This window comes from Aristolochia californica, unplaced genomic scaffold, assembly GCF_029961685.1.
Source record: "Aristolochia californica isolate CCGP_79_NKW_82.1479 unplaced genomic scaffold, dmAriCali1.0.hap1 SCAF_2, whole genome shotgun sequence".
Classification (NCBI taxonomy): Eukaryota; Viridiplantae; Streptophyta; class Magnoliopsida; order Piperales; family Aristolochiaceae; genus Aristolochia; species Aristolochia californica.
The window spans coordinates 38,973,542-39,045,630 of NW_027181881.1; the positions used below are offsets into that span (position 1 = coordinate 38,973,542).

The window sequence follows — 72,089 nt, forward strand, 5'->3', positions numbered from 1 at the left end:
CCAAATAATGGTGTCACCAGTCCATTCTAAACCACTTATCTTTTTACACTCTGGCACGAAATAATACCTTTACTATCACTCAAAGTTTCTGCTTCCAAAATATCACTCTCACTTCCAACTGGATCTCCATCTTTCTTTATGCTGAAATACGTCTGAGAATTACACCCAGCACCATCTGTCCCTGCATAAAAAGAAAGAGTAAAACGGATGTCTCCTTTCAAGCTTCATTAAGAAAGACAACAACTAAAAGCATTTTATTCAATTAAAGATTCTACTAAATGGATCTAGTTTAAGTGGTGTTATGTAAATTGATCATTGCATTTTTTTTTTTTTTGAGAAAAGTGAGATTTTATTTTAAAAGAATAAAAGATACAAACCAAGCTAGAGGGGCCCTCCCATTACGACAAGGGATTGAAGAGAGTCCTCTCGATCATTGCAATTTAAAGTAAATAAAGAGTCAGATAATGACATCACCATGCCACAGGTTCAAGCTTCATATGATTATGAAAACATACAGAAAAATAGATCTGCACTAAAACGGCTTGAACTCACCCTGCCAGTACTATGCCAATCTCTAAATAATATTGATTTAATCGCTAATTTTAAACAGCTGAAAGGTATTCCAAGTAATACAGATTAGATTTTTTCAAAAGATAACAACAGAGAACGTAGTTATATCATCAATACGTCTGAGTTCCAAATAATGCTTAACAGACAAAGAGCTCATAAATGGTATTCCACATTTCCTGTAACTCAATCGGGGAGTGTTTTAGATCACGAGTTTAAGACATACAAGACTGATGGTTTCTGTATCTAAAAAAGAATATGTTACCAGATAATAAAAAAAAAGTATAATTCAAACCAAATGTGAATTTTGCAGAAGAGAAGCAAGCACATAATTGATTACCCTGTTTCACCTCTGCGGTGGATACATCCTTTTCTTCTGCTTTCTCTGCTTTTTCTTCTTCTTTTTCTGAAGAATTGGATTTGTGCAATCGATGTTCAGAAATGGAATTATGATTATCTCCAACATTTTCCACCTTATGCACCTGTCTATACCCCTGACCTATTTTCTTTGAGTCTTTTTCCACAAATTTAGGCTGATCATAACGCTTTTGCTCTTTGTGGATCTTTATTTGCTGTAAAGCAAAGATTACCTCAGCAACTGGGAAATATTGCTGCATATGGAGGATAGCATTCCAATTGTAACGCCGCTGTTGTATGGTACCGATCACAAAATCGTACTCCCCCGGATTGCTAATACTTCGTAAATGATGACATAAAGAATCTATTATGGCATTTGCTGCTGCAAATTCTCCACGGAGCCATGAGATGAAACCATCGCGCTCGTCAGGAAACCATTGACGAGGATGGATCTCGCCACCAGGCCCACCATTGCTTGGAAACTGCATTTTGTCAGAAATCACAGCATTTCCGGATGGCATTGCCATGGAAATTTGCTAATATGATCCCATGCCACGGGTTTGATGTTTTAGATCTATAACAGGAGAGAAACAATCGGTAATACCTTTCTCTGGATTACCTTGGCAACTAATCGATGATACCAAACACCTCGACAAAACAAAGTCGATTAATCGGAAAGTAGAAGCGCTGCTCAATGTGAAGTATAAACAAATACTGATTACGGTAGAATGAGCAAAAAGAAACAGATAAACTTAACTTTTCCGAATAGAGAAGAAGGAGCGAACAAAATTTTTGCAAATACTAGGATAATATATGCTGATCAGAGAAATGAAGATGGAAAATAATAAAACGCAAAAACAAAATAAATGAATTTCTCCAATATAATATTGTTCATACGACCAATTCAAGGACCACTTCAAATATAATATTGAAAAGGATAATATAAGGACTTGTACATCGGAGAAGTATGAGCAGCACCGAAAAGTAGTTAATTCCTTCTGAAATTCGACACCTCTAGAAGCTAAAAGCACTCAAAAACCTTAAAATGGAGCCGAGAATTCCCGAATAGAATTCAATCGCGGCACTTCAACTGATCACAGCAGTAGAATACAAAAAACAACTGAGAAGCAAACGACGCCGCTACGTAGACGATGTATAAGGCCTTCGACAGAGGTCTATCGTTAAATAAAAGGAAATGCAGAGACTCAAGGCATTCCGGAGAAGAATTTTCCAGATCTACACGACTCTGAGCAGATTGTCGCTTCGAAAATCGACCAAGGTCACAAAATAATAGAATAATGAATCGAAACCTCAAGCTGCAATGAAGATCACAGAACAAGATCTAGGTTTTTCTCGTGGCTTGTGAAGCACGCATCTGATCTCTGAAATGGCGGTCTTGGTCGTTTTCCAGGTCGGAGAGAAGAGAGAAGAGAAATCACGTTCAGAGGGGTAAATTAGTAGTTTAGTTTCTGCGTGCGACTTGCAGAGTAATGTTGAGTATCTTACTTTCTCACTTCTAAGCTAATTTATTAATTACATTCCGGCTTCAGCTCTATGATCCATCTTCCGTTGATCGTCGTCGGCCTGGCTCTTTTACCAACGATGTACGGAACCGGAGTATTTTACTGACAATTATGTTACTATCCGAAGCGTATTAGAAACCCTAAGAGGCTGCCACGTACCATGTGCCACTAATGTAAGCAGCTTCTTATTTACTTCTCAAAAAAGATCTCATTCAAATTTCTCTCGAAAAGATTACTTTAAGCAGAAGCACTGGCCCACAAAAGCAACCAATGGGAACGCGTGAACAAAACCAAAATATCTGTCCTCAGGAGCCAATAATTGTAGTTCTATTTGGAATTTATAATTTTACATAATAAATTGCCCGAGCTAAAAATGATTTCTTCTCCACAGTTCTCGCCTCTAGCGTCTAAGCAGCTTCTCATACGTACATCTGCCCGACTGTAAGATGGTCTCTCACGGCAAGTTGAATTTGGCCGTTTGTCGCAATTCGTAAATGAAACGAGTTTAAAAGTCACAATAGGTCTCTCAAGTGGGAGTTAGGTCTTTTTACGGTGCAAATACGGCCGTCAGATCCAATTGTCCCGCAGGGGAAGGTTAGAGGTCGATAAAGAAGCCACGTCTCTCGTGTTCGTAAGTGGGACCCACAGATTTGTTGATTGAGAGCCACGAGACACGTGCTGTATTCTAAATATGTACGGCATTAAGTAATAAAAAAAAATAGAAAAAATAGAAGAGAAGAAATCAGCAAAAACGATTTGGAGTATCGGCCAGGGAATATTCATGTGCCATCTTCGATTCGATTTTCGATACGCGTTCATGAGATCTATTGAGCTATTTTCTAGAGCCTGTCTTCTTCGAAGAAAGTGATTCCTTGGGTGGGTCCAAAAGGATCCGGTTCTAATGGGCCCCACTTCCAAATTTGGGGTTTTTTTAAGAACCGATGGTACAGTTAAGGACCACTCGGAAGTCGCGCCGCGTGGGACGATAAATTAGGCCCTTCAGACATGAGTCTCGTACATTCCCCGGACGCGTTCTGCTTGGCGTACTTCGGAGTCTCGGTTTTTTCCACTTCCTGTGGTTTTCTTCGCATTTAGAAAAGCGTTACCCGTTACTATTTCTGTAATCGTGTCGTGATAATTTCAGAAACAGTTAATGGCTCTTTTTGCGTTCGAAGCATTTAACTTTAATACACCTGTTCCGTGCGGCTGCCCAAATCTTATAATCTGAATGACTTCCGAACTCTACCTAGTTCGGACGTCAAAAGGATTAATAAAAATATGACATCTTAACGATTTATTTTGTGAAATTACTGCACGGAAAATATTTTCTAGATAAATTTATTTTAATCAGAATTATTTTTTTATTGTCTAAACAAAAATTATATTTCTCCGAGAATACTTCTTCATGTGAAATTATTTCCTTGAGAATTTTTTTTATTTTTAAAACAAAAAAATAATTCTCAATAAATTTTTTATAGAGAGTTACTTTAAATATTAGAAACACTAATCCAGATTTTATTTTAAATTTATTTTATTTTATTTAAAAAAAATATTTCTTGATGATTTTTCTTCGAGAATTAGTATGTCTATTAAAAATATTTTAATTTTTAAAAATGTGCCACGTGGACCGTGGGCATGCACCATGTGCAAGTGTGGCACACGGGGCTTGCTCCTTGCGGACACGTGGGTAGGAGTGACACTAAGTCAAACCAACTTACAAGTCACTCGAACTCAACTCAAAAAAATTCGACTTAATTCAATTTTTACATGAGCTTCGCTCGAACTCAAACTTGGAATAAAACTCGTTAAGTGTAACAAGCCAAACTCTTGATTTTCCTAGCTCGGCTTGTTAGCTCATGAGCTTATTCGTAGCATAGATACTCTTATGAAATACTATTTACCCTAATTGCTCTCGTTAGTTTCCTCTTTAGTTAGGTTGATAATTGTTCTTACAGACCTCAAACCTTAAAGAACATTGGTCATTCAGCTCTTCCAGATCCCTCAACATCCAGAGTTACTGCTTGCCAATGGAATAAAGGTTATTGATGAAAAAGTTCACTCCTTCTATTAGGTTTATTAAACGAACTATTGCATATTAGAATGATCCATTGTAAAGTCTTAGACCCCTCAACAGTAGTGTGTTGTTCAATGGTACTAAGCTTATCACCAAATTCTTTTATTTATTATTATTTTTTACATATGTTTTTTTAAATGTATGATGAGTTAGAACTCGGCTCTAGCTAAAGTTCAATTTAAGGCTTAATGCTGAGCTCGAGTTTAAAGTTAAGGTCAAACCAAGCTGAAACCTACATAGGTTCAAAGTTCGACTTGATGCAACCTAAGGATGGCATCGAACCAAACCGGTTCACGAGTAGCTCAAGTTCGGCTCGGTTCAGTTCAAGCTATCTCGATCTTGAATCGAATTCGAGATCAAAATCGGGCTCGTTTAAGTAAACAAGTTGATCTCGAGCAAACCTTGGTTTGGTTCAGAAACTCGCGAGTTGGCTCGTTACTTAACCAGGCTTACCAGTTTGGCAAACTTTGAGGAATCAGAGAATTGAGGACTCGGAGCTCGGGAAAATCGGGCGTTCAGGTGTTTGCCTCACCTGTTCACGATGCGAAGTTCATTCAGTTGTGATTCTCCGATCTTTCCTAAGTTTAAATAGAGAAAGAATCAGATTGCAATTTGCCCCTTTAGGGAAGTTTTTGTTTTTTATCCAATTTCATCCTCTATTTCTATGATGTTCTTCCTCAATATCTTCAATCTTGGTCACTCAATCAATTTTTGTAACCGATATTGGACGTCGCCGACGGAAGTGACAAAACAAACTAGAGGTAAGCTAATCTCCCCCCTTCTCTCAGCTTTCTCTCTCTCGTGTCGACTAGATGTAAGCTAATTTGCCCCTCTCTCGGAATAGACTTCAAAAAGTTTGATGTTGGCTGGAGCCTTTTCTCCACATTGTAACCCATGTAAATGGATGCTTGACCAAAATCTTACCAATCATTCCTTCTCGGTTTAGAACAAGACTTGAGAGGAACTCTATGATTTGGGTCAATTTTGATTCAATGTTGTAGCTGATGAGCCTCAGATTGAGCAGTTATACATTTCCCAGTTGTTTCTCATGGATCCTCAGTGCTTGAAAGAAAGCTAAAAGTGGGCATAACTTCTCGTCTATGTTATGGGAAAGTATGTGAGGAAATCTTGTTATTACTATGCTCAAGTCACTTGGTTTTGTTTCTAATGTTGCTAGGCACTGAACCACGAGCACAAGCTTCTCATTCAATCCTAGAGCAAGGATCTTGGAGCATTTTGAAACAATGGAGAGGATCTTTCTCTCATGAATTCCAATTGTATTAAGGTATATCCAATTTTCATTGGCTCTCTCTCTCTTCCAACACCTTCCAGCCGCTTGCATCCTTTGAGCATATCATTGATTGCTTCTTCATCATCAAAAGCTTCTCCTTTAAGAAAGTAATAATACTACCAAGTTGAGTTCTGCCCATCATGTTTCCTACAAGATTATTAAATGATACGAGACCATTTTTAACATCATTTCAGTGCAAAAGCAATCAACATGTGATTCAACCTGCATATTAACTGTTGACAGCATATTCTCTCTCTCTCTCACTCTCTATCTATAATTTACATAATAGAAATTGTTTATATCTCCTCTCTCATCTATGTGTCTACACTTATTTGTTAATCTCTCTTGTTTTGGATTTATCTTTGTTGTTTGGATTGCTTTTTAATTTATAATTTTTTTTGTAGAAGTAAGAATGTCAACATCTCCTCCTCAATTGACATCAATAGTTAACAGTAGCTCTATTGTGGCCATAGATAATGACTCAACTCCACCAGAGTCATATCCCCCTAGAACTACTAATGTAACAAAAGTGAGCCTAGATGAAGGTACCCTAAATTAGGAAGAAGGTAACTCTATCCAAAGTTCAAAAACACAAAAAGGTCTCATGAATAGTTGGAATTCAAAGAAGTCTCACTTATAGATGGTACAAAAAAGGCTCAATGTGTTCATTGTAAAACCAATTTGAGTATTATTAGAAGTGGAGTGACTACACATACGAGTCAACATTTGAAATGTTGTCCTAGTAGAAAAGTGACAATGAGAAAAAAAAAACCATAAACTTTCAACCATCTAGCCTTCCTTTTATGAATTTTGGAGATAGATATGATCAAGCCAGAATGAGAGTATTCTTTGCTCATTAGATTATGATGCATGAGCACCCATTCATGATAGTAGAAAAGGATGGATTTACTTTTGTAATGAAGATGACAAATATGAATTATGAACAAATATCTCGTAAGACCATTAAAGAGTGTATGGAGGTGTATGAGGCAGAGAAAAAAAATTGAAAACTTTATTAAAATATATTAACAAGATTATCTTACTATGGATCTTTGGAAACCCCAAAATCAAAAGATTGAATACATGGTTGTTATTGTGCATTTTACTGTTAGTAGTTGGAAGCTACAAAAATGAGTTTTTTGCATGTTCCTCCTTCTCATCGTGGTGTTGACATAGTGGATGTTTTTTACAAGTGTTTGAAATATTGAGATATAAAAAATAAAGTATTTAGTATCTTAGTTGATAATGTTGCATATAATGATGTCTGTTTAAGAGTTCTGAAAGATGATTTTTCAAGAAGTAGGAAATTGGTTTGTGGTGGGAAATTATTTCATATGCATTGGTGTGTTTATATTATGAACTTATTAGTCCAAGATAGTCTTGTTCAAATTAACGATATCATTGAGAATATGTATGAGAGTGTCAAATTCATCAATCTGTCTGAGGCTAGACTTCGTACTTTTTCTGAAATTCTTCAACATTTACAACTAGATGCAAACATGTTGGTTATTGATTATCCAACTCGTTGGAACTCCACTTGTGACATGTTGTCTTCTGCATTAAAATTCAAAGATACATTTCCTAGATTTCAAGATAGAGAACCAATATATGATTGTTTGTCAAGTCTTGGTGAATGGGAAAAGGTTTAAATGGTGTGGGGGATTCTATAAGTTTTTAATGTAGTCACTAATATCATTTTTGGGAGTGACTACCCTACTTCTAATTTGTGCCTTAGGTATATAGGGTAAAAGAAGTTTTGAATTTTCATTCTATGAATGAAAATATTTTCATTAGGACAATGGTGAATAGAATGAAAGAGAAATTTGAGAAGTACTAGGGTGAATGCAATTTGTTGATGGTTGTTGCTTCAGTTTTGGATCCAAATGTCAAATTAAGATTGATTGAAATGTGTTTTCCACATATATATACTAAGGAGGAAGCTACAATGAATATAAACTTAGTTCGACGGACCTTATGTGAGATTTATGTTGAATATGTATCCATATGTAATGTGGAGATTAGTAATGAAGGGATAGCTTCAAGTATTAGCTTTGCGGGTGTTTCGACAAGTCGTAGGTCACATTCTTCATCAAGTTCACGTTGGTCAAAGTTAATGACTTATGTGAAACAAGTGGAAGTAGTAAATTCACCAAAGTCAGAATTGGAAAATTATCTTGAAGAGGGAGTTCATATTTGTAAGTAAACTTCACAATATGATTTTGATGTTTTAGAATGGTGGAAAGTTAATAATTTGAAATTTTTGGTATTATTTAAAATGGCAGCAGACATCCATGTAATTCCCATATCTACAGTAGCTTCAGAGTCTACCTTTAGTGTTGGTGGTAGAGTAATAGACCCATATTATTCCTCCTTGGCATCAAACTTCAAGCTTTGATTTGTGGTGATGATTGGGTTCAGGCTCTTCACGGTGTCAAGAAAAAACAAAAAGTAAATTACTTTTGAATAATTATTTATTATGATTTTTTATTAAAAAATAGTTTTATTTATTAAATTTTTGTTTGATGGTTACATCCTAAGAAGAAAATTTTGGAGATAATGCAACCAATTACTTGATTTTTCATATTTTTCTCATCGTGGTAATTTTAATATTTTTCACTACATTAAGTAATTAGTAGTGGAAGAATATTTTTTTTCACTCAATAATAAGTTTTATTCTTTTGTTTTTGTCATAGGTGAAAAATTTGCTCATGTAAACGGGGACTTAGTATATTGCTTTTTAGCACGAAGAGAAAGAGCTAGCGTTTAAAAATTTATACTGTATTTATAGTTTTTATTTGGGTGATTGTAAATTAATATTGATATTTCATTTAAATTTTTGTGTTTGATTATTGAATAAAGTTTACGCATAATATTATGCAGTGTTTATGAAAATTTTTATGCTGAGTGTATGGACAATTTTATGCAGGGTTTATTTACAGAGGTCATGCCCAATTTTATGTACAGGTTATTGTTAAGTTGCGGGCCCTAATCAATGCCCTACGTTGAGTCAGTACACGAATCGACATTCGTCGTAAGGTCATTGTGGGGGTCAGAAGAGGGGTGGAAAGCCCCCCTCCCAGGGATGTGGGGGACGGAGCCCCCGCTCGGTCTATGATATATTAATTATTTTTTCATTAAGGGCAGTTTGAGAATTTTACTCTTGTGCAATGGTTGCTCTAATTTTTTCTTTATAATCGAGGGGCGCCGCTATTAGGGTTTTATCATCATGGGAAAGGACTTTGAGTTGTAGCCCCCGAGAGGTTAGAGAAAGATACATGTAAGAGTGTGATTTCTCTTTGAAACTATATCATCTTCATAGTAGGTTATTGCAGCGGTGCGAAAGACAGGACGTAGTCTCATATTGAGGCGAACCTGTATAAATCTTGTTGTTTGTATTCTTGTGCTTGTTTTTTTTCCTTCTTCCGTGATTATTATTAATGATCTCATTAGTTTGGAATTAGGACGTTTAATTCCCAACAAGTGGTATCAAAGCTTTGGTTCGAGATTGAGAGCTATGGCTGGCGGAGAAGGATTGGCACTCGGAATCAACAAGTTCGATCGTATGGATTTTGAGTTCCAGAGGCTGCATATCGAAGATTATCTGTATAGTAAAAAGTTGCACGCACCACTTTTGGATATGAAACCAGAAGGTATGAAAGATGATGAGTGGAATCTCCTCAATAGACAGGTGTTGGGGGTAGCCTGGTTAACACTGTCGAAGAACGTTGCTCACAATGTGGCATCAGAGAAAACCATGACGGGGATGATGAAGATTTTGTCTGACATGTATGAGATGCCTTCTACAAATAATAAGGTTCATCTCTTGAAAAAACTCTTCAATTTAAAGATGATAGAAAATACATCAGTGGCATTGCATTTGAATGAGTTTAGCATGATTGTCAACTAATTGACCTTCGTTCAAATTAAATTTGATGATGAGGTTCCTACTTTAAGTCTTTTGGCGTCTTTGCCAAATTGTTGGGAGCCTATGACGGTTGAAGTTGATTTTTAATGATGTTCGGGATACCATTCTTGCGGAGGAAGTTCTTAGAAAGGACTTCGGAGAATTGTTGACATCTAATTCTACCTTAAATACCGAGACTAGGGGCAAAATCTTTGAGAGGAATTCCAACAAGTGCAATGGTAGAGAGCAGTCAAGGAATAATAGAAGCAAGCAAGTCCAAATTCGGAAGGACTGTGGAGTGTTGGAATCATGGCAAGTCTGGTCACATAAAGAAAAACTGCAGAGCACTAAAGAAAGATGAAAAGAAAAGTGATGTTGCAAATGCGAAGATTGAAGAGGTACAAAATGTTTTACTCTTGTTGATTGAAAGCCCTATTGACTTTTGGGTGTTAGATTCAAGAGCTTCTTTTAACACCACCGCATATCGTGAGATCATGGAAAATTATGTTGTTGGAGATCAAGAGAAGGTGTATCTTGCTAATGGAGAACATTTAGATATTGTCAGTTTGAGGATGTCAAATGGGTCAATGTGGAAAGTTTACAAGGTGAGACATGTACCAAAACTGATGCATAATCTGATCTTAGTAGGCAGCTTGATGATGAAGATCATAATGTGACTTTTTAATGGTCGTACCTGGAAAGTCACAAAGGGAGCCATGGTTTTTGCAAGAGGAATTAAAATTGGAACTTTGTACATCACTTCCAGTTGCAGAGACACGATTGTAGTTGTTGATGCTGTTACTGATTCTGATTTGTGGCACAATAGGCTTGCTCACATGAGTGAGAAGGGAATAAAAGTGTTTCAGTCTAAAGGGAAACTACTAGGGTTGAAAACTGTAAACAACAGTTGTGTGAAGGCTGTATTTTTGGCAAACAGAAAAGGGTTAGCTTTTCTAAGGCTGGAAAGGATCAAAAGACAATAAAATTGGAGTTGGTTCACACAAATGTGTGGGGGCCTTCAACTATTACCTCCCTTGGTTGTTCTAATACTATGTGACATTTATTGATGATGCAAGCAAAAAGGTATGGGTTTACTTCCTGAAAAATAAATATGATGTCTTTGATACATTCAAGAGATGGAGAACAATGGTTAAGAATGAGACAGATTTGAAGGTGAAGTACTTGCAGTCAGATAATGGGGAAAAATACATAGATGATGATTTCAAGCGGTACTGTGCTGATAATGAAATCAAGATGAAGGAGACCACTCCTAGAAAACCTCAACAAAATGGTGTATCTGAAAGGATGAATAAGACCTTGAACAAGCGTGCTAGAAGCATGAGATTACATGCAGGATTGCCAAAGATGTTCTGGCCTGAGGCTATTAGCACTATTGCCTGTTTGATCAACAGAGGTCCCTCAACACTATTAGATTGCAAAATACCAAAAGAGGTCAGGAGCAGCAAAAAGGTAAACCATCTTCCTTAAAAGTTTTTTTATTGTATTTCTTATATTCACATTGATTCTACTGTTAGAATTAAACTTGATGCTAAATCTAAAATATGTTTCTTTATTAGCTATGGAGGTACCGAGTTTGGTTATTGATTCTAGAATAACCAAAGTTGTAAGGTTATTAGGAGCAAGGATGTGATCTTCAATGAAGGTGTCTTGTCTAAAGACAGGTGAGAATAGAGTCTGTGAGCACAAGCGATGAAGCCAAGAAGTCTGAACTGATTCAGGTTAAAGATCTTCCAGTTATTGAGATGGATAATATTGCTTTGGAACACCAAGAAAACATACCCCCAGAAGTAAATCAAAACATTCATGTGATTGAACTCAAGGGATCTGCCAGAACTAGCAGACCACCACAGAGGTACTCCCCTACGTTGAATTATATTTTGTTGACTGATAAAGGTGAACCAGAGAGTTATGAGGAAGTCTGTAAACTGATGAATCAACCAAGTGGGAGTTGGCCATGCGGGATGAGATGATTCACTGTTATCCAATTAAACATGGCAATTGACCGAGTTACCATAAGGGAAGAAGGCCTTACAGAATAAATGTGTGTACCGACTAAAAAATGAATATGATGGCAACAAGCGGTACAAGGCAAAATTGGTGATAAAGGGCTTTAAAAAAAAATAAGGCATTGACTACACTGAGATTTTCTCTCCAGTAGTGAAATTGACTACTATTAAAATAGTGCTTGGACTAGGGGCAAATGAAGACTTGCACTTGGAGCAGGTGGATGTAAAGACATCCTTTCTCCATGGTGATTTGGAGGAAGAAATTTACATGATGCACCCACAGGGTTTCAAAGCACAAGGAAAAGGAGAAAATGGTGTGCAAACTTCAAAAGAGCTTGTATGGTCTTAAACAAGCTCCAAGACAATGGTATAAGTAGTTTGACACCTTTATGAGTAGTAATGGTTTCTTGAGGTGTCAGGCAGATCTTTGCTGTTATGTGAAGAAGTTTGATGACTCATACATTATTCTACTGTTATATGTTGATGACATGTTGATAGTAGGTGCTTGCAAATAGGAAATAGATATGTTGAAAAGGGAGTTGTTCAAGAAGTTTGTAATGAAGGATTTGGGTGGTGCAAAACAAATCCTTGGGATGAGGATTGCTAGAGATATTGATGTCTTGAAACTATCACAAGAATAATATGTGAAGAAGGTGTTGAGCAAATTCAACATGCATGTTGCAAAACCAGTGAGTACTCCTTTGGCTAGTAACTTTGGGCTGTCTAAGGAGTTGTCACCTTCTATAGAGTAGAAGTGAGCCCACACGACCAATGTGCCTTATTCTTTTGCTATTGGCAGTCTCATGTATACCATGGTGTGCACTAGACCAGACATAGCTCATGCAATGGGAGTTGTGAGCAGATATATGAGTAATCCAGGGAAACAATATTGGGAAGCAGTGAAGTGGATTCTCAGGTATTTGAGAGGCATTGTAGACTCAACCTTATGTTTCAAAAAGTCAAACTTGAGATTACAGGGTTATGTACATGCTGACAAGGTTGTAGACATTGATGCCAAGAAGAGTACGACTTGATATGTATACACATTGGGTGGTACAACAGTTAGTTGGGTCTCTAAGTTGCAGAAGATAGTTGCTCTTTCCACTACTGTGGCAGAATATGTTGTCGTGACTAAAGCCAAAGATGGTATGGTTGCAGTATTTTTGGGAAGAATTAGGTCTCGAACATGGGAAGAATGAATTGTCTTATGATAGTCAGAGTGCTATTCATTTAGCAACAAATCCTGTTCATCATGCCAGAACAAAAACACATACAAGTGCGTTATCACTTCATCAGATCGACTCTAGAGGATGGTTCTTAGCACTTGAAAAGATTCAAGGAAGTACGAATCCGGTTGATATGTTGATAAAGATTGTTACGATTGAGAAATTTTGACCACTGCAGAGGAGTTATTGATGATGGATTAGTCTCAAAGTGGGAAATTGTTAAGTTGTGGAGCCTAATCAACGCCCTACGTTCAGTCTGTACGCGAATCGTCGTAAGGTTTGGAAGGGGGCAAGAAGCCCCCTCCCAGGGGTGTGGGGGCGTATCCCCCGCCCAGTCCATGATATATTAATTATTTTTTATTAAGGGTAATTGAGGAATTTTACTTTTGTCTCGCAATTGCCCTAATTTTTCTTTTATAATTGAGGGGTGCCACTATTAGGGTTTTATCATCATGGAAAAGGACTTTGAGTTGTAGCCCTCGAGAGGTTAGAGAAAGACACTTTTAAGTGTACGATTTCTCTTGTAAACTATTTCATCTTTGTAGTGGATTACTGCAGCGGTGCAGAAGACATGACGTAGTCTCACCTAGAGGTGAACTTGTATAAATCTTGTTGTTTATATTTTTGTGCTTGTTTTTTTTCCTTCTCCTGCAATTATTATTATTATTGCTCTCGTTATTTTGAAATTAAGGCATTTAATTCCTAACTCTAATGCCCAAATTTAAGTAAAATTTATGCATAATTTTATATACAGTTTATTTGACATGTATTTTATGCAAAAATTTAAACGTAGGTTGGAGCTCGAACTCGGTTAAAATTATTGGGCTCGAGCTCGATTCCAATTTTAGGCCCGAGGCTGGGCTTGGCTCGAGCTTGAGTTCAAAGCATTTAAATCAAACCCTGTTTGAAAATATGTAGGTTTGAGCTCGACTCGACTTAATACCACCCCTACATGTGGTACTATGTGCTCTACACATAGCCTTTGCCTGACTAGCACATGGCCTACACCAGTATATGTGCAGCCTGGCCTAAGATGCCTCCTTCCCTCTCCCCCTACCCCCACCTAAGATGGGTATAACTTAGGGAATAACACTTCCACTTCTGAACCCACTGAAGCTACTTTGTATCTGACTAATATAAATAAAAAACAAAAAACTCTACAAGACTAAAGCTAAAATAAAGATGGAGGAATAGAAAACTAATTTGGCGCTGAATGGGGGACTAGCCACCTAATGACCTTTATATCATTGATCAAGAGGCCTAGGAAAGCTAACAAGTAGTCAAATCTAAAAAGATATTGTATCCATTGATGATTAGAAGGCTTATAGAACTCCCTATTTAAAGGTTCAAGAGAGGCGCTAATTGTACAACTTCTCCTATGTGGGACTATGGCTAGGCATGGGTTTTCTTGTGCTCTAAGCCATAATCAAAATTGATGCTTCTAGACTCTTTTGTTGAGTTGGTTCCCCTCCAGGAGACTTCTTTGGATAATTTTGTCCCTACTTGGCTAGCACCACCTTCTAAAGGACTCTTTTTGGTCTGTTTCGCCCCTCGATCAATTAGTTCCTCCACCTCTAGAATCTTCTTTGACTCATTTGCCCCTCCATTGTTGGCATCACCTTTGTGTGACTTGTTGTAACCATTTTCCCTTCCTTCTTATTGGCCTTCTCTTTGACCTCACACTTTCATCTTGGACTTATTTGGCCTCCTAAAGACTCATAAACTATGACTCGATCCTACTAGGCTCATGCAAGAGCTTGATGCTTTTATTCTCTCATCTATCTTTCTTAGATAACATGGCCTCTCTCCAAGTACATTCATTGAGATTCATAAAAAAAATTGTTGTTACTATTCCTTTTTTCTCATTTTATATTGTTGAATTTCTGAAAAAGTGAAATACTTCACTAAATTGTTATGATTTTAGTACAATGACCTGCTATTTATAATGGTGTAAATAAGTAGAATAAAATTACAAATAAACTACTTTTGTCCCAATTACTCCCAAAGTTAAACACTAAAAGATAACGCCTAGAATGCTTGAACAATAAAACATAACTAGAAGACAAACATAACTAAAACACCTTTAACTGAGATTATTTTGTGAGACTCCTGTAAGACTCCACCATATTAATTCTGGCTATGTGAAACTTCTTATTGTGAGAGTCATGTAAGACTCTTCCATACATGTTCTTCAACACTCCCCTCAAACTGAAGTTTATAACTTCAACTTGTAATGAAATGGATTCTAAAGCTTCAACCTTGGTCTTCAATCTTCATTGGCTAAAAAAAAAAATTCATAGATGTTAAAAGCTTCATCTTTTGTTTCCCTCTTTTTTGAATATTTTGGTCATATAAAACTACAACATGTGGAACAAAATTTCTCTTTCTTCTACTTCTCCCCCTCAAGCTGAGGATAAAAAGGACATAGACACCCAACTTGGAAAAAATACAATATGGGAGAAGAAAATCACTCCTAGCTGTACGACGAAGCTCCATACACCAATCAAATGGTCATAGTCTGAAATACACTCCGCTCAATTTTAAAAGTGGAAAAAGGGTCCAACTTTAGGGCACAATAATGAGATTGCTTACTTTGTAAGGGTAGCTCAAACACAAATAACCTCTTGGGTGAAAAATAAAAGACTTGACTCAAGTTGGATGTTGGACATGCTCCTATACCTTTTAGGTAGTGGGTCTAGGCATTACTTTAAAGTGATAAAAACACAAAGTGATAAAGTGAAGAATACTTGAGGAAAACAATTTTAATCGGAAGGAGACGAGAATGCAACACTCATACTTCCAAACAAATTTAGAAAGTGATCTTTTTTTAAAAACAAACTTGGGGAGACTATAATGGTGGAACTGAAATAACTTACTAAATTTTCCCAAATAAGAATTTTAGGGGTGAACACATTTTTTGGAGTTGATGATGCGGAATATACACAACCAAGTAACAAAAACACAAAACTTGAAAACAACATCATGGAATGATTAAGTTTGACCAAAAAATTTTTATTAGAAGAGAAATTTGGCTAAAAAACTAGGATCCTATGAGAGAAGGAAACTCAATTCAGTCAATGCATGGAGAGATAGTAGGAGAGAAAATAGGAAAAAGAGAGATTTTTGACAAAACTGACCTTTGGTACTTTTGATATTGATATCTCCAAAAATGTAGCTCAAAATCACAAAATATTTGTCGCTCAAGACTATACTCAAAGAGCGAGCTTAGATTGATACCTAATTTGACATAAAAATCATCATTCTTGAATCTGTTATGACCTCTTGATTGTTTATTTCTATAGCTAGACCCTTGTCGACTCCAATGAGAATGTCTCTTTATAAAACTAGACTTTAATAATTTTTATTAAAGTATAATATTTCTTCATAAACTACACTTATTTTGAGATAAAGATTCTGATACATTTCAGATTCTAAAATTTGGCCAAACTGAGTATTCTTTCTTCTTTGGACAGCATGACCATTAACTCTTCAAATATTGATATCTCCCTATTGAAAAGTTAGGTTAGAATTGGTTTGATAGGTAACAAAATTGACTTACAAATATTTTTTATGACATATAATTCTCCATATAAAGTCTTATTATTGATGGCATAAAACACCTCGAAAGTTGAAGATTTATGTTGTTGCTCGAATCTCTCTTTTAGTCTGCTCTTTCCTACTTCAAATATCGATTTCTCTTTGTAAAACACTCTAATTTCAAAAAATAATTGTGCATTGGAAAGTAGATTCAAATATATTTTCATCAATCTATAATTTTTAATATTAAAAGTTCAATATGGAGGTGCGAAAACTAAGGAAACAATTAGTACTTGAACTGAAAAGAAAGAAAAAAGGTAGAATACGAACCTAAACTACTAGATATGATAAACTAGAAAATGATCACATTATCTCTATGGGTTGATCGAGTCAACTGACAAAACCTACTCTGATACCATGTTGAGTTTTTGGAAAAAATAAATACTTCACTGACTTGTTATAATTTGAGTATAATGACCCTTTATTTATAATTGAGGAAAGAAGTAGAATCCAATTACTATTAAACTACCACTGTCCCAGTTACACCCAATGTTAAACACTAAAAGATATGTATTAGAACAATTGAAGAACTGAAGATAAATAGAAGACTAATATAACTAAAACACTTTTAATTGAAATTCTTCTATGAAATAAACTCAATTAAAGAAATGGGTGATTGGTGGCGCCCATGAAAAATGGGGTTTGTACTACTTCAACCTTCCTCCATTAGTTGCCTTATCATCCACTACATCCGAGGCACAACTTTGGCACAATTGGCTTGGCCATCCTTCTACACCTTCCCTTTGTCATTTACTTCCTTCGTTAAAATCTCTCTCTACTTTCAATTGTGAGGTTTGTCAATTAAGTAAACATCATAGAAGTACATATTGTCCTTGCCATACAACTACAAGTAATGTACCTTTTTTATTTAGTACACTCTAATGTATGGGGACCTTTGTGTGTCTCTAATATTTCTCATGTTAAATACTTTGTTTCGTTTGTTGATGATTTTACCCGGATCACATGGTTATAGTTTTTTAAAGAATGACCTGAAATACTTACTATTTTTAAAACCTTTCATGCTATGGTGTTAACTCAATTTGGCGAAAAAATTCAAATTCTTACGTTTGATAACACTAAGGAATACTTGTCTAGTGACTTCCAATCATTTTTTTATGGTAATGGGCTTATCCATCAATCATTGTGTGCCCATACCCCTCAACAGAATGGTGTTGCTGAAAGAAAGAATCGTCATCTTCTTGAAGTCGCTCGAGGCCTCCTCTATTCAAAAAAGGCACCTTACTTTTATTGGCCTCATGCTATACTTACGGCCTGTTTTCTTATCAATCGGTTACCTTCATCTGTTCTTATTCATAAAAATCCTTATCAATAGGTTATAATTTCCTGGTGAAGACCCCTTTTTTCTTTCCCTCAAGGTTATAATTGGTTGTACATGCTTTGTCCCTGTCACATCTCCACAAAAGAGTAAAATTGTTTCTCGTTCTATGAAGTGTATTTTTTGGGGGTACTCTTTCACCCAAAAAAGATATAACTGTTACAAACCTACCCTTTGCAGGATGTTTGTATCTCGGGATGTGACCTTCTTTGAGGACACCTCATTCTACTCCTCGAATGATGCTCCTCCAAGTTTGTCATTTCTTCCTATCACTCCTTGTCTTCTTGTGCCCTTCAATGTCGATATTACTCAACCCCCTGAAGCACCGGCCGACACCTCACCTATAGAGTTTTCGGATCCACCCAAGGTAAGTCCATTCCCTTCTATGTTTGGTCCAGAATTTGATACTCGGCCTATTGCTTTAAGAAATGAATGACGTTCAGATACTACTTCTCACCCATATCCAACTTTATGTCTCACCATCGTTTGTCTTTCGCTTGCTCTTAGTTCCTTGCATCTCTTTCTTCTACTTCAATTCCGCAGTCCAATCATGAGGCTCTGTCGCATCCAGGATGGAAGGTGGCTATGGATGAGAAAATGCATGTCTTATATGACAATCAAACCCGGCACTTAGCACTGCTCTCAAAAGGAAAAAAAAACTAGTCGGTTGTAAATGGGTGTTTTTGGTTAAACATAACCCAGATGGGTTCGTTGCTCATCTTAAAGCCCGACTCATTGCTAAAGGATACACTCAGTGTTATGGAGTGAATTATGAGGAGACCTTTTCTCCCATTGCCAAGTTAAATTCGGTATGTATCCTATTATCTCTTGTTGCTAACTCATCATGACCCGTATATCAACTCGATGTAAAGAATGCCTTCCTAAATGGGGATATCCACGAGGAAATTTATATGGTTCAACCATCTGGTTATGTGGTTGAGGGGGAGTCTGTTTGTCGGTTACAAAAGTCCTTATATGGGCTTAAACAATCCCCTTGGGCCTAGTTTGAAAATTTTAGCCAAGTATTACTACGGTTTGGCTTTCGTCGGTGTACGGTAGATCATTTGGTATACTTTAAAGATACCTCAAAAGGAAAAATATTATTGGCTGTATATGTTGATGACATTATCTTAACTGGCTATGATGCACATAGAATACAAGAGGTAAAAAATATGATATGTCAAGAATTCAAAACTAAAGATCTGGGACTGCTTAATTAGTTTTTGGGCATAGAAGTTATTCAATCCAAACATGCGATAATATTGTCTCAATGGAAGTATGTTTTGAACCTCCTCGAAGAAACATGAATGAAGGGGTGTCGACCAGTTCACACACCTATGGATACAAATGTAAAATTATGCGCAACGACTGAAAGGGATATTGATATTGGTAAATATCAAAGACTTGTGGGTAAACTGATCTACCTCACGGTAACTAGACCAGACATATCATATGTTGTAAGTGTGGTGAGTCAATACATTCATAAACCACAACTTACCCACTGGCAGGCCTTGGAGAGAATATTATGATACTTAAAACGATCTCCGAGAAGATGATTACTTTATAAAAAACATGATCACTTCAACATAGAAGGTTTCTCATACGCATATTGGGTTGGATCACCTCATGATAGGAAGTCTACGTCTGGATATTGCATTCTTGTTGGAGGGAACCTGGTTACATGCAGAAGTAAGAAGCAAAATGTGGTTGCAAGACCTAGCGCCAAAATAGAATACAGAGCTATGGTCCACATAGTTAGTGAACTCCTATGGTTCAGAACCATTCTTACAGAATTAGGGAGGTCCCATGAATCTACATTGTGATAACCAAGCAGCCATTCATATTACTTCAAACCTAATATTCCATGAAAGGACCAAACACATTGATATGGGTATAATCTCCCTCATACATGTTTCATCAAAAGAGCAAGTAGCAGATATCCTCACGAAACCAGTTACATCTAAAATCCTATCTTTTATATGTAGCAAGCTGGTTATCTATAAAGTTTTTTCTCCTCCAGCTTGAGGGGGAATGTTAGAAGATGGGCTCAAGCCTACAAGTCCAAGGCAAGAAGCCCACACATCTAAGTGATGGAATATGGGTAATATAGGATGTTTCTCATAAAGATGGCATGAAGGTGTAACTACTTGTCCTTTTTATATCTCTTCTTTTATAAAGTTGTATCCCTAAGGGCATTTTAAAAGCTACAAATAAATGTATTGGCTAAGAGATAGAGCATTGAAGCTCTCTCTTCCTTTCTCCCAAATTCGTCCAGCCTCCCTCCTTCCCTTGGTCGGCGCACCTCTCCTTCTTCCTAGTCCAAGCTCTCTCCCTTTTGTAGTTGATCCCTTCTTCCTCTCTTCTCCTTCCTCTTCTTCTTCGTGGTTGATCTAAGTCCTCTACATGCTATCCCAAATTCTACAATTTTGAAAATAACCCTGAAATATTCAATAGGATGCAATAGCCCCTTTTTAAAAATCCGCAACATGTCTACTATAAAGATATTATTTTAAAGTTGTTGATTTCAAGATTTTATAATATTTGTTGATTTTCAGGACTCCATGGATTTAACTCATGGAGAAAAAAAAAAGAGGAACACATTGGGAGAAACTAAGAGCAAAAAGAGGTTATGGACGTATGTCCTAACCCTCCCCCTAAGGTTCAATTTATAGATGAATAAGATTATAATATTACAATAATACCCTTGAAGCTTAAACTAATTGCATCAATGACATCTTTATTAGATGACTCTTTATTTACCATAATGTCCTCACTTGTGGGCCTGTGGACCTTCTCCTTGGTAAGTGGGTTTGAGCCCATCTTCCACCTCTCTTAGATGTGTGGGCCTTCCTTGGTCTTGTGGGTTAAAACCCATCTTTCACACACTTGGACTTGTGGGCCTTCTTTGCTCTATGGGCCTGGGTCCATCTTCCCATACTCCTCCTCAAGTTGGGGTGAGTGAACATCATGAACGCCTAACTTGCTACAAATGGTCTATAGAATCTTCCCATATAAAATGGCAGTCCATCATATCTTTCAACACTCCCCCTCAAGTTGGTGGTCTCTTTGTTCTTTTCCAAGAGACCCAGTTGGCATAATATAAGAGAGAGTAAAATCACTCCTAGCCATAAGACATCGCTCCATACTCCAGTCAAATGGTCATAGTCAAAAATATTTTCTGCTCAATTTAACAAGTGGAAAAGTAGCCCTACTGTGGGGCACTAAGTCTACCCACTTTCTCAGGGTAGCTAAAAAGACACCTCTTGGGTGAATAATAGATTTGACTCATGCAGGATATTGGGCACACTCCTATCCTCTGTAGGTAGTGAGTTTATAGGCATTACTCAGAAGTATAGTAATAAACTCTTTCATCACGGTGTCCCAACACAGGGCACCGACTCTCAAATGGTAGGAGTCAAGATACCAAATAAGAGGGGTAGAGGGTAATCATTGGAAGATAATATTTTGGGGCCACCATGTATTTTCTTCTTCATCAGAATAGCTAATGTTGATAACAATCACAACAGAGAAGTTCTTTAATAATAATGTCTCAGCCAAAGAGACACAATTGATGCAGCTAAAATGGGCATGGGCCCAATTAACACTTACCAAATAGTGAAAATCTTTAAAAGTGATCCATATAATAATCCATTGCAAGTCCATCAAAAGGTTGTGCACCAAATAATATGCTGACCAAGGAATAAGTTGTCAATTACTTCAAAAATAATAATCCAACTAGAGACAAGGACCGAGTTGAGCCAAGTCATGTATTAGACCAATATATCTGAGTCGCAGAAGGAATCAATAGATAACTTAGGACCCAGACCCATATAAAAGAGGCAATAAGCAAGTGGGTCGAATCAGATTGACCGAACCAAGTTGACCCGAGTTAACTCGGCAGAATAGAAGCAACGGTTGGGTCGGCAAATTAGCTTCTTCTTCCTCCCCCTCGTCGAAATTTGTAATGGACTCGTCGATGTAGACAAATAAGCGGAAACAAAGTTCTCCGCGGAGAAAATAATCCAGCGAGCAGAAATAGAAAATGGATTCAACAGAGTTGTCATCTCTGGCAATGGCAACGGGAAACAATAAGCAAACAGAAGAGAAGGCCAGTGCGAAGTTTGTTGTCTCTGGAATGACAGGGGAGTTTCCGAAAAAAAAATCATTGGCAACACTCATTGGCTTATGAACATATTCATGATCTTTTTGAACATAGGAAGATAAAATATTTTCAGAAGTAGAAGATCAATTTGATGATGCCAACTAGTTATTTCCAGAAGGTAAGAAAAATAAATCGTCCCAGTTGGATTCTAATATCTTCTGGAAGAAAAAAAAGCTAGCACAAAGAGATCTTGAAAATGGAAACGGAAACTTTCCAAATAGGAAAGAAATCACCTATTTAAAAAAATGTTAGTGCAACGAGACTTTCAATGGAAACTAATCAACAACGCAATCTTGGAATAGTCGGCAATGATATGGTGGCACTTCATCGGAACAGAGGTAATGATACAATTTCGGAGAGATAAACTCAGAATGAATCTGATACCAATGAGCAGATAATAAAGATATAATTTAAAGTTGTTGATTTCAGGATTCCATAATATTAAGGACTTCAACATAGAGTGTAAGAGAAAAGAGGAAAGGAGGAGAGGAGAAGAAGTGAAGTGAGGTGAAGGAAGAGATAGAGAAAAACAAATGTGAGGGGAAGAGAGAGAGATGGACACGTTGAGGAGAGATTAAAAGGGAGAATAGGAGTTGTGAAAGATATTCAAACCCTCCCCCTTAACCTTATTTATAGATATCAAGAGTAACTAAATTAAAAATATACCCTTCACCCTAGAGAGTGAAGAAAAGACAAAGAACATAAGATATTTACAATAATACCACCTAAGCTTGTCTATGACTTTCAACACTCTCCCTCTAGTTGGTGGTGAAAAATCATCGTATAACCCTAGCTTGGTACATATAGTGGAGAGAATTTTGGAGTTGACTGACTTTGTGAACATATCAGCAAGTTGTCCATGAGTTGAGACATGTTTAAGGCTTATGATTCCTGCTTGCAACTTTTCTCATACAAAGTGACAGTCTACCTCAATATACTTAGTGTTACACTGTAGTACCCACCATGGTTTTATGAGCTGGTGGGACCCACCATGAGGACATGAGAAGCCAAGATGAGTCAACACACGAGCTCACATGAGTTGGATGACGAGCTGGGTTAAGTAGGCAGAATTGAAGATTTAGTGGGGCCCACAAAGATACCACGAGCTGGCATCCTCAGCCTAGCCGGCTCATGAAGAAAGATTTGGGAAAGTCAAGTTTTGGGTAAGTTAGAATTTGAGTAAGTTCTAAATGGAGTTGAATTATAGTTGGAAAGTGTACATAAATTATATCACTCCTCCACTATAAAAAGAGAAGCTTGTAATCAAAATAAATCAATTAAAGTAAGGAGTTCTTTCCTCTTTTCTCATTCACGTGAAAGAAGTTTTTCTATTCTCGTTGTGTTTGTTTTTCTTCTTCTCCTTTCTCTACCCGAGAGCTCTCTTTCCCTCTTCTACTTTTCTCTTCTCTCTTTTCTTGCTCGAGTTATTATTCATGGGGTCTTAAATTCAACATAGTATCATAGCAACCAATTTAGGATCCCCATGTCAAAGGAATGCTCTAAGAATATATGATCATAGATGGCTCTTCATGAAGCAAGATTAAAACTCATGAGATAATTTTTTTTTATGATATTATTGATTTACGTTATTGGTTGTCGGATATTAAAAGGACGGTTTAGAGAGTTTTTTTTTATGCATGTCTTCATCTCCTGAAGTTGTGAAAATATTTTTCATCTCGTATTAGAAGAAGCCATCAAGATAGTTTTTTGTCGGTTTAAAAATTTTGTTGACCGAGACCAGTTTATGTTGAATTTTTTTATAACTCCGTGGGAACAAGATTCCCAGATAAAGAAGAATGATATTGAGCCTTTTATGAGTGATTATTCGGAAAATTTTCAGAAATATGATTATTTAGCTTTTATTCTAAAACTCCTCTATTAGTTGTTTTGGTTAAAGACCTATTCTTGGTTTTTTAACTAGTAGTTGATTGGAGATTTTTTTTTTTTTGCCTATTATGGCTAAAGAATACATGGGTCACAAGAGTGATATACTCAAGATTACTATTGTACCCTTATGAGGGGTATCGAATTTTATGAGCTAGTCCACATCGGTTCACCGATTTCTTATAACAAAAGACCTCCATGGTCATCTCACCACCCGTGGACCACCTATTGATGATGATATTTTTTACAATTAGGGGTTGAAGAATGATACTTTGGTGATTAGTTGGCTTATAAAAAGCATGGAAGAACATGTCTCCAATAATGTTATTCATCTTGATACGGCTAAACAAATTTGGGAGACATGTACTAAGTTGTATTCTAGCTCAGATAACTTACATAGGGCATATGATATTCTCCAAATAATGCTTACCACTAAGCAAGGAGATAATATCCATGAATATTTGGCTTAGTTTAGAGGGCTTATTCAAGAATGGAAAATAGCCCAGCCTACTTCCACAAATATCTCTGTCCAAAACAAACAAAGAGAAGCCTTAGTCATGACCATATGTCTTGCCAACATCAAACCATATCTTGAAGTTGCTAAGCGTAAACTTCTTAGCTCTTTCTTGATCCCCATATTTGATGATGTATGTGCCACATTACTTCGTCTTCCAGACACTTCTTCATCTACTCCTACAATACCATCCGCTATGTACTCCAAGCTTAGGGGACCATCATCTGACTGTGGCCAAGGTTGTGGCAGCTATTTTGGAGGAGGACAAGGAAGAGGTGGAAGGAATGGGTATGACATAACATATCGGAAAGAATGCACTAAGTGTGGAAAATCTGGCCACACCATAGAAACGTGCTATTCAGACAAAGAATGCACCAAGTGTGGGAAACTTGGTCAACACTATTGATAGGTGTTTCTCAGACAAGAAATGCAACTTCTGCGGAAGATATGGCCACATTACAGAGATATATCATCAGAAGGCTAATCAAGTCTTATTAAGTGCTACAAAGGAGGAACAACCTACCACATCAACATAACAGAAAACCCTTAATAATGGTGAATATGAGTTATTCCAGAAAATGAAAACACTATTGGGTTCTATTCCAAGCTCATCCTCCATTGCAACTACCATCGCATCAGGTGTGCTATCTGCATCCTCTTCATCCAGGATAATTGACTCAGGGGCCTCCGAGCATCTCACAGGTAACAAAAAATTACTACACTCATTGTCTCCTTGTCTTTCACAAAAATTTGTTACCATAATTGATGATTCGCAAACTAAAGTTCTAGGGAAAGGTTACACTTCTGTTACACTATCACTTATGCTCACTGATATCCTTTTTGTCCCTACCTTCCCTTTAAATCTTTTATCAGTTTGTCAGCTCACTAAACATTTTAATTGCTCTATCACCTTCTCACCCACTTCAAGTGTTTTTTAAGATCTCATAACGAAACAAGTGATTGGTGGAGGTCGTGAACAAGGGGGGCTCTACTACCTAGATGGGCCAAAAATAAATAGCGTTTCCACAAGTGAATTTGACACCAGGTTATGGCACAACTGGTTGGGACATCCGTATGCACAATCTCTTCATCATATCTTTCTTATTCTTAAAGTGAAGTCAGAGTTTTAATGTGAAGTCTTTCAAATGAGTAAACATCAGAGGTCTACATACTCACCTCGTCCAGAGGTTAAAAGTGTCACTCTGTTTGCCTTAATTCATACTAATGTATGGAGACCCTTGAGCGTCTCAAACATTTCTCAAGTCAAATATTTTATAACATTTATTGATGATTTTACTTGTACCACTTGGTTATTTCTATTTAAAGAGCGTTCTGAAATACCATTGATTTTTAAATCGTTTCATGCTACGGTACTCACTTAGTTTGGTCAGAAAATTCAAATACTTAGGTCGGATAATGCCAAAGAATACATCTCCAAAGACCTTGACTCCTTTTGTCAAGAAAATGGCATTATTCATCAAACCTCATGTGCCTACACCCCTCAACAAAATGGTATAGATGAATGGAAGAATCGTCATATTATTTAGGTAGCTCGCTGTTTACTATATGCCATGAAAGTTCCATACTTTTATTGGCCGCATGCAATTCTTACCGCATGCTTTCTTATAAACTGGTTACCATCTTCTATTCTTGGTAACAAATCCCCTTACTCTCTATTATTACCTCATGATGATCATTTTTCACTGCCATTGAAAGTCTTTGTGTGTCAATTTTATGTTCATGTTTCTTCCCCAACACACAGTAAACTTGACCCAAAAGCTGTCAAGTGTATCTTTCTCAGATACTCTCGCACCCAAAAAGGTTATGTTTGCTACAATCCCACTCTTCAACATTTACTTGTGTCCCGGGATATCACATTTTTTGAAAACTCTCCATATTATTCTGGCAATACTCCTCTAGGTCTATCTTCAGTACCAGGTTCCTCTTGGCTGGTTGTGCCTCGTGCTACAGAAACGACTCAGCCCCCAGAAACATTGGCTGACACCTCACCTGCTGAGTTTATAGATCCCCCCGAGGTAAGTCCATCTTGTCCAGTTATTTTTGGTCCACAATATGATACTCGTCCTATTGCCCTCCGAAAAGAACCCCGATCATGCACCATGCCCTCTAATTCTCATCCCATTACAAATTTTGTGTCTCATCACCGTCTATTGTTGTCAATTTCTCTCGGCTATTTCCTCCATGTCTATACCACAGTCCTATCAAGAGGCTCTCAAACATCCAGGGTGAAAGGCGGCAATGGGTGAAGAAATGCGGGCACGTTATGAAAACCAGACATGGGCTCTAGTCCCACTTCCATTAGAGAAGAAACCCGTCGGTTGCAAATGGGTGTTTACTATGAAACACAATCCGAATGGGTTCGTGGCTCAGCTAAAGGCTCGCCTCATTGCTAAAGGCTATACACAATATTATGACATTGATTATGAGGAAACCTTCTCTCCAGTGGCAAAAATGAACCCGATAAGCGTGTTATTATCTCTGCCAGCTAACTCTTCTTGGTAGGTATATTAACTTGATGTCAAGAATGCCTTTCTGAATGGGGATATCCACAAAGAGGAAATTTATATGCAGCAACCACCTAGGTATGTGGTTGATGGGGAGTCCGTATGTTGACTCAAAAAATCTCTTTATGGTCTGAAACAGTCTCTTTGTGCATGGTTTGAAAAGTTTAGCCAAGCAGTCATACACGCTGGATTTCACAGATGCTCTACAGATTACTCCGTATTTATTAAAGACACACCAAAGGGCAAGGTGATTTTGGCAGTATATGTTGATGATATCATTATAACCGATAGTGATCCCGAGGGCATCCAGACAACAAAAGAAAGGATATTTGTTGAATTCAAGACAAAGGATCTCGGACTGCTCAAATATTTTTTGGGAATTGAAGTACTACAATCCAGAGATGGAATTATATTATCTCAAATGAAGTATGTCCTACCTACTAGAGGAGACCGGAATGATGGGATGCAGACCACCAGAATCTCCTATGGACTCAAATACAAAATTATGTGCTAGTACTGGAGAAGAGGTAGATGTCTGAAAAATATCAAATATTGGTGGGAAAACTTATTTACCTTTGCGTAAGAGGCCAAATATTTCATTTGCAGTCAATTTGGTAAGTAAATATTTGCACACCCCCACAACTCAGTCATTGGCAAACACTACAAAGGATATTGCGATATCTAAAAGGAGCACCAGGAAGAGGGCTCCTCTATAAAAATCATGGTCACTTCAACATCGAAGGATTCTTAGATGCAGACTGGGCCGGATCCCCGACTGACAGAAAATCTACTTCAGGATATTGTACGATGGTTGGAGGGAACTTGGTTACATGGAGAAGCAAGAAACAAAATGTAGTTGCACGCTCCAATGCAGAAGCAAAATACATAACCATGCTACATGGTCAATGAACTTCTATGGATCGGATCTCTTCTTACTGAATTGGGATTCTACAAAGAAGCTCCTATGGACCTATATTGCGATAATCAGGCAACCATACATATCACATCAAATCCAATCTTTCATGAGAGGACAAAACATATTGAAGTAGACTGCCACTTCATACGAGAAAAGTTCCAATCTGGCATATTATCTCTCAAGTATATATCTACACAAAGCCAAGTTTCAAACATTCTCACCAAATCGGTCACTCAAAAAATTTTGTCCACCATCTACAGTAAGTTGGGCATTTACAATGTTTTCTTACCCCGAGTTTGAGGGAGAGTATTACAATGTGGGACCCACCATGGTTGCATGAGTTGGTGGGATCCACCATGAGGACGTGAGAAGCCGAGATGAGTTAACACACAAGGTGGCATGAGTTGGGTGACGAACTGGAATAAGTTGGCAGAATTGAAGATTTAGTGGAACCCACAAAGATACCACGAGTTGACACCTTTGTCTCATGAGATGGAAGATCTAGTGGGAACACAAGAATATAGCATGAGCTGGCATCCTCAGCCTAGATAGCTTGTGAAGAAGGATTTGGGAAAGTCAGGTTTAGGGTAAGTTAGAATATGAGTAAGTTCTAAATTGAGTTGAATTATAGTTAGAAATTGTACATAAATTATATCACTCCTCCACTATAAATAGAGGAGCTTGTATTCACAATAAATCAATCAAAGCAAGGAGTTCTCTCCTCTTTTCTCATTCACGTGCAAGAAGATCTTCTTTACTCTTTAGTTTGTTTTTATTCTTCTCCTCTCTCTACTCGAGAGCTTTCTTTCCTTTTCTTTTTTTTCTCCTCTCTCCCCTTGCTCGAGTTATTATTCATGGGGTCCTAAATTCAACACTTAGTTTTCTCATGAACACTGAGTTAGAGGCAATGTAGATTATTGCTTGATTATCACAATAGAATTCCATAAGACCTTCTTTATGGAATCCCAATTCAGCTAAAAGAGATTTAATTCATAGAAGCTCACTTGCCGCATGTGGATGACTCTGTATTATACTTCTGCACTGGACCTTGCAACCACATTTTATTTTTAACAAGGTTGCCTCCAACTAGAGTACAATATCCTGAAATAGATTTTTTATCATTTGGTGATCCAGGTCAATCCACATCATCAAAACTTTCAATATTGAGATGACCATGATACGTATATAAGTTCCCTTGTCTTGGTGCCTTTTTCAAGTACCTAAGAATCCTCTCCAATGCCTGCCAATGAGACATCTGATGTTTATGCATATATTGACTGACCATACTGACTGCAAAAGAAATATCTGGTTTGGTCATAGTGAGATAGATAAGTTTGCCAACTAGTCAGCACATAATTTTGTATTTGTCTCTATGGGGGTTTCAGTAGGGCGACATCTCATCATTCCTGTTTCTTCAAGCACGTAAAGAACATATTTCATTTGTGATAAGATAATACCATGAGAAAAAGAAATCAATTAATAAATAGATCCAACAAAATAGATCGATGAAATTAAAAATTTATCAACAAAACAAAAAAGAAAAAGAATTTTTTAGCTACAAACAAGAAATTTTCAGATATAACACTCATTTTGTTGCAAAAAAATTCCACAATAAAGCAAAATCTTCTTGGCAAAGAAGTTTCTCGATGAAATAATAATTTTGTTGGTAGTATTAACCTTTACTGAAAAAATTATAATAAAATAAAGCAAGACTTAAGACATTGTTATTACCGACAACCTTCCTTGTGGCTAGTAATAAAAATAATTATGTTGTTAAATAGCTATGGGCTCTATAAATTTGTTTATAGAAGCACATTTTATTGACAAAAAACATATTTTGTTGCTAAAAAAATGTATTTATTCACCTTCCACAATGGCCTAGAATTTTCCTATGGGTATACGACTTTTCCTAATTGTGAGTTAATTGAAGTCATGCTCTATGTCCATTGGGCTTTGATCATGATTTAAAGGCTCTGCGATAGAGGCTCGGCCTCCCGTGCTCTGCGATGGAGGTCGAGAGGGGGGAAGGCCGAGGGGGGGTTGGGGGAAGGGAGGAGGGAGAAGTGAAAAAAAAACTTTGCCGAAGGATCTGCGAGGGGGGAGGCGCAATGCGCTCTTCAATTGCTTGATTCGCAAAATAGGCATGAATCCAAATTGCTTGATTCACAAAATAGGTGTGAATCCAAATTCTTCGATTTTCGCCTGAGAGAATGAAGTGACTTGATTCACTTTCTAAGTAATTCATTTTACACTAAGGGGGGGTTAGTCCACAATGAAGCGGAATGAATTCCCCCCGCATTACTTAGTTCATCCCACTTATGGCGTTAGTCCAGAATGACTTGAATTGAAGTGAGATAACACCATTTCATTCGCTTAGGCAAAAACGGGGGAATGCTGTTTCCTACCTATTTTGCGAATCATCAGACTTTCCACGCGCGCGATGCGCGTTGCTTCTTCCCTCCGCCCCGCTATTCTGCTCTCCCTCTCGTCAGCCTCTCCGGACGATTTCTCCCCCCCCGATCGTTCAGCAAAGTATTTTTTCCTCCCTCCGTCAGTCGTCCTCCCTCTGCCCCCACCTCCTTCGCAGAGCACGGGAGGCTCTGTCGCAGAGCCCCTCGGCCTCCCTCTCTTTCCGCCCCCCCTCCTTCGCAGAGCACGAGAGGCTCTGTCGCAGAGCCCCTCGGCCTCCCTCTCTTTCCGCCCCCCCCCCCCCCCCCCCCCCCCCCCCCCCGCTCCCGTTGGCCTTCCTTCCTCCCTCTCTCGACCTCCGTCGCAGAGTACGGGAGGCCAGAGCCCCTCGGCCTCCCTATTTTCTCCCTCTCGGCGCACCGTCGGAGTGTCGCCTCCATCGCCGTTGCCCGCCGCCATCGTCGTTGCCCGCTGCCGTCGCCATTTCCAAGCCCGCCGCAGAGGAAGACAAAGACGATGTTTAATTTTTCCTAAGTTAGGAAAAATTAAACATCGTCATAATTGGTTTAATTATCCAATTAATTAAACCATTAGTTTTTCATTTTTGTTAATATATTATTAATTAATAATATTTAAAATGTATATTATGTTATTGATAAATTAATATATATATTTATTTATTATGTATGTATTTATTTTTTATTAAAATAGTGAGTTTTAATGTTAAACTATATCTTATGTTATTACAGAATAATTTATTTATTTATTATATTCACTTATGTTATTTTTAACTTTTTTATTTATTTTAAATAATTTATTCTAGTCACACGTAATTAGTATATTAATTTATAATAAACTATAATCATTAATTGGTTTAATTATCCAATTGTTATAATTAATTAAACCATAATTATTTTTTTAATTTATAATAAATTATAATCATTAAGTAATATAATATAATTTTTCATTAATTAGGATATTAATATATTCTAATACTACACGTTAAATCACTTATAAGTGTAGTAACCACGCTTATTTTTGTTAATTATATGTTTAAGTATATGTTCGATTTAAGTATATTATAAAATGTTACTTATTCTCTTTTTTATATCATATTTTTTATTTAAGGGCACTAGCACTGGAATCTGTTTTCTAGCCACTTGAACTCGTCTATACTAACACCCAAACATGAGTTGAAGTGAAAGCAATTCATCTCACTTCAATTCAATTTTTCACTTCATTTCCACTTCATTGTAGATTAACCCCCCCTAACTTATTTATTTAATAAACTAATTAATACGGAGAGAATTCATTCCAAATTCATTATACAATTCCCCGGGCCGAAACTTTTCCCGTTGGCGGGTGACCAAACATTGGAATTCGATACTTCCAAGGTCGAAATAGCCTATGCTCTCGAAAGATGAGAACAAGCCGCACATTTGTCAGGGCGGTGTGGCAGACTCCGGATTCGCAGCAAAACAGTCGCCAGCAGCTTTATGACCTAATCCGTTGCCACTCCCAAATCCAAATTCATCGTCACATCGCTGAGCTATTACTTCTCTCCTGCTGTCGTCATTTTCTCTGCGTGTGTTCTCATGGCTACCTCTCTTTCTTCTCACATCTCCTTGTATACAAATGCTTCCGTCGTCTCTGAGAAAGATCTAGCAGCCCCTCTCTTTCTCTCAGCGATCCGAAGTCCGAGTATGACGAATTGATAACTTCGGTTTTCTTTTCTGTTTGTGTAACGAACTTGACATTGTAGTGTGTTTGGTGCAGTAGTCCGCAATGGAGTATTGTATGTCCGGAAGACGGGGAATTTTTGTGCGAGAGCTTTACCTATCCCCATTGCTGGTGTTAAGGTTTTTGATGAAGAGAAGAAGAAGAAGGACAATTCGATTATTGTAATTGACAACTATGACAGCTTCACTTACAATCTTTGCCAGGTAAGGAACGCCCATCCACAATGGATGTGCTTTCCCTTAGTTGAACTTCTTCTCGGGGTACGAGAATTAGTCAATGGCTATCTGCTGCTTTTATGGAACAGAAAAGGTGTGAACATGATCAGTATACTCAGTTATAGAGTTAAATAGCTATAAGGTCTAGGATTCTCTTTGTCCCGCAGAAAGGAAATGAGTAAACAGACATTATCCATGTCATTAAAGTTGTCATAGAAATGCAATCGTGTTACCTAGGATTACGGCCCTCCATTTATTTCTCCTTTCCGTTGATTAAAACCAGTCGTCCTCAATTTTTAATTTTAAAGGAACAAGAATGAGGTTATAATATGAGTTATCTGTTGAAAGTTTGGCTTCGGGAAAGGTAAATCTGGAGGTGATTTATCCGAACCTCTTACCCTCCTGGTTTCAGGCAAATAGCTAATACATGTAGTCCAAATTATTCATGGCAGTCCCACTGTACAACCTCTAACCATAGTTTTCTTAACACCAAACTTAAATGTTTTGATAGCTATAATCTATATCCTAGTTGTCCATTTTCATTTGATAGTGAATTAACTTCAAGCCAAATACAGTGGTGCTTCCTTCATTGTTCCTTCTTGTTTCCTTACAATTTTCCCCTACGTTTACCTGCTTCGAGTGTCAATCTGATCTTTTGAAGAATATACCATTCTTTTATAAATAGTCACGCCAACTCTATCATGTTGGTATTCAGAAATCAAAAGTCATGCCAACAGTAGTAATGTCAAGTTCAATTAGAGCTGGGTGTAGGAACACATGAGAGCTTTTTCTTCACAATTATATCTAGTAATGTCTAAATCCTGATTTCAATTACTATATATATATCTCACTTATCTTGTTTTGGTTTTAAAAGTATATGGGCGAGCTTGGTGCAAACTTTGAAGTGTATAGGAATGATGAACTCACATTGGAAGAATTGAAAAGGTAAGTGTTCTTTGTCTGTGTATGATCATACTTAATTTCTTTTGATCTGTGTTTCTGATTGTAAATAGGCTTCATTTGGTTTACTCTGTGTAGGAAAAACCCAAGAGGCATACTAATTTCCCCTGGACCTGGTGAGATATATAGTAGATCTTGTAATTGATTGATTTCTTGCTCTTTCAATTGCTTAAGTGCCTTCTTCCTTCCTTTGTATAGGTACTCCTCAAGATTCAGGGATATCACTAGAAACTGTTGTGAAACTTGGGCCTTCTATACCTTTATTTGGAGTTTGTATGGGTTTACAGTGCATGGGTGAAGCTTTTGGAGGTCAGTCCAGCCATGACTTTCATAGCAACTGGTTTATGTTATTATTTCTTTTTTAAAATCTGTGTGGTGAAATTTATGTGGACTTATGACACGAAGAGTAAAAAATGTGACCATTGAGGTGAAAGTGGGCCTTCAAAACTTAGAGGCAAGCTTACCTTTTTTCTTTGAAACCTTTATGGAACCTAATTGCATCTGTACCTTTTGGAATTTGTAGTAATGAGTTTCGCTTCTTATATATGCATGTCTTGTTCCGTTTTTAGTAACAAAAGGCCATTGGTTGACAGGCAAGATTGTGCGTGCACCTTTTGGTGTCATGCATGGAAAGAGTTCTCTTGTTTATTATGACGAGAAGGGAGATGATGGACTGTTTGTTGGTTTACCAAAGTAAGTTCTTTAGCTATTTTGGACTCTTTCTTCCTCTTTGTGTCTCTCATTGAATAGTAACGAGAAATTTTAATAACTAGGAGCATTTCTTTGTATGGTTTTTACATGTCATTTTGTTGATCCTTTTGAAAGGCGACCTCCAGTTTTATATTTGGAAGAGATTTTTCTATTCTTTAGTTCTTTTCATTGCATAATGTGCTTGTGCTTTTAATCAATAAAGCTCATCAGTTTAAAAAAAAAATTGCTTGATGTGCTTTTTCAAAAAATTATGTGTTTTATGTGTTGAAAATAAGCTCAGCTGGATATACTCATCTTCGTGGGCATCATGAAAAATTTCATATTTCTTGACGTCTTAGCTTTGTTATATGTTATCTTAATGGTTGTCTAATCTCTGCAAGTTATGTGGCAGCCCTTTCACTGCTGGTAGATACCACAGTCTTGTAATTGAAAATGAAAGTTTTCCAAGTGATGAGCTTGAGATTACTGCATGGACTGAAGATGGGTTGATTATGGCTATTCGTCACAAAAAGTTCAAGCATATCCAGGTGAAATTTGATGTTGTTTAATATTTTATTTTGTACTGTCTTCTCTTAACTTTTTTTGTTTCCTTTGAATCAACTCGTATAACTCCCTTCTTTTTTCATACCATTGAAATAACTTTCATTCATTAATCTATTGAGATAAATGCAAGACAATTTTTCTTGTAATATCGTATATATGATATGATGACGATTTATCCAATGCATATTTAATTTTAAAGTGATTGGTATAGTCTGACCCTTTTGCTTTCATGCCTCATTAGAGATTAGTAACCATTGTTATGTTGAAACATTTACCCTCCTCTACTTATAAAAGCTAAGCAGTCTCTCCAGTGACCACCAAAAAACAAAACAACTAAAACATATTGGTAAGAACCATCTGTCCTCTAAGAACCTGCTATATGCATGGAAGATTGATGTAAAAGATAAAAACATGCTAAGAAGTAAATAGAGATTATTGCCAAGACCATGGACAACTGCACAACTCATGATCTTTGGAGCTGCAACAACCTGGATTGGGTGGCTATTGATGCCGCTGGCCACTCTGGTGGCCTCCTCATCCTTTGGGATTCAAATGCTATTGATGTCCTCTTAACCTCCCTCTGATCTCACTCCATTAGCCTTCTTCTTCGTGATAGAGGTTTGGGCAAACTCTGGTGCCTTGCTGGAGTCTACGGACCCACTAGCTACAGAGACGGGCCTGGGTTGTGGGACGAACCGCTCGACCTCCATTCCTTGCAACACCCCTGGCTTCTTGCTAGGGACTTCAATGCTATCCGATTCTATTGTGAAAAATTCCCACCTACCAAAAGATTTTTGCTACCATGTGAGCCTTTGCCGATTTCATTGGCGGCTTGAAGCTCTATAAAATTTCCCTCATTGCCATCTACCTGGTCAAACGAACGACTGACTTCTCATCCTTTCGAAGCTTGACCAGTTTCTTGCTATCAGCAATTGGCTTAGGCTCTATGACAATGCACATGGTTAGTCCATCGCCCCAAAAATGAGAAAATCGATATCCTTCTCAAGCAGCCAGCAATTCTCAAACCTGAGTTTCCCCAACGACCGAATTTTGTGTCAAGCTGGATAGGCCTTCTCTCGCAAACCGTGGTTGCGCCTTCTCCTGCAAACTGAAGCTTCTCAAGTCTACCCTCAAAGCCTGGTCCTCTGATCTCTCAACTTGCAGTGCCCAGAGGACTTCTCTCCTCACTCAGTTTGCCAACCTTGACAATGTTGAAGAACTAAGGTCTCTCATTACCTCTGAATTTTCTTTTCGCATTTCTCTCCAATCTCAATTCCAATCTATCTCTCTAAGGAAATGTACTCATTGGAAGCATCGTGCTCGCTTCAAGTGGCTGGCTGAGGGTGACGACAACAAGAAGTTCTTTCTCTCCGTTGCCTCAGTTAGATAGAGGACTAATTGAGTCACTTCCCTGTGTATTAATGGGGAAGTGACCTTGGATAGAGCCTCCATTTCTAATGCTCATCAAAGGTTTTGAAAAATAGGTGATTTAGGGAGAAAAAAGAAGATAAAAAGGATTTCTGGAAGAGGAGCAGCTTTGCTGCCTTGGAATCTGAGTCAGAAAGGACCTTCCTGCTTCTTTATAATCAGGGTTTAAGTGAAAATTTACAAAAGGATAAAAATGCCCCTCAATACTCAAAATTACTTATCTCCAAAAATACATGTCTAAATTGAATGAAACTTTTAACAGGTTTTACATAGACTTGTACTTGGAGGAGTGTACCAATCGGCCCCGGCTATAGAACATCCTACTTCCCGCCTCGGTCCCGATGTTGTTGCCCTCCAAGAGAGGCCTTTCTTCGATAAGGTAATTTGTACTACCGTCTTAGAGATGTCCCCTTGATTGTTGTGCCCCTGCCCCCGATGGCTTCAACAAGGAATTCTATAAATGGAGTTGGCCCATCAACAAAGAGGAAATCATTGCCATGATACATAATTTCCACCAGAACGGCATCGTCTACCATGTTTTGGGGGCCTCCTTCATTGCATTGGTCCCCAAGAAGGCTGGCCTTGAACACCCCTACGACTTCTGGCCAATCAGCCTGGTCTCTAGTCCTTAATCATTGCCCAACTCCTTGCGTACAGATTCGAGCCGATTCTCCCATCGATCATCCACCAGGTCCAGAGTGCTTTTGTAAAGTGATAGAGTATCCTTGACTCCGCCATGGTTGCCCATGATATGCTCGACTCCTTCAAGTGATCCAACCGTCCCTAGCTCGCCCTTAAGCTTGACCTCGAGAAGGCCTTTGACCGGGTGTATTGGTCCCTTGTTGATGATCTCCTCATGCGATGGGCTTTGGCGACTACTGGAGACTATGGATTAGGAGCTATATCTCCTCAGCTTTCTGCTCCCTCCTTCTCAACGGCACCTCCTGTGGCTTCTTCCATGGCTCCCTAGGAATCCGACAAGGGGACCCTCTCTCCCCCTTCCTATTCAATCTTGTCACTGAGTATCTATCTTCAATGGTCTACATGGACAACGCTGCTAGATGGCTTTGTCCCACTTCTTGCCAATCGGAGCTTGACACCCCCCTCCTCTAGTTAGCCGATGACACCATCCTCTTCGGTGAAGGTGCCTTCCAGCAAATCAAGTGTATCAAGGCTCTCCTTAGCCTCTTTGAGCTCTCCTAGAGTTCAAAATTCAATTGGCAGAAAACCACCCTCTTGGGGTACTCAATTGATCCTCTCAAGCTCGTCTCTATGGCCACCTACCTCGGTTGTTCACTTGACTCCATGCCCACCACTTATCTGGGATTACCTCTCATTGACCGATGCCCACAAAAAGAGCTTTGGGCCCCTGTCCTTGAGAAGATGGAAGTAAAGCTGGCATTCTAGCATGGAAAGCTACCATCCAAAGCTGGTAGACTTGTGCCTCCAATTCTGCCTTGCTGGGATGCTGAGCTATTTCCTCTCCCTCATTCGTTGCCCTGCATCAATTTGTCAACGGATTGAGTGCCTTAAGCGACACTTTCTTTGGCATGGTCTAGGAGGGGAATTCAAGTTTTGATTCCAATCTTGAACCAAGTTGCATTACAATTTTGTTGTCCAATTTATACATCTTCATTGAAAAAAAAAATTTGTTGTCCAATTAAGTTTTGTTTCACATTTAATGGGATATGGCTTAGTTTACTTTTTGGTCTGTTCTCGTCTAAAGGGAGGAAATTATGGCAAGTGGCCATGGCCGTTGTTTTTTGGCATCTATGGAAGGAGAAGAATGCTCACACCATTAGGAGGGTTCAATGTGTGTGTGTGTGTGTGGGGGGGGGGGGGGGGGGGGGGGGGGGGGGGGGGGGGGGGGGGGGGGGGGGGGGGGATCTAGAGAGTTGTGTACTCAATTCTTACTTGGTCTTATGGCTTTGGGTTGTTTACTCAGTATCTGTTATTTGTTGGAATTTGTCAGATTTGATTTTCTCTCGCAATCCTTACTCCTATCTCCAGTGATTTTTTGGTCTCCTCGGCTTCCTGATTATTTCAAATTAAATTTTGATGGCAGTTTGCATTGTAATCTGGGATTAGCAAGTGTAGGGGGACTTACTCATGACCAAGTTGGTTTGGTTCGATTGGTTTTTTCAGGTCCTTTTGGGCTGGCTGACCCCCTTCAAGCTGAGATCCAACTCTCTTGCAAGGCCATATGATTATATTGAGCTGTTTTCTGATCTTCTAGTTATTGAAGGGGATTCTTTTGTGGTTATTTCATGGCTTTTAGGATCATCTATCCCTATATGGCGGTTTGGCATATTTATGATGAAATTAATCATTTGACGTTCGGATTAGCTGTTACTTGGACCCTATTTTGCAATCTATGAATAGTCATTAGCAAAAAATGGTGTTTTCACATCTTGTATTACTATTGGGGATTCAATCCCCCCCCCCCCCCCCCCCCCCCCCCCCGGGGTTCTCTCTCCCCTTGTATCATGCTATTTTATTTTTTGGTCTCCTCCTCTTCTTGGTCATTTCAAATTAAATTTTGATGGCATTTTCCTTGTAATCTGGGACTAGTAGGTGTAGGGGGAGTTACTCATGATCAAGCTGGTTTGGTTCGATTGGTTTTTTCAGGTCCTTTTGGGCAGGCTAACTCCTTCAAGCTGAGATCCGACTCTCTTGCAAGGCCATAAGCTTATATTGAGCAGTTTTTTTATCTTCTAGTTGTTGAAGGGGATTCTTTCGTGGTTATTTCATGGCTTTTAGGATCATCTAACCCTATATGGCGGCTTTGGCATATTTATGATGAGATTAATCATTTGGCGTTCAGATTAGCTGTTACTTGGACCCTATTTTGCAATTTGTGAATAGTCATTAGCAAAAGATGGTGTTTTCACATCTTGTATTACTATTGGAGATTCTATTCCCCCCTGGGGTTCCCTCTCCCTTGTATCATGCTATTTTTGATCTTCTAATAGAAATTTCACCATCTTAAAAAAAAAAGTTCATCACATTTAGGTTTTGGATATTATCCAAAATTTCGGAGTCAGATTCAGATCGTATGCGGATAGAAGCCAGATCCATTTATTACTCTAGGGGCTAAAATGGGTAGGCTTGAGCTCACTATTTATCTGCTTTATGGAATCCACCTGTTCAGTGACCTGGTGATGATACAAACTGAATGCAACATTTTCCATTTGGGATCGATTTCAGGCCTTGAAAGGGAAACTTTCAAAAAGTAAAAATTACAGAAAAAATATAAAAATAAAAAACAAAAAAGTTACGTTTTTGATAGAAAACTACCTTTTATATATATTTTCTGGAAAAACTGGGAAAACAGATAGTGAACATGATTTCACTCAGGCTGAGGCTGTGTGTGATGGAGCAGTTCTTTATGTCCTCTTTTATGATGTTAACGAGTGCTGGCATTGTCATTGCCTTTTTTAGGTGTTACAAAATAGGAGAGAATTAGGTTTAAGGTGTTGATTTATAGAGTCCATTATTTGGAAGATTTTTAGGTGAGTTGGTATTTCTCTTAAAAGAGACTTAAGTAGGTATGATTTTCTGCATTTACTAGATACCTATTTCTCATTTATTTTTGAAAAGAACAATTCCGGAGCATGTATCTGAGGTTAAAAAGTTAAAAACTTAAAAAGTTAGGATGTTTCTGTAACTATCCAAAAGTGAAGGACCTATTTCAGATATTTACCGAAAAGCCCCTATCTTCAACAATAGGTACTGTTCAATGAATTTATCTGTCTGAAGAGAAGGTCAAGTGAACAAGAGAATAAGCGAAGTGGGAGAAAGGCGTTTGCAAGCATAGCACTTGTACCAGGACATATCAGATCCAGGTTCATGATCAAAACCCAGACCTTATGCCTTAGATAGAGTTACGATTGTAAAAATTGGGCCAGGCTTATTTTATCATGCCGTAAGTGGTGCTATATGCCTCAGATATCTTGGAGTTTGGGCTACCTGATATGGTTCCTGATTCTGATTTAGTGAGCCTTTTCCAAAGTAAGACACCTTATCTGTAAACGTATGCAATTTTGAACTTCCTACTTGTGTGCTTTTACTGTTTAACAAGACTTTCTATTTTGCATGTTTCTTAATCTCTAAATTTTGTTCTGGGTCATTCAGATTACATGTAAATGCTTTTGTGTTGGAATCCAATTTGGATGACCAGCTTCACTGGTTCAAATTAAAAAAATTAAAAAAGAAAGAAAATAAATTGGGTGAAGGAGCAGAACTTCTTCCCGGTAAAGGTTTTTAGTTATTAGAAAGTGGGACATTGATTTGTTTTTTTAGTATCTATCTTTGTGTTTATACTGGTTTTAGACGTCTTATGTGTTCTTTTCTGCTGCTGAGGCTATGGTAGCTATAGGTGCCCCAAACCAGGGATGTTATCTACTATCTGGTGACTTAATTGTGTCAAACGCATTTGACTTATTTTGAGCCCTTCTGGAAGTTAATTCCTATCATCAGAGTGACTATCTGCCAGTGGCTTGGCCAGTTCAGATACTGGTTGGACCCAGTATAACATTATAAGAATGATATTGTTCAAAGCTTAGGAGTATATTTCCTACGTTATTGCACAAAGTTGAGCATGTCACATTGGTTAAAAGCCTTGAGGAGATCCTAGTGAGACAGTTTTGTTCTTGTCTCAAGCAGTTTCAATTTTTACTTTTTAAAATTTGAATATCAAAAGCAAGTATTATATGGGTCAGCCTAACAGGGCCATGCATTACTTCTTGAACCATTTACATGGCCTGGTTGACCTGTTTGCTCTAAAAAACTGTACTTATAGTGTAAGAACTAGAATGTCCTCCAGTTCCAGTTCAATGGCCATTGCATTACTTCTTGAACCATTTACATGGCCTGCCTGACCTCTTTTGTGGTAAAAACTGTTCTTATGAGTCTAAGAACTAGAACGTAGTCCATTTCCAGTGCAATAGCCATTGCTTTACTTCTTAAACCATTTATATGTCCAAGAACAAGATTGTACTCCAGTTCCAGTTCAACATTGTTGTGTTTCCATGCTGCTGGAAAGTGCTGTTGATTGATATTTCATTTAAGGAACAAAAATGATTTTTTTGGGGTCATTTTTCTTATTACATTGTTATCAAACAAGCTGTAAACAAAATCAGGTAGCTGTAAACAAGTTTCACCCCCTCCTTAACCAAGGTAGCAGCAGTGAACAAAAGAAATTGGAACTCTGTTTTTTGGTTCTCTTTAAAGTTTCTACTGATAGCTAATCTGGCTAATCTATACTATTTAAATGCATCAAATTACTTTATTTTTTGGACTACTGGCAGATTTTACTTCGGAATTTGACCTAATAAGTACAGAATAAGGGTAAGTTATAAATTATTTCCCCATCCCTTTCTTCCAAAAATTTGCATATTTTTGTTCGAAAACATTTGCTGTCAATTTTTTTTCCAATTATAATTATTTTAGGATAAAATATTATTTTATATGTTCCTTGCTAATTTATGCAAACTTCTTCTTTCCTTAACTAATTAATATTTTCTTGAATTGCAGGGTGTCCAGTTCCATCCTGAAAGCATTATAACAGTTGAAGGTAAAAAAATTGTTAGTAATTTTTTGAATCTAATTGAGAGATTTGAAGCAGAGTCTCACAAATCAGTGTAGAGAATACATTGAAGCTTGTAGTCTGTTATTGCATGTGTGTTAAAAATACATTGAAGAAATTATGTCTGGGTGGACTCTCATTATGATTTATTACTTAAAATGAAAAGATAAGTTGATTGTTTCTTTTTTCTATTGTATATGCTCTCTGGTTATTGTTTTTTTCTAATAGAGGCATTTAATAAAGCAGAGTAGAACTCATTACTTAGTGCGTTAAGGGAGGCCACACTGTACATCTCTTTCTTGTAATGGATATATTTTTTTCACAAGAGAAGAGAACAGGGGACAGCGTGATCAATGCCCTATGCTGTCATTTGAAATGTTGCAAAGCCAAATTATCTGTTGTCTGCAGCCAATGCCCTTGTGACGGGGTACTGTTTTGGTTTCTTTAATATTGGTAATCCATGTAATAGAGTGCACCTACATCTGTTTTGTTCTCTGTATACGGTTCAAAGTCTGAGCTTCAGGTAGTATTGAGACAACCATATGACTACTACAAGGGCAGAAAGTCATTCCCTTTTTTAAGTCTATGTTATGATCTAATTCTTTTGAAGACCATACTATAATAACGTCAGTTAGCGGCTTTACAAAATGATACTTTTTGTTTGATGAAAATTATCTGTTTCATTGCCTGATTGTGTCTTTATAAATGGGGACACATGCTTTTGTCATTAGACTCCTGAATCCTCTCCTTCCTTCTTAAGGAAAGAGAACATATTGACCTGGCATTGAAAGACCTTTCCCATTTTCATACTAGACCTGTTCTGCAGTTGTCTTGCAAGGAAACTTATAATTCTTTCCCCTGTAGCTTGATGACTTTGGCCCTCTCTTGCTTTTAGGATAACAGATAGAAACTTGACAAAGAAAATTTTCATAGATGTTTTGGAAAGCATTTAAAATGCTTTGAAGAGCTATATCTTTGAACTAGGGAAGTTCACGCTGAAACTGATTAAAACTAGAGTTGTAATTGGATCCCATTTGAATTCAAATCTGAAAAGTTTTGATATTATCAGAAACAGAGTTCTTACAGAATTGGTTATCTGATTCAGTGAAGCAGAGTCGGAATCAAAATCCAAGTCTAGATCTTGTATATTAGTTGTTAACTAGTTCTAATTGTCCTAAACTTGTTTTGTCTCTCTGTTTTCCAGACTCTCCAGTTGAGAGTAGTTTCATTTCTTTTGGGTATCTTCGAACTGCAATTGCATATTTAAGATCTTAAAGACATTTCTTTCCTATACAATTTTGTTGTTGTAACTATTTGTTTATAAGTTTGTTTTTTTTGGATTTTAGATAACACCAGATTGGATTCAGATAGTGGCACATCCGAGTCCTTTTACAGCGCTAGTTGTAATTTAAGAAATTAAAACTCGTAATGGAAGATTTAGAAGTTGATAGGGTTGTTTAACTTTTTATCTTATGGAAATAGACATCCAAGTAGAATTCTAATTCTTCTACATCAGATTCTTCCCTACTTCCCACTCACTGCATATATGTCATAGAGTGCCTGGTTTGCAGTAAATAGTTTTGCCACATGATATGTTGATACAGAATTTGATTTGAAAGTCTGTATTAGCACAATTCACATAAACTATTTTCAAGCACCAAGTAGATTTTGGTTGAGAGGGTGACAGCAAATCATTTAGATATCCTTAGGTAACTGATTAATCTTATTGATAATCACTGAAAGTCACCTTCATGGGATGAAACATAAAACTTACCAAGCTTTTAACTAATGAAAGTCTTGTGGGAGGCTATCAATTTGGCTAAGGATGAACTTATATATGAACTTTAGGTAGCAATGGAGATGTATAACAAATTTTGAATACTTATTAGAATATCCATGTCCACGTAAATCGACCACTTGAACCGGAAACACTTGTAACTCTTATGATACATTCCAAAAGATATTTAAATTTTTTTAAAATCAAGGCCAACCATGTTACAATTTGAAGTACATGACCTTTTTTAAATAACTTCATTATTTTCAAGTTTTTTTAATAGGAGTTTGGTTGAGTAGGAAATTAACACAAACTTTCATTGGCCCATCAATTGCTAATGATAATCAAGTTGTACCCAAAGTGAATGAACATAGAGATTAGGTTTGTGTAAAAGAAAAACTTTACCTATATGTTTCTAAAATGACTTACCTATGAATGAATTTTCTCTTATATTTCACAAGTCACATACCTCAAACAAAACGAACTAATCTTATTGTTGATTATAGCTTGGACATGGAGATGAGCTCTCCTAGCATGGAGATCAAATCAACCCCGGAACTTAAATTTATTGGGGTGCATGGTCCTAACACCAAAAGTCAAATTGAGGGATCTTGGGTATCCGAATTGGTTTCACTCCTTTTAACTTGAATATCTTTATTGTATACCAAAAGACCTAGTGACCATGATGGCCACAATAGTAGTATACATCACCAATTGCAAACAATGTTGTGGCCTTTACCATATAATGATAGACCCCAAATTAGTGCTACTTACTCTAGGAGTAAACAACAGTTGAAAGATAATTAGTGGCATTGACAGTGATTAAGGGTGGGTGGGGGGCATTTTTTGGAATTTTACAATTTTCAGAGGTTCGAGTGGGAATTTAGGGGAGAACAGAGGGAGAGGAAGGGGTGCGTCTGCTCAGGGAGAGTACTTGTCTCTCGAATACCAGGGGTTATCGACGACTCTTTTCGGGGAGTACTACATCGATTTCAACAAAGGAGTTTCTGTTTTTATCTCTATTATAAGTGTGCTCAGTGATTACGGCTATCGGGGGTCATTAGCTCTGTCGAGGATTCATCGTTGACTTGAGGAGGTTTATTTATTTCGATTTTAGCAGTAAAGGTTCGTCGATTATTTCTCTTTGGCTTAAAAATCTTTAATTCTTGTTATCGGGTTGTATCATCTGGTATCAGAGCAAGGTTGGGTTCGCCTCTGGATTTTGACAGTGAAGTGGAGTTTCCGGTTTTCTATTTCGATTGCATTCTCACACATTGGATTACTGTATTAGAAGTATATCAGTGATATCGGTAGCATCGTCTGCTCGAGGGTGGGTTCGGTTACGATTTCGACAGTAAAGAGCGTGAAAACGATCCTCATGGCGACTACCAGAATGGAGTCGAGGGTGGATTCGGTGGAAGGAATCGTGAGCTCAATAAGGGAGGAGGTGAGCTCGATGAAGGAAGAGGTTCGGAAGATTCCGGCCATGGAACAAGGGTTGACAGCACTGATAGGGTCTGTTGAGCAACTCCTGCGTACCCAAGAGAAGCTCAACCGAAATCTGAATGCGCAGAGTATGTCGGCGACAGCAAGACAGGGGTTGGAATCGGCAGTGGGCAATAACTTGATCCAGAGAGGTATTAGACACGGAAGAGACATTACCGAGGTGGACCGGAATAGGCAGAGCCGATATGAAGTGCAACTCAGAAAGTTACAGTTGCCAATTTTTTAGGGAGAAGACCCCGATGACTGGATTTACAGAGCTTAACATTATTTCTCACTTAATTGGGTACCTCACTGTGAAAAACTGGAAGCTGCTGTAGTATGTCTAGAAGGGGAGACATTAAAATGGTTCAAGTATAAAAATAACAGGAGGTAGATCATGAACTGGGAAGAATTTCAGTCTTTATAGCTAAAACAGTCCGAAGTTCCGAAGACAACACTCCTTATGAGAAATTTCTGGCGTTGAAGCAAGAGACCACCGTAAGAGATTACAGAAGGCGATTTGAGGATTTGGCTTCCACGTTGGAAGATATTCCAAAAAAGGTGTTGGAGTCCAACTTTGTTAATGGGTTTAAGCCCGAAATTGGGGCCGAGGTGAGGGTGTTGGAGCCCAATGGGTTGGGAAGGACCATGGAGTTGGCCCAAAAGTTGGAAGAAAAAAATAAAGTTATTAAGTAGACTCGGTTTGGGTTGGGTACTCCAAAACTAGCGGGAACCATAGTTGGGAGTAATGGGAGAACCACGTCCATGGTAGAAACGATGAAACATAGGATGGAGAAGAGGACACCATTTAGGAAACTCACGGAAGTTGAAATCCAATACCGGAGAGAGCGGGGTTTGTGCTACCGTTGTGATGAAAAATTCTCAACTAGGCATAGATGTAAAAACAAGGATCTATAGGTGCTGATTTTACAAGATCTGGAAGAAGAAGTTATGGAGGATAGTGACGACGGCAAGTGTGAACAGCACGAAGAAGAGATTAGAGCAACTGCTCAAATAGTGGAGGTGTTGTTGAACTTGGTAGTTGGATTAACACTTCCGAAGACTATCAAGATTGTGGGAAGCATCAGAGAGCAACCAGTCGTCATGCTCATAGATGGTGGAGCAACCCATAATTTTATTTCCACTATAGTGGTAAAAAAATTGCACCTGCCTTTATCTCCAAATGCAAAGTATGACGTTCAATTGGGTACAGGTGAGGCACTTCCCAGAGAAGGAATTTGTGTTCGATTAACTCTTCAAGGAATAGAGATCGTAGAGATTTTTTTGCCTTTGGAATTGGGAAACACCGATGTAATTGTAGGTGTACAGTGATTGGAGACCTTAGGAGGAACATATACGAATTGGAAAACACATGTTATGAAGTTTAGATTGGGTAATGAGATGGTGGTGTTACACGGAGATCCCTTCTTGCACAAAACTTTGGTTTCACTCAAGGCAATGATGCGAACTATCAAACATGAGGGACATGGGGTTATTGTGGAGTTGGGCAGTACCATAGTGGCAACGTCACAACCGCAGGAGGACACGAAGACGATGGTGAAGAAAGTTTGGACAAAGTTTGGGGATGTTTTTGCCATGCCCCCAAGAGTTACCACCAAAAAGGAAAAAGGAGCATGCCATAACTTTGAAGGAGGGAACTTCACCGGTGAGTGTTCATCCATATCGATCCCCCAAATACAAAAAGATGAAATAGAAAGGTTGGTGGGAGAAATGTTGGCTGCGGGAATAATACAGCCTAGCACAAACCCTTTTTCAAGCCCCGCGCTATTAGTCAAGATGAAAGAAGTTCGAGATTTTGTGTGGACTATAGAGCCTTTAACAAGGAGACTATTCTGGATAAGTTTCCCATTCTAGTGATCGATGAGTTGTTAGATGAACTTCATGGAGTACAAGTCTTTTCGAAGCTGGACTTGAAGTCGGGATACCACCAAATCAGAATGAAAGCGGTTGATGTGCACAAGACAACTTTCCAGACTCATGAAGGACATTACGAATTCTTGGTCATGCCTTTTGGACTTACCAATGCACCGGCTACATTTCAATCCCTTATGAATGAGTTATTCAAACCTTTTCTCCGACGATTTGTATTGGCATTCTTCGATGATATTTTGATATATATCCTAGTTGGAATTCTCACTGTGATCATTTAGTGGTCGTTTTGAAGAAATTAAAAGAACATAGGTTGTATGCTAATTCTACGAAGTGTTATTTTGGGCGAGAACAAATAGAATACTTGGGACATATCATTTCTAGAGAGGGGGTGTCAGTTGATCCGAGTAAGATACATGCTATGGTTGATTGGCCCACACCAACCACACTTAAGGAACTAAGGGGTTTCCTTGGTCTTACAGGATACTACCGAAAATTTGTTTCAGGTTATGGAGATATTGCGAGACCCTTGATTGATCAATTAAACAAAGATAGGTTTGGGTGGTTGGATGAAGCCACTAGGGCGTTTGAGCATTTCAAGGAAGCCATGACTACGGTACCAGTTTTGGCTCTACCTGATTTTTTGAAGTTGTTTATTGTGGAGACTGACGCTTTTGGATATGGGCCAGGTGTTGGTTCTCTTGCAAGATCAACAGTCGATTGCATTTTTTAGTCAACCATGGAGTGAACGAGCCCAATTGAAGTCTATTTATGAAAATGAGCTAATGGCCAATGTGTTGGCTATTAAAAAATGGCGTCCTTACCTGCTGGGAAGAAGGTTTTTGGTACAAATTGACTAGAAAAGTTTAAAATTCTTGCTGGAACAACGTCTCATAAGTGTGGAATATCAGCGTTGGTTGGTGAAATTGATGGGCTATGACTTTGACATTCAATATCGACCGGGGGCAAGTGGCGGATGCACTCTCTCGCAAACCTGACATGATGAATATAACTGCATTTTCTGGGGTGCAATGGCTGGATATGGATGTTTTACAACAAGAAGTGGCCATAGACTCATTCTTACAACAAATTATCACACAATTGGCAGCTGGTGAAAAGGTTGGTTTTTTCTGTGACTTCGTCCTTAATTCCAACATTATTGCATGAATACCACTGCACACCTATTGGGGGACATTCGGGAGATGTTAAAACATATAGAAGGATGGTTGGGGACTTGTATTGGCTAGGAATGAAGAAAAAAGTGACTGAATTCGTTCAAAATTGTGAGGTTTGTCAAAAGAACAAACACTTGGCAAGGTCCCCAGCTGGTCTTCTACAACCTATTGACTTACCCAAGATGGTTTGGGAGGATTTGGCCATGGACTTTATTGAAGGATTGCCAAGATCAGAGGGTGTTGATACTATTATGGTGGTGGTGGATAGGTTGAGCAGGTATGCTCACTTTTTGGTGTTGCGACACCCATTTATAGCCAAAACCGTGGCTGATTTATTTGTGGGATAGGTGATTATATTGCATGGGGTGCCCAAGTCTATTATTTTGGATTAGGACAAGGTGTTTATGAGTCATTTCTGGCAGGAACTCTTTCATCTCCAAGGGATAGATTTGAGGCACAACACCGCCTACCACCCTCAAACAGATGGTCAATCTGAAGTGGTTAATAGGTGTTTGGAGACTTATCTTCAATGTTTCGCTTCTGACAGACCAAAAACTTGGGTGAAATGGTTGTCATGGGCAAAATATTGGTATAACACCAGCATCCATTCTTCAACAGGTACCACTCCATTCCGAGTCTTATACGGACGTCACCCTCCTTCCTTATTGCACTATAAGTCCGGGACACCTACAGTTTCTGAAATCGAACATATGTTAGAGGAACTGGATGCGTATCTTGACGATTTGAAGATGCAATTACTACGGGTTTAGCAGAGAATGAAGGTCACGATTGATCTTAAAAGGAGGGATGAAGAATTTCATGTTGGGGATTGCGTGTTTGTAAAACTCAGGCCCTATCGGCAACGCTCCTTGGCATATCGGCACAATGAGAAGTTGGCAGCACATTTTTATGGACCTTTTGAGGTGGTGTCACGAGTTGGAAGCGTTGCTTACAAACTGCATGTTGTGGACTCGATAGCGGAACGAGTCATGCAGAGGCGACGCGGGTGAGTGGTAACTCAGTAGGACCTTCAAGTGCATTAGGATTTATGAGTTTACTTTATTTAATTTAATTATGTGGTAAGATGTATGCTAACGATGACATTATTGTAAAACTCTCATTTCGATACCTTGGCGTGATTAGCCTTTAAGAGGCTCATGGTCGTGAAGGAAAGGTAAGCAGAGTTTACCCTAATTCAGGATCGGTGTTCTCCTTCATTGAACCCAGGATCGACATTCTCCTTGATGAACCCAAGGGTACAAGTCTCCTCTTGACGAGCCTGATCATTCCATCCCATTTTCTCATCTCAATTCTCCATCATAGGTCGCCCAGGTAAATCAGGACGTCCCGGTTTACCCTCTGATTCCCTAAATGACCTCTCCCTTCGTCGAATCACACAATCCATAGTCAGAGAGCACAAGAATTAGGTATCAGAGCAGGCCGACATGGGAGAGTCATCCAGCAACAAGGAATTAATAGCCAAGCTCAGGGAGATGATACACGCAAGACAAGAAGAGAGTGAAAGTCAAATGGCTGCAAGACAAGAAGAAAGTGAAGGTCGACTGGCTGCGTTGTTGCACAACAGAGTCTCTCACCAAGTAAATTCACAAATCGAAGCTTTATCTAATAAAGTGTATGAATTAATTGGGGGAAGAAATCCAACCCCATGGGAAGGGGGAAGAAGCCCTGCAACCAGGCAGGGGGAGCACTATGTTGGACGCACAGAACATCCAACACAGGGAGGGGGTTTTAGACCAGGAGGAGGGGCAATCCCCAGATACACCAAACTGGATTTTCCTATATTTAACGGGTCGGAGGACCCTCTGATTTGGCTTTATAGGTGTGATTTTTTTTTTCATCAAAGGACGACTGAAATAGACAAGGTAGGGCTAGCCACCTTCCACATGCTCGATGAAGCGCAACTATGGGGCCATTAATTGGAATTGGAAAATCTGAGCTTAGAGTGGGATGAATTTAAAGAATTGTGTACAATTCGGTTTGGGCCACCTGCTCAAAGCAATCCATTAGGCGATTTAGTGCTGCTGCGACAAATGGGTAGTGTCGAGCAATATAAAAAATTATTCCAAGAAGAATTCGCAAGGGCCAGTAAAGTGGTGAGGGAGGACCAACAAGTCAGTTTGTTTACTGCTGGCTTGATAGAAGCCCTATGACTGGAAGTTGAACTACTTGCTCCTATCAATCTAGCACAAGCAAAGAATTTGGCCAGAGCATTGGAGGCCAAACAAAAAATTCAAACTCGAAGGCCAACTTGGCAGGGGGGAAAAATAATGCTGGAGTGACCACTACAACACCATCGTGGAGAGCTAATGTGCCTACCGGTGCTCCTCAAGCCCCTAAGCCCATTCCTTCTCACCCAACATACATCAAGAAATTGAACCTGGTAGAGATGGAAGAAAGGCGCTCGAAAGGATTATGTTATAATTGTGATGAGCAGTATACGTTTGGTAATCAATGTAAAAAATTATTTTGGGTGAAGTGGATGATGAGGATGAAAAAGCCCCAAAGGTAGAACAACAAGAGGTTGAGGACCCAGTAGTTTCTCTACACGCTATCATAGGACTCCACTCCACCAAAACTATGCAAGTTTGTGCCCTAGTTAACGATCAACCACTCTTAAGTCTTGTGGACTCAGGGTGTACTCATAATTTTTTGAGTTTCAATGCCGCCAAACATTTACTACATCAGATTCAACCTCGGCCAATAGCTTCGGTTTCGGTGGCGAATGGGGAAAAGGTTCCAAGCTACGGGGTCAGTAAGGCAGTTATGTTTTCGGTTGATGGTAACCAATTTTTTGTGGAATTTTTTATCATTCCACTGGCGGGATTTGATATGGTCTTGGGCATCAAATGACTTCAAACATTGGGGCCAATCTTGTGGGATTTCGCAGCATTGACCATGACCTTTGACATTGAAGGTCATACGATTACATTACAGGGTCGTAAGGCTGAGGTTATAGCACATATACATGGACTTCAGCAACAACAACATATAAAACTTGTTTGATGAGTTTACCGACCTTTTGCAAGAACCTACGACTCTACTGCCATTGAGACATTGTGACCACCGGATTTATTTGAAGGCCGGGTCCGAAGTGGTAGTTGTACGACCATATAGGTACCCACACCTCCAAAAGGATGAAATAAAACATCAATGCAAAGTTATGCTTGAACACGGCCTCATCAGACTGAGTAAGTCTCCTTTCTCATCTCCAGTCTTATTGGTGGAGAAACATGACAATACTTGGAGGTTTTGTGTGGACTACCGAGAATTAACTGTAAAGATAATCAAAGACAAGTTCCCTATCCCCGTAGTGGATGAGCTATTAGATTAATTACATGGGGCTAAATTTTTCACTAAGTTGAACTTGCGCTTGGGGTATCATCAAGTCAGAATGTTTCCTTCGGATATTGAGAAGACAACATTCCGTACACACCATGGCCACTTTGAAGTCATAGTAATGCCCTTCGGTCTGTCCAATGCTTCATCAACTTTCCAGGCCCTAATGAATGAGGTATTTAGTGTCTATCTCAGAAAGTTTGTTTCAGTATTCTTTGATGATATTTTAATCTTCAACAAGTCATGGAATTAGCATTTAGAAGACTTACGTCTGGTTTTCCAACTTATTCGAGCACATCATCTTTACTTAAAACGGTCAAAGTGCTCCTTTGGTAGAACACAAGTGGCCTATCTAGGGCACATTATTACAGCGTCATGGATCACAGTGGACCCGAAAAAATTACAGCTATCACACATTGGCCTCCACAGAGAAACATTTCGGCATTGAGGGGATTTTTGGCCCTAGCGGGATATTATTGAAAGTTCATTTCTAATTATGAGCCACTAGTAGATCCTTTATCCAACCTTCTCTGACGCAATGCCTTTGAGTGGAATGAAGAAACCGACCAAGCATTTCAAACACTTAAGCAAGCATTGGCATCTATGCCTGTATTATAGTTACCAGATTTTGAGGCGGTATTTGTGGTAGAATGTGATGCTTCGGCAGGAGGTATTGGGGCAGTGTTTCAACAATCTCAGCATCCTATTGCCTATTTCAGCCGCCAACTCGCAAACCACCATCACAAATTCCGTACACACCATGGCCACTTTGAATTCATAGTAATACCCTTCGGTCTGTCCAATGCTCCATCAACTTTCCAAGCCCTAATGAATGAGGTATTTAGTGTCAATCTCAGAAAGTTTGTTTTAGTATTCTTTGATGATATTTTAATCTTCAGCAAGTCATGGAATCAATATTTAGAAGACTTACTTCTGGTTTTCCAACTTATTTGAGCACATCATCTTTACTTAAAATGGTCATAGTGCTCCTTTGGTAGATCACAGGTGGCCTATCTGGGGCACATTATTACAGCATCAGGGGGGTCACAGTGGACCCGAAAAAAATTACAGCTATCACACATTGGCCTCCACAGAGAAACATTTCAGCATTGAGGGGATTTTTGGGCCTAACAGGATATTATTGGAAATTCATTCCTAATTATGCGCCACTAGCAGCTCCTTTATCCAACCTTCTCCGACGCAATGCCTTTGAGTGGAATGAAGAAACCAACCAAGCATTCCAGACACTTAAGCAAGCATTGGCCTCTGCACCTGTATTACAGTTACCATATTTTGAGGCGGTATTTGTGGTAGAATGTGATGCTTCGGGAGGAGGTATTTCGGCGGTGCTTCAACAATCTCAACACCCTATTGCCTATTTCAGCCACCAACTCGCAAACCACCATCACAAATTCCGTACACACCATGGCCACTTTGATTCATAGTAATGCCCTTCGGTCTGTCCAATGCTCCATCAACTTTCCAGGCCCTAATGAATGAGGTATTTAGTGCCTATCTCAGAAAGTTTGTTTTAGTATTATTTGATGATATTTTAATCTTCAACAAGTCATGGAATCAACATTTAGAAGACTTACGTCTGGTTTTCCAACTTATTCGAGCACATCATCTTTACTTAAAATGGTCAAAGTGCTCCATTGGTAGAACACAAGTGGCCTATCTGGGGCACATTATTATAGTGTCAGGGGTCACAGTGGAGCTGAAAAAAATTGCAGCTATCACACATTGGCCTCCACTGAGAAATATTTTAGCATTGAGGGGAGTTTTGGGCCTAGCGAGATATTATTGAAAGTTCATTCCTAATTATGCGCCACTAGCAGCTCCTTTATCCAAACTTCTCTAATCCAATGCCTTTGAGTGGAATGAAGAAACCGACCAAGCATTCCAGACACTTATGCAAGCATTGGCATCTACACCTGTATTACAGTTACCATATTTTGAGGCAGTATATGTGGTAGAATGTAATGCTTCTGGAGGAGGTATTGGGGCGGTGCTTCAACAATCTCAGCACCCTATCGCCTATTTTAGCCACCAACTCGCAAACCACCATCACAAATTACCAGCCTAAGAACGCGAACTCATTGGATTAGCTAAGGCAGTCCGCCATTGGCGACCTTACTTGTGGGACAAGTATTTTATCATCCGCATTGACCACTACAGTTTAAATTTTTTGTTGGATCATCGCATCTCAACTTCTGGCCTACAACATTGGATCAGCAAGTTAATGGGTTTTGATTTTGCGGTGGAACATAAGGCTGGTACATTGAACAAAGCTGTTAATGCACTCTCATGTCGGTCTGAAGACCCGGCACAACTGTGTACAATTAGTCATCCAAAACCCCTACTTTTGGAGTCCATAAAGGAGGAAAACCAGCGCACACCAGAACTGCAGGAGTTGTCTCACAATATTTCCACAGGGACACTGCCAAAAAATTGGTCCTTGCATGACAACCTTATTTTTTATAACATCGTATTTATTTATCTCTCCTCTCCTTTGGTGCCAGTGGTGTTATCCTCTTACCATGACAGTTATCATGAAGGCACTCAGAAAACATTACATCGGATTCATGGGGATTTTTATTGGGAAGGGATGAAATCCTCAATTGCCACATATGTGACTGAATGTCAAGTGTGTCGGAGAAACAAGGTAGATCATTTAAGCCCCGTGGGGGTGCTGCAACCACTCGCTCTTCCAACACAAGTTTGGTCGGACATCTCTATGGACTTTATTGAGGGTCTCCCTCAGGCGTTAGGGAAATCTATTCTTTTTGTGGTCGTGGATAGATTTTCAAAATATGCCCACTTCATTCCATTGGAGCACCCGTATACAGCGACGACCATAGCACAGGTCTTCTTGTCCAATATTGTTCGCCACCACGGTATTCTGGAATCAATTGTAAGTGATTGGGATGTAGTCTTTACCAATCAATTCTAGAGAGACCTCACCAAACTCAATTATTCATCCGTTTATCACCCTCAATCGGATGGACAAACTGAAGTGGTGAACCGCACCATTGAAATATATTTAAGGTGTTTGGTGGGAGATCGCCCTAAACGGTGGGTGGAATGCATTCTGTGGGCAGAGTACTGCTACAATACATCCTTCCACATGACCTTACAGGAGACTTCCTTCCAGATTTTATATGGGCGGGATCCCCCTCGCTTGCTTTCTTATGCTCATGGTTCCACCAGAGTGGAGGCTGGTGACCAAGCTCTTATGAATCGAGATCAATTACTGGAATCTACTCTCCAACAACTTCGGAAAGCTCAAGCACGAATGAAGGACTATTACGATCAGGGACACAGGGATGTTCAGTACAATCCGGGGGATATAGTATGGCTCCGTCTACAGCCTTACCATCAAACTTCACTGGCGGGCAGTCGACACAAACTTTCTCCGAAATATTTTGGGCCATTCAAAATTATCAAGCGCGTGGGTCAGGTAGCATATAAGTTGCACCTTCCTCGAGAGTCAAAGCTCCACAATGTTTTTCATGTCTCTCTCCTCAAACCATTCAAAGGACCAGATCCACCTTCTACTCCCTCTTTACCACCAATTGAGGACGACAAAGTTTCTCTCATGCCCGCCAAAATTTTAAATGCTTGCCAGAATCAGAATAGGAGGAAGTCCTAGTTCAGTGGACACACACAGACGTCACCAATGCCACTTGGGAGGATCTAGAAGTATTTCAACATGTCTACCCTACGTTTGATCTTGGGGACAAGCTCGTTTTCCAGGGGGAGTGATGTTCTGGACTCGATAGCGGAACAAGTCATGCAGAGGCGATGCAGGTGAGTGGTAACTCAGTAGGACCTTCAAGTGCATTAGGATTTATGAGTTTACTTTATTTAATTTAATTATGTGGTAAGATGTGAGCCAACAATGGCATTATTGTAAAACTCTCATTTCGATACCTTGGCATGATTAGCCTTTAAGGGGGTCACGGGGGTGAAGGAAAGGTAAGCAGAGTTTACCCTAATTCCGGATCAGTGTTCTCCTTCATTGAACCTAGGATCAACGTTCTCCTTGACCAACCCAAGGGTACAGGTCTCCCCTTGACAAGCCTGATCATTCCATCCCGTTTTCTCATCTCGATTTGCCATCATAGGTCGCCCAGGTAAATCAAGACGTCCTGGTTTACCCTCTGATTCCCTAAACAACCTCTCCCTTCGTCGAATCACAAGATCCATGGTCAGATACCACAACACTGAAACTCCCATAAGAGTCCTCCATGCATCTGGTGTTTCATGTCTCCCAACTTCGTTGAGCAAAAAGAATATCACATTCATCTTCATTTTTTCCTCCACAATTGACTGTTGAATTAGAGATGTTGGTTGAACCTGCTGCCATTCTAAATATACAAAGAGTAGAAAAAAATGGGTAGCAACAATTGGAGGTTTTGGTGTAATGGAAAGACCTACCTGAGTTTGAAGCCACTTGGAGGGATTTCGAGGCAATGGGGCTCCAACTTCCTGCTTTTCACCTTGAGGACAAGGTGAAAGTTTGGGGGGGGGGGGGGGGATTGTAATTATGGACCTCAAAATAGTGCTACTTACTCTAGAAGGAGTAAACAACAACTGAAGGATAATTAGTGGCATTAACAGTGATTAAGGGTGGGTGGGGGGTATTTTTGGAATTTTATAATTTTCAGAGGTTCGGGAGGGAATTTAGGGGAGAACAGAGGGAGAGGAAGGGGCGTGTCATTTTGTCTTCAGAGCGTGGCTCAGGGAGAGTATTGGTCTCTCGAATACCAGGGGTTATCGGCGACTCTTTCCTAGGAGTTCTACATCGATTCCGACAAAGGAGTTCCCATTTTTATCTCTATTATAAGTGTGCTTAGTGATTACGGCTATCGGGGGTCATTAGCGCTGTCAAAGGTTCGTCGATTATTTCTCTTTGGCTTAAAAATTTTTATTCTTGTTATCGGGTTGTATCATATAAGTCCTAAGATCATTAAATTTCTTTTTTTCCTTTGATCACCATATTCCATGTTCTCAAATTTTCTTCTTCTCAACTCTGATTTACAGGAGAGGGAAAGGGGGGGGGGGGGGGGGATTTCTTTCTGTACCTCTGAGATTTTTTGGCGAAAGAGTTTTGAGTTCTTCAAACTTATATATAGTCTCTCACTGTATTTTATCCTCAAATTTATCTTAGGATTGAGACGATTTATCCTCTTTTGAAGATGTGATTTCCATTTTAATTTCAAAAGGTGCCCACTAAGTTTCTCATAGCAGTGATTTTTCTAATAGAACCAATATTTCTTCCTTGTTCAAATCACACCATTTTCACTATATGATTCCCATTTGAATATGGATTAACTTCACTAGTTAAACACAAATGCTTAAATTTGGGTGATAAATTGATTCAGAGTATGTTGATTCAAGTTTTCCCCTTAATTTTATTGCTGATTTATGAGGAAAAAATGGTTTAACCATATTTTTAGAAAGGAATCTCTATGGTTTGTGCATTGCCTTTTACTTGGGCAATGTGAAACTCATTCCATTTTTCAACTATTTGAGGAATGATTTTACTATTTATTTTCTTGCATGGGATGAAGGGTTTTTACCTCAATATATCTTGACCTAAAGATTGATTGTGAGTGGTAGTCTGTAATTCATTGAAGGAGTGGCATACGTTGTAAATATGTAAATGTTTAAGCTCCTTTTTTCCTTTCATGTACGAGGGCATCTAGCCCTCTCATCTATAAATAACGAATCCAGGGGGAGAGTCATAGGCGCGCTCTCTTTCCCCCCCTAAAACCCTAGTCTCTCACCAAGCTCGTCCACTATCTCTCTCTCTTGCCTTCTTTGCTCTCTTTTCTCTTCTACTTCTTTTATTCTCCTCTTCATCTAAATCCTAGGCTTTCTAATGATGAAACCCTAGAATCTAATAAGGCAATAAGAACTCCAAAATATTCATTGGAAGGTGTTTGAAGATGGACCCAAACTCATATGACCAAGGAAGACCCACACATCCAAGTGTGTCCATAAGACCAAGGAGAAGGCCCACAACCGTTGACATGATAGTAAATAAAGATGCATCACATAAAGATGGTTGATATAATTAGTTTAAGTTTTAGGGGTATTATTATAATATTATAATCTTATTCATCTATAAATTGAGCCTCAAGGAGAGGGTTAGGATGCAAGTCCATAACCCTTTTCTACCTCCTATTTTTTCCTTGTCTCTCATTTTCTTCATGAGCTAATCCATAGAGTCTTGAAAATCAACATGGTATCAGAGCATTAAGTTTTAGGACTCGTAGTTATGGTTTCTTTTTAGAATTCCAATTTTTTTCTTTTTATTTTCTTCTTCCTTTGGTTGTCTCTAGGAAGTCATGGTTGTTACTGCCTCATTTACATTTGATTTCTGCATCATTTCTTCAACATCGTTCCTTTATGGTTAGCTAACGCCTAGACTGGTGTCTATTTCATCCACCGTGATTCGCCACTCCTTACTACAACCCCAACGCTACCATCTCTGAGCTCACCACCTCGGCTGTCCGGCGGTCCAATGGCCGACTCTGATACTTCTAGTCACTTAGGGGAGTCTCCATCCACGATGCCCAAGAGCCCGTTCGACCAGGCAAAGCGGAGTACTCATGGAATTTCAAATCGGAAGCTGGCTTACATCTGTCTACGCCGTCACTAATACTGCAAATGAACTCATCTGGGTTCAGCGTGTCCCTTGCACTCCTTGCCCCAAGACGACACGACCTCTCTTTTATCCCAGTGGTAGTCACCTTGTTAAGGAAGATATCCGAATGAAGGATGTTGCAGAGCCATTTACGATGGGTCTTGAAAGGTGGTTGTTCCTATGTCTGCCAAGCCCCAACTTCTGGAAGAGGCCCTTGTGGAATACCGAAACTTGATGTCTTTCGGAAGAGCTTGTCGTGTTCCAACAACTGGGTCTTCTAGTGCTTGGCATGTGCTTGTATCCATTTCAGGAGAGTAGTGAGAACACAACCTATCATTTAAGTGCTTATTCGGGATGAAATCTCTGGCGACTCCATGGACGTGAAGAAGAAGCACAATGCAACACACATAGATGCCAAGTCAAAGACGAAAATTCCTTTGCTGCCTCTCCGAGAATTATTCACTGTCAAGAATTACTGCAACTCAAAACTAGCAAATCATATATGCCGATCGACATGATAAATTATCTCTCAATTTTGGTATTCTATTTCAAAAAGTCTGTCTCGTGGTTGTATCGCCGTTGGGTTGCCACTTTGGGAGGAGGAAGATCCCAACCAAATTGATTTTTTCTGTTTCTGTTTCTAATGTAAGAAATCTTTGTTTCTGTTCGAAAAGATCCCGCTCTTCTCGGCAATCACCAACGCCGCTTGGGGAAGACGACTGCTGATTGATCCCGCCAAGTTAGTTACATGTCGATTTTAATCCAGCAAGGTCACCTAGCGACTCAAACCAGTGTTCTCCCGTTATGAGATGACATTGATGTAATTAATTTAAATTTTAGGGGTATTATTATAATATTTTAATCTTATCCATCTATAAATTGAGTTTCAGGGGGAGGATTAGGATACAAGTCCTTAACCCTTTTCTTCCTCTTGTTTTATCCCAATATGTTGTCTCTCATTTTCTCCATGAGTTAATCCATGGAGTCCTGAAAATGAACAAAAGGTGATTGATCGATTTGTAAAAAGGTATGATTAATCAACCCTATATACTACATTTTTTTACAGTAGTGATAGGGACTTAAACTCACTCCTATGAAAGCAATCAACATATATTGGCATACCAAAGCCTAGAAGAAATATGTTTTGCATAAACTTTCTATTTTACCCTTTACATGAGAAGTGCCCAAACTGCCATAATTCCAAATTTCCTTGCATATCTTTTCGGAATTCCTAATTCCATCAAATTCCAAATACTTCATTCCATGTCCTTAAAGATTGGAAGCTTGAATCTCACTAAAAGAAGGTTATCTCTCCAAAAAGAAAGTGTAAGTTTCATTTTCCCTCTTGTATTTTTTGACTTTCTTTTGAAAGAGATTTTTTAAAACCTTGAATGTAGAAGGGAAGTAGTGCCCACTAAAGCCAGAATCTAGTTAGAAGAATTTTTTTGTGGAGATATTGGGTAAGTGTAATTGGGTATTATACTTGGTTTAAAGAGAGGCAATTAATATCTTTGTAATTTTGTTAGTAAAAGGTACTTAGGTAGTAATTATCGCTAGGGGAACATAAAAAACAAAAAATTTTCTTATTTACTTAGTTTCAATTGCTTAATTTTATACTCAATTCACGTCCTTTTGCGGTCTGTCATGCACGGCCTTTTGGGGTCTGTCATGCACGGCCATTCCGTGCTTCTCCTAGCTTCTACAGAACCTGAACTTTTCTGCACGTTTCCTTTACAAAGTTACCGAAAGTAATGTCTCACGGACTCTGATCAGTTCATACCTTAGTTTATGTCTTAATAGGGTTCTTCTGTTCGTAGCGGAAATTTTCGACTAGTTTATCAAGGGAATGTCTGTTGCGGAGGAGGGATATGTCTCACCATGTTCTCTCTTCAATCTCTGATTTTTCTCTCCTCTGTATCACGAGTTCAACTCTGGATATGACTATCCAGACAAATTGCAGCATTCGTCAAAAGTTTCATGTGGGAGTCTGAGCAAAGCCACGGGTGGGAAGATCGTCGTCTTCTGTCCGCCTCGCGTTTGACAAAACAACCGTGACCACCCACCAGTTATATAGTTAGGGTTTCTTTTAGATGCCTCTCTCCAGACGCGGATTACGAATTACGAAAACTCCTCTACAGGATCCTCTGAAACTTCCAAAAGAGTTCAAACTTGTACAGGAGCGAGTCGGGCCCGTTGATGACGAACTATATATTACAAGTTCTTCGCCATTAATGTCAACAACTGGTGCAAGCTTTGTGGTTTTCTTTCTTCTGTGCCTGCAGCCTGCAGCCTGCAGGTCCCCTCACCAACCTACCATTCCACTACACCCTTTTACATGAATCCAATCAAGGACCTCACCAACTTGCTCAACAGATTCACCAAATTGCCACCCCCCATCTATTGAAAACATGGATGAGCTCACCCTCCTTGACGGAGAAAAAAAAAATGAGATAAAAAGCCACCACCTTCATCGTCTTATTATTCACAACGGCAACATTTATTAAATATACATCTCTGCTGGTGGCAAATACATAATTCAATTATAAGGACGAGGAATGCATTTCAATTCATATATAAATAATCTCCCATAACCACAATAAATCTTCTCCTCTATTCACAAAACCCCAACCCACCCGGACAAATCAAAATCTACAAATATAAAAATAACCAACAGCAGCTGAAGCCTGAAGCTCCCCCTCCTTCCAGACAAATTAATCGGAAAATTACAGGCTCAGATCGTGGCTTCGCCCTGGCTCGTCGTGACTACGATGGTGACGCTTCCCATGGCGCCGGTGGCTTCCGCCGAATTTCTCCCCAGTGGACCCTCGGAACAGGTCGGCTTCATGGGGGTCGATCACGCACTCCGGCGGAGCACGATGGTACCTCTCCCTGTCGTAACAGTAGGAGTATGTCATGTATTTTTTCCTGAATTTTTCCATTTTCACTCTCTGTTCCGACGACACTGAGAACGTCTGGCTGAGGGAGGAGAGTTCCTTGATTTCCTCTTCGTTGCAACGAGGGGACTGTTCGAGCGGGTCGACAGCACAGCCGCGGAGAATCAGATTGCTGAATTCGACGATGTATGGCGCATACTTGTAGTTCACCTTGTACCGACCACCTAAAGTAGCCCACTTGGAGCCGTCCCAGATTGTAGCGTACAGGGACATTGGCTTCAAGGGAAAGTCACCTCCCATTGATTCTGTTCTCTTTATTTCTCTGATCGGTGTGTCGTCGATGTAAAATCTGAAAAAAAATAAACGTGTTAAATCGATGAAAAATAAAAACTCATGATCATCAAAACTGTAGCAGAGGAGGACACAGGATGAGGATGGCATTACAGTGGAGCATTAAATCGCCTAACAAAATAGAATGAAAGTTTAGAACAAATAACATGAATTGAGCAAGCAGGACTTGAGGATTTGCTGTCATTTGATTCCTAACTGCAAAAACTCCCTCTCATCAGTAAAATAAATTAAAAAATGGCAAAATATCCAGACAGGAAGACACCGGTGGCTTCCATTGAGAGAGGGACGCAGTCCGGTAAAACAAATCAATAGTTTAGAGATCCATTGGCAGTAAATCAAACAAATCAAATTTCGACAACGTGGTTCCTCTGAAGTCCCAAATCCTAGCCACCGGCTGGAAAGAGAAGACGATCAGATAAGAACGAGCAAAGATGAATTTCTTTTTTTTTTTTTTTAATCATGGAACCTAGCAGTAATAAGTAGTTTGATTGAATTCAAAGAAAAAAACTCTAGGTCAAATCCCAGGTCTATCATTTAGAAAACAGCCAAGCGATCAACATCAAAAACCAAAATTCCACCCAAAATATTTCGTAAATCAGGTAAAAAACGTCAAAATCATATGGGCCATTTTCAGATTTTCTTCCGAAACCAAACTCTTACATGATCTGATCATGGGTCCATAAGATACTGTACTGATGAAAATCCTCGGAAGGATCGAACCAGAGGCCGTATCTTTCTTCCCTTCCGATTCCTGTGCTTCCATTGCCGTAAATGTTGGTCTGTATCCGCCATTCCCTCCCTCGAATATTCCCCAAAAACTCAAAATCCAATTCGTCATGAGTCTTCTCGAATATGTCACCGTTTGACATCTGTGCAGCAATAAGAAAAGGTATCACTTCAGTTAATTGGGCTTGCTCTTTCTACCATCAGTAAAAATGAGAAGAGAAAAGATAAATATATGAACTGCAATACTCTTGAATCAGCACTGCTATATCGCAGCTCTATCGTCAACCTTTTTCTTCTAATACAGTACCAAGAAAGAAGAGAAAAAAGTGGAAAGAACCGCATAATATTTGGGCATTCGTATTTCATTTGTTTTGATCATCAATGATAATAATAATAATAAAACGGACCAGTAGAAGCCAAAAAAAAACAAGCTCCGATCTTCAAGCGCTCACAACCAAGCTCTTTCTTCTTCCTCATCAATCATCATTAATAGAAGAAGAGGAGAAGACGAAAATAAGTTGTTCAGTGAAAACATATTTGGTTGACTTACATAGAACGCAACGACAACGCCCGCCGTGTAATCTGCCGGGAGTTTAATAGAAGCGCTAAAGAACCCATGTAGGTAAAGGTCCTGAGAAACAAATCCGGAACCTAGAAAACCACAAGAATCGAAACCATCACAAACGAAAATAAAAAATAAAAAATAAAGTGAATCACCCCCAGAAGAGATTATATGTCAAAGAAAAGAACACAAGAGAGACAGGGGGTAAAGACCTGTTCTTTCATCGAGGGCTATGTGTACTGTTTTCCCGTCTCGAAGAAGCATGAGATTGCCATCTCCAAATAGCTGTGTGTACCCCTCATCAAAAGACGATACCGGTAGGTTCTTGACGCTGGCGGCCGCAAGGACAAAGCAAGTCAACAAAACCGTGAGAAATCTCCATAACCCCATCATTTGCTTAGTTTTCTTCGATACTGACTGCGTTTCTTCTAGCTCTCCTCTTCCTCCTGCTCTGAGGCAGAAAGAAACAAGAGGGAGAAGAGAAAGAAGGGAAATGAAAGTATAGGGAGAGGAGAGAGGAGGTTTCTTTTTTATTGGTGGAAATAAGGAGTCTCTGTCTAGCGACTATTTTTGTAGGAAAATACGATAAAGAAATTATTAAATACCGTAAAAAAATAAAAAAAATAAAAAAATTAAAGAGAGGGAGAGTACTGATAAAGGTGACCGCCCGCCTCTATTGGAGTTAGTGGAAACTTTATTTCTTCAAACCCAACTTCTTTGACAATATTACCTCCGTACCCTTCCTAATTAATCACCGATAAAACCGACCCCCTCCTCCCTTTTTCTCCATCAATTAAAAAATAAATAAATCAAATATCCGTCCATTATTTTTTTAATCAAAATTTTAACCTTTTTTTATCCCATTAAAATTTCCCTAATAAAAGGTGAAAGCAATACGTGTCATAATTATAAGGAAAAAAAGTCAAACAAGTGGACCTCTTTATCGGGGGTCCACTTATGATTGAGCGAAAGGGCGCAATCGTAAATAAATCCAGGAGGATTAGGCAAAAGTGTACGCGCCGTGGGCTCATGCCATCGTCTGTAGGCTGCCACGTCAGAATTAATGAGTAAGATAATGAGTTTTAGACCATTTAATCGGCGCCGCGCCTGAATCTCGACTTGGAAGAGAAGGGGAATATTTGCCAGCAACAAGCGTGACCACCTGTGAATCTGTGCATGCTGGCAGGCACGTCAGATCAACTAGCCGTTGAAAGCGGGGCCCCCATTTCCCCCCTACGCGTAATTCATGTTCCCGTTGTCTCTTCTTTTACTGCGGCCTTAACGCCGTTAATTATGGCGTCAATGCCGTTAAGCTCACACTATAAAGCCCCTTTGCCGCCGAACCGCTTTTCATCACCCGCACGCCACACTTCCGAACGCCGTTTTCAAACGACAAAGTGAGGTGGGCCCCCCCCTTGCCCGCTCACCCGAGACCGCATCGGGAATCGCTTCCGCTCCGGGAGGGAGAAATCCCTTATCCTACGCCCCCCCTTCCGCGCCGTTTGATAGGCTGAGCTCAGCCTGAAGAGAGAGAAACCGAATAATTTTATTTATATATATATTTATATATTTATTTATTTTGAAGATTTATTTTAATCTATTTTATAAAAGAAACAGGTGTAAGAAACGAAGAAATAATCGCTCTTGGGGTTTTTATATTCCTTGAGATGACCAAGGTTAGGTCGCTGTCGCCCGTGCGGGCCCCGCCAACAGAGGACACCACGTGTCAGAGGATGTCTCTTCCGACGTGGCGAATCAACTGCCTCCCTCCGCCACGTCACTGAAAACGACGTCCCTTCTCTCTGGCTTATCCTCTCGTCTTCTGGTGTGGACTGTCCAGATGCCTCTCGTCTCCTCTCTTTGAGTCTCTGGTTCAAATAAACTATAATCAATCAATCAGTGTATTATTGAGGGGACTAAAGTGATTATTAATTATTGCCTTATTGGTGGAAGATAAGCGTTAAGCATAATTAAGGCCCCGATAAAGAGTGAAGATGACTCTTCTCTTCCGTCCCCAACTTATCTGCTCTGCCAGCCTAGAGTTTGGCGATAAGGCACATAAACAAACATCTGGTAGGCATCCAAGATCGTTACTTGAGGGTCTACAATGGCCACTCGAATCAAATAATCTACCAACGAAGACGGTTTTGTCCGTGGGCTCGTTTTTTGTTTTTAATCCGGGCATTTAGGGTTTGTTCCAGTTTGCCAAGTATCTGCAGAATGTGAGGAGGGCGATGGTGGTGTAGCAACCGCCGACCTCGGTGCTTTTGCAGTACCCGTCGCTTGCTTCAAAGATCAGAAGCCCGTCTACTTCTAGTGGGCTCCATGTCGATGCTGTAGTGATTAAGACTCAGAAGTTGGAAGGAGTCTCTCTTATAATGACGTGCATGGAGTTTGTAATTGATACAGAGAAACGATAGACTGTAGATAAAAACGAGACGAAGATACAGTGAACGAAGTCGACAAACTGTAGAAATTCTGGAGAAATTAAGCAGCTGCTCGCGATGCATAAAGAAATTAAAACTTGACAAGGAATACAAATCTATTCTCTCTCTAGAAAAGGAAACATCCATCCGAGTCATTGTTGCTTGTGACGGCCGCAAAACTTGAAAAGGATAGGCATTTGAAGAAAGAAGAAAGAAGATGATAAGAGCGGGGAAGATCAACTTCCCCACGTATCCTCTCGACAGCTGTAAATGCAGTCGCAACGCCAATGATTAAGCCGTTACAGGTATTTTTCGGTGGTCGATGAATTTTTTAATTTTTAGATGTTACGAAAGAAGAAAGAAGAGAGGAAGAAACAGGCCAGAGGGCATTAAGGATGATTCATAAAAAACACAAAAGAAGGGCTCCGTTGAGGCAACAAAAGCTAAGATTTTAGGGAAACAGGAAAGAAAAGTTGATCTGGGGAGGCCTCCCATGTTATGAACAAGAAGGATAAACAGACATCTTCACGTCAGAAACTGTCCACTCTCGCTTTCGATACTCCAAGTGGGAAAGCATTTTGGTGTTGAATTTTAAGCATTTGGGGCTATCTTCTCAAACCTGTGGCCTGCCTTCAAAGAGTAAAATGCCAAAAGCTCAAAAAGCCGATCAATCCATTTGGATTTATTTTTCTAATCTAAAATCCCAACTCCTAACAACCAATCTACCATTTATAGTTTTAAACCCATTTCAGCAATGCCCAAGACCTAATCACTCTTGGTTGCTTTGGAGTTGGTAAATGAAATGGAGTTTATTAGCGCTTTAAGATGCAAGAAAGTGCTCGCTTTTTGGATCCTTTCTGCCTCAGATCTGCCTCCACCTTGATCACATCAAATAATACCGTAGTCAACACGATTACTCTTTCCTTTTTTTTATTTTTCGTTTTTCTCTTTTCCACCCGTGAGTTTGATTTGATTACTTTATAGGATTGCACATTAGAATTTTCATTACTTCTTCTCCATCGAAACCAAGGGAAAGCCCTCTGTACTCTCACGTTAAGAATTTATGTTAATCCTGTCCTACGATAACCAGTATAGAACTAATGAAAAGGCCGGAATTCGTAAATGCAGTTTTTATTGCTCAACCGTGAGCAACCTTCTTGGACGAGAGAGAATTCAGAGGGTGGAGAGGGACAGAAAGTCTACTACTATGCTCTATAATTTCCATTCAGTCCAGTGCGGAAAACTGATGAAGACGGGAGAGAGAAATCTATTGTTTCTGGACCCTTTTTTATACCTCCCATGATGTTCAAGATCATACGAATCCTTCTTTTGTATTCATTATTGATGAATGTTTGTATTTCATGATTATCTCCACCTTGCACTCTCATGAGTATTCCAGTCTTTCTTCATCATCTCACGCGGGTAAAGGGAAGCGTTGCTGCTGAAAGTGGCCAGTCATCGTCTTGGAGACAATTGAAGACAATTGAAGTAATATAGTTTACTGGATTCAACACAATTAAAATTACAAAATTACACATTTTTAAACTTATTTATTTAATTTGCCTATATGTAGAAACTAATTTTTATTTAAAAACCTTCTCCCTCCCACACAAAGGAGAAACCAATTGAGAGAAAGTATGAGGATGAAGAGCCCCTCTCCCTCATTGTTGCATGCCCATGATTGGTCTCTTTTGCACATGCAAGGGGGTTTTGCCTCACCTGCATGGTAGGGCTCATCCACTAAGTGGAACAATGAAAGGGCAATGGTCACACCACTCCATTCATAAATAGGGGGTGGTTTGAACATATATTTCTAAAAAGAGAGGGGTAGGGTCACGACCCTTCCCCTTGATAATTTTTAAAAGAATATGATGTAATCAAGCTTATGTTATGTTATTTATCCTCCTAAAGTGGCCAAGAGAAACTCTTGTAATTTTATCAAAACTTATCAATATAAATTAAGTGAGAGGAGCTAACCCTGATTAAGACCTAAGGGTGAAAACTATCTCTCTCACCAAAATTCATGCTTACTTCTGCTTCCCTCTCTAGTTATCCACTCTCCTTCCTTTTTCTCTCTTGTTCTTCTTCTCTTTCTCTCTTCTCCTCTTACCATTAACCTCTACAATGGATTAAGCCCTAGAATCTAGAAATAGTGAATGGAGGGGCACTCCCCCTTTTCTTGACCTTATGCAAGAGAAAGGGCGAGGGTTCGCAACTTCCCTCTCCCCCCTCCGCTCATTTTATTTTTAAGAAGGGCACCAAGGCCCCCTTTTTTTTATTTTTTACATATAAATTTTATTAACCTTATTTACCTTGAATGTAACACGGTAGGTCAAGTCGCGACTTGGGCGAGTCAATCCTGATTTCAACGGAGGTGGATTGGGTTTGTGGGGGTGAAGTTCCTCAAATACCCAACCCACCATAGATTATGAGAGTCGACTGGGACATGATTGGAACTAAGGCGAGTCATGGTTCACATAACCAACTCACAAAACTGATGGGATTAGTGGTCCGTTATATTTGAAAAAGGTAGTAGAAAAATCATCTGTTAAATTTTGGAAATTTTACAGGATGAATCAAATTGTCTTTCTCTAAATGTTTACTTTTATATTGTGAATTGTGCACTAATACATGTAATTCAATTCAGTATTAAACATTTTTCAAATAAATTATTTTATCATGGCTTTAAAAGTAATTACCCACATTACCCTCTATCAAAGTATTTTTATAATAAAATATCATATTAATTTATTTATTTATATAAGATAATTTATACAATGTAGATATTTATTTATAAATTATAAAAAAAATATTTTTTTTAGGTATTTTATTTTTATTTTTTATAACTAATTAAACTAAAAATTTAATTTTTTAGTAATTATATTATTAATTTATACTATATTTAAATCTACCTTATGTTATTAATAAAATAATTTATTTATTTATTTATTATATTCATTACTATTAGTACTATATTAAATTAGTGATTTAAGAGTGATAATTAAGATATTGTTAAAGTAAGAATTGGATCAAGTATCTAGACATTATAAAAGTATACATATTTGTTTGAGTATTCTATTTGTTATAATTAATTTATAATACATTAAAATTTATCTATTTCATTAATAAACTAATATATTTATTTATTTATTATTTTTAATAATATATTAAATTAGTGATTTAAAAGTCGTAATTAAGATATTGTTAAAGTAAGAATTTGATCAAGTATTTAGACATTATAAAAGTATACATTTTTGTTTAAGTAATCTATTTTTATAATTAATTAAATTAATAACTTAATTTTAACTCATTAATATTATATTAATTTATACTAAACTACAATCTACCTTAATTTATTAATAAAATATTTGTTAATATATTTTAATATTACATTAAATTACTTATTACAAAAGTAACCATGTTTGTTTAGGTCTATTATTTGTTTTGGTACATGATTTATAACTCATTCTCTTGTTCAAACTACATTTTTCATTTTGGTCACTAACACAAGTACTTTCCAATGCACTTTATATCGATCACACTAACACGAAAAACACAAGAAATTACTTTCCAATGCACTTTATATCGATCACACTAACTTACAAGCTAATTTTACTTTCCTAATTACAAGCTAATTTTGTGTGAGCGTTTTTTCAAGGTACTGTTTTGTTACAACTCACACAATCACAGTTACAGCGCTCACAAATCTTATGGAAAGTTGGCTGTTGTTAATTGGTTTCAGCTGTTGTTGGTTTGGCTTTTTAGAATCTTTCTTTGGTTAATTCTCCTTCAAAATGTTAGTTCTAAAGGAGGCCAACGCTAAAATGATAAGATCATCACTTCTCTTTTCTGATGCAATACAAATCTTCCCAACGTCTAAATAATTCAAACAAAGGATGGAAGAGAGATTGTGTCCATCAATCCATCGACCTAGTAGTAACTCCAAAATATAGATATAAAGCATCGCACACCTAGTCAACTTTACGGCTCACAACATCAACCGGATCCATATTTGCATGCTCTAATTGTTCAGGCTGCGGCAAAATGATCAGTTCAGCACAAAATGGTACCTTGAGTCCACATAACTCTCAACGTCCCAGAGGAAAGAGCCAAATGTCACAGCCTCCAGTACTAGTCTTTTTAGACCACCGAAAGTGATTTTAATAACCTCATCCTTTGATGAATCAACATTGCCCTGAGGGGTGATAACAATCTCTGGCCTGCCAAACAGAGCTTCAGTGTGTTTCTCAATGATACCTATGGCTTCCTTAGACCTTATTGTTGCATATCTCTGAAGAGTTTCACCGTCAAATGACATCACATACGACCTCAGCCGAGTGGGCTTCACCCTATCCCCAAACCCACCAGGTAAACCCGAGTTCTGAGGGTGCAAGTCCTCCACGCTCACCCCAACATTTGGCCTTGAATCATCACCCACAACTTGCTCAATACCAATCTCTTCATCTGACACATAGGGTAGAGTCCTCATAGTCTTCTCAAGCTGGAACCTCTGATCCACTCTTTTGAGGAAGTAACCATACATAACGGAAGCTGCATAAACTTGTCCTACCCTAAGTTTGCTTGTCTGAGCTACTGTATTTGAGTCATCCAAGCGGTTACCTAGGATGAAATTAAGGTGATTTTGAATCATCTCATATGCTTCAGGTGAATGCAGCTGTGCGAGCTTCTCCTCTTGTGCTGGCCATGTATCAACTCGTCCAGAGGGGTCTGCCGTCTGGGATAGTGAAGAAACTAAAGAAACATTGGCATCCACAAATTTCTGCACAATAAGAGCATATAAAATCTCCTCCAAGACCTTCTTTCTTTCATTTGCTTTAACCTCCGCGATTCTCCTAAAGTAGCACAAAATTGAATAAAAATTTAGAATAAGCAGAACAGGACCTTGTTATCTTTATCAGTTTCTTGAATCCACTTAAATGGCCAAACTATTCATCCACCTGGATGTGCAGTTATTTCTCAGTAAATTTCAGCCACAACAACCCAGACTCATAAAAATTATCACGAATCAACGAATAACAAAACAAAGGGCATGAGAACTGTTGATCATAGGTTGACTCTCACATTGCTTTTGATGAAAACAAAACTTAATTGAACTAATAACTTGCAAATCTAGTATTTCATATACTTAACCTTCAAGAAAATCTCAAAGTCTAAAGCTTCAAAGCCAAAATGAAGACCTCAAGCACGAAAGGAAGAACATCTCTTGAAGAAGCACCCACAAGGAATAAATCTACGTGAAGACTCAAGTTCAAGCTTCAATAGACAATCACTTAAACTCAATCAATTTATGTAAGAGAGCATTTTTAACTCCTATTCCTTAAAGTACTTTTGAGATTGGAGCTTTAGGATATTAAATTGCAGATAGACAGGAATATAATCATCATAAATATTACTTAGAAACATGTTAAAGCACTTAAAGAGAAATTCCCATGTTTTATAAATGTATACTATTTTTATCTAGTATTGGAATGATCGATCATCCAGAACTGTGGAGGCCAAAAATATAAAACATGATTAACCAACCACAGTCAATTGATCAATCATCCAAGACATGGCCATTTCATGTTATAACGCATGATCGATCATCCCATAAAAATTGATCGATCATAGTTGTCCATGCAAGCTGAATTAACATGGAATAATCAAACATCCCTCCAGATTGATTGATCGATGATTGATCAGACAGAACCTTGTCAATAAGGTACTTCAAGCATGATCGATTAAAAGAAAACACACTGATCAATCAACCATTGGCAATGATAGATCAACTTAACTTTTCTAGAGCAACGATAACATATTGATCGATCAGTCCATCAATTAATAAGTCACTATTTGACAGAAAAGTAGTCATTATGATCGATTGTTCGATCAATTACTTACCAGTGATCGATCAATCAAAGGTCTCATTTTTGTCAATGGGTAAATAACGGACGGCTAGTTTGAGTTGGGGTAGCTATAAATACCCAACCAAACCATGAATAAAGCAAAACATTGAGTATTTATTGGCATATATTCAAGCCACAAAACTTTATCTTGCAAATTGCCTTTCAAAAGTGCTTTAGAGATAAAAAAAAAGTGATCCTACCTTTGAAAAACCTTCATCTCTATCAATCATCCTTGCATGCATAATAGTACAAGCTCCTTGATCATTCTACAACGTGCTACAAAGGAGAAGGAAGCTTGCAATCGCTCAAGGAGAAGCGTCTCTCCAAGTAAAGGTGTAAATTTTCCCCTTTCTTTCATGTATTTGTGAAAGGTTCATCTAGAACCTGATAATCTAGATAGAAAGGCTTAGCTATAGTTAGAATCTAGCAACAATCTCTTGGAGAGATTGAGTTGTATGAAAATCGTGTATTGAGTTACACGTGGCTGAAGAGAGCCAGAATCTTTTTGTAATTTTCTAGCTATTAGAGCGTAATAGTGGAAATTTTCCTAAGCAAGGGTTCTTGGAAAGTAACTACCACTAAGGAAACATCAAGAACAAAAAATATTTTTGTCCCTATGGTATATGCATATTCATACTTACATTGAATTGCTTATTTATATGATATTTTAATTACTTGCACAAATCGATTTTAATTTAATAACTCAATTCAACCCCCCCCCCCCCCCCCCCCCCCCCCCCCCCCCTTCTCCCTCTTCCCTTTTGAGAAAGGCACCTAGGCCAACAATTGGTACCATAATAGGCCAAGATCATAATTGAACTCAAAATCTCCTTGATTTTGGAAAACGATAAATGGCATCTCAAGTAGAAGTTATGTTCCAAGAGGGTCATGATCCCTTTTCGATTCCCTTACTCATTACTTCACAATACCAATGGTGGAGATTAAGAATGAAAATTTTCTTATAATCCATTGGATTGGAATTATGGGAAATTGTCATATGTGGACCCTTCATTTCATTCCAAAATATAAAAGGAAGATTTATTCCAAAATCTGTTTGTGATTGGGATGACCCTGACATTGCAATAGTCAATGGCAATGCAAAGGTTATGGAACTCATCTTTAGTCCCTTGAGTGATGAAATAATTGATTCTTATGTATCTTGTAAATCAATCAAGGATTTATGGGATAAATTAGAATTTGTCTTTTCTAGCAACAAGGACTGTTGCTCTTCAAACTCTTAGTGCAATACATCTAGTGATAACACTGAAATTATTGATTGTATGCACTTATGTTTATATGGAAACACCATCTCAGATCGAGATGAAACATCAAAGAGTGATAGTTGTGAGGAATTGGACAAAGAAGAATTTATGAGAAAACTCAATGACTCCA

General features: G+C 38.6%; 4 protein-coding genes and 1 pseudogene across 7 annotated transcripts in view; 1 reads left to right on the forward strand and 4 right to left on the reverse strand.

Annotated features, from left to right (window-relative positions):
- LOC137956089 (RNA demethylase ALKBH10B-like) overlaps positions 1-2,391 on the reverse strand; it is an 18,600-nt gene extending 16,209 nt beyond the window's left edge. For both annotated transcript variants that reach the window (XM_068803413.1, XM_068803412.1), the window contains exons 1-2: positions 908-2,391; positions 68-181 (exon numbers count right to left, since the gene is read on the reverse strand). In XM_068803413.1, coding sequence (XP_068659514.1) covers positions 68-181; positions 908-1,451 — 658 coding nt within the window. In that variant the 5' untranslated portion in view covers positions 1,452-2,391. The remainder of the gene's footprint in view (positions 1-67; positions 182-907) is intronic.
- A 2,885-nt stretch (positions 2,392-5,276) lies between these two features.
- LOC137955038 (transcription termination factor MTERF6, chloroplastic/mitochondrial-like) lies at positions 5,277-6,040 on the reverse strand (annotated as a pseudogene).
- Positions 6,041-31,738: 25,698 nt separating this feature from the next.
- LOC137955945 (anthranilate synthase beta subunit 2, chloroplastic-like) lies at positions 31,739-41,902 on the forward strand. 2 transcript variants are annotated; one of them, XM_068803180.1, is made up of 8 exons: positions 31,739-32,013; positions 32,092-32,255; positions 33,142-33,212; positions 33,306-33,343; positions 33,426-33,536; positions 33,821-33,920; positions 34,330-34,465; positions 41,445-41,902. In XM_068803180.1, exons 1-8 carry the CDS (start codon positions 31,908-31,910, stop codon positions 41,553-41,555), a joined length of 837 nt encoding a protein of 278 aa, XP_068659281.1. In that variant the 5' UTR covers positions 31,739-31,907; the 3' UTR covers positions 41,556-41,902. The 2 variants fall into 2 exon arrangements, with proteins under 2 accessions (XP_068659281.1, XP_068659279.1); XM_068803178.1 differs by having other exon boundaries at positions 32,089-32,255; positions 41,445-41,901.
- Positions 41,903-60,350: 18,448 nt separating this feature from the next.
- LOC137956051 (probable xyloglucan endotransglucosylase/hydrolase protein 28) lies at positions 60,351-62,876 on the reverse strand. Its single transcript, XM_068803356.1, has 4 exons — positions 62,578-62,876; positions 62,354-62,454; positions 61,738-61,946; positions 60,351-61,075 (listed from the first exon to the last, which is right to left on the reverse strand). The coding sequence occupies exons 1-4, from the start codon at positions 62,756-62,758 to the stop codon at positions 60,556-60,558; spliced, it is 1,011 nt and encodes a 336-aa protein (XP_068659457.1). The 5' UTR covers positions 62,759-62,876; the 3' UTR covers positions 60,351-60,555.
- Positions 62,877-68,607: 5,731 nt separating this feature from the next.
- LOC137955691 (UV-B-induced protein At3g17800, chloroplastic-like) overlaps positions 68,608-72,089 on the reverse strand; it is a 7,077-nt gene continuing 3,595 nt past the window's right edge. For both annotated transcript variants that reach the window (XM_068802759.1, XM_068802758.1), the window contains one exon: positions 68,608-69,644. In XM_068802759.1, coding sequence (XP_068658860.1) covers positions 68,840-69,644 — 805 coding nt within the window. In that variant the 3' untranslated portion in view covers positions 68,608-68,839. The remainder of the gene's footprint in view (positions 69,645-72,089) is intronic.

Bases quoted from the DNA above. Each gene is read 5' to 3' on its own strand.
- LOC137956051 (XM_068803356.1), bottom strand. From the start codon at position 62,758: ATGATGGGGTTATGGAGATTTCTCACGGTTTTGTTGACTTGCTTTGTC. The intron at 62,455-62,577 runs GTCTTTACCCCC...GTGGTTTTCTAG, and splicing joins AGCCCTCGATGAAAGAACAG to GTTCCGGATTTGTTTCTCAG. The intron at 61,947-62,353 runs GTAAGTCAACCA...ATTGCTGCACAG, and splicing joins GCGTTGTCGTTGCGTTCTAT to ATGTCAAACGGTGACATATT.
- LOC137955945 (XM_068803178.1), top strand. From the start codon at position 31,908: ATGGCTACCTCTCTTTCTTCTCACATCTCCTTGTATACAAATGCTTCC. The intron at 32,256-33,141 runs GTAAGGAACGCC...TGGTTTTAAAAG, and splicing joins TCACTTACAATCTTTGCCAG to TATATGGGCGAGCTTGGTGC. The intron at 33,921-34,329 runs GTAAGTTCTTTA...GTTATGTGGCAG, and splicing joins CTGTTTGTTGGTTTACCAAA to CCCTTTCACTGCTGGTAGAT.